This window comes from Bubalus bubalis, chromosome 1 (assembly GCF_019923935.1).
Source record: "Bubalus bubalis isolate 160015118507 breed Murrah chromosome 1, NDDB_SH_1, whole genome shotgun sequence".
In the NCBI taxonomy this organism is placed as follows: Eukaryota; Metazoa; Chordata; class Mammalia; order Artiodactyla; family Bovidae; genus Bubalus; species Bubalus bubalis.
The window spans coordinates 187526538-187597863 of record NC_059157.1 but is presented as its reverse complement, the minus strand read 5'-3'; the positions used below and the strand labels follow the sequence as shown (position 1 = coordinate 187597863).

The following is a 71326-nucleotide window of genomic DNA, read 5'->3' as shown; positions in this document are numbered from 1 at the left end:
GATCGAACGCAGGTCTCCCACATTGTAGGCAGATTCTTTACCATCTGAGATACTGAGCATTTATTCATGAGTTTATTGGATATTTACATATTGTTCTTTGTTAAATGTTTGTTCAATATTTTCCCAGTTTTTGAAATTGGCTTGTCTCATTTTTTTTTTATTTTTAAAAGTTCTTATCTCTTTGGATTTAACCCTCCATCAGACATGTTTTCTTTCAGTCTGTGGCTTCTTTGTTTTCCTGACCATCCTTGATGAGAAGAAGTTCAAAGTTCTGATGGATCTAATTTGGGCAGATGTATCCACAGAATTTGAGGCTCCTCCTTTCTGGCTTTTTCTGCTCCTGGAGTCTCTGCTCACCTTCCAGCAGTGTGGTGGCCCTGAATTTGGTCTTCTGGCTCTTCAGGTCAGAGGAGTGCTGTTTGGCATCCAGTCGCTCTGCGTGGCTACCACTGCCCTGGGCCAAAGTCATCATCTGCCACCAGAGATAGCATCCTATCCCACAGGGTAAGGACTCAGTCCCACAAGACTGCCCAGCCCTCCAGCAGATGCCGAAGGCCAGGAGTGGGTCCCCAGCTGACCCACAACTTCTGTCTGACATTGCTACAAATCAGAGGTGTCTATGACCCACCTCCCTTCTGGATGCAATAACTTTCAAGAACCGCTCACAGGACTCAGGGAAGCACATTTACCAATTTATTAAAGGATGAGATAAGAGAAGCAGATAAATACCCAGAGAAGTAGGTACAGAGGCTCCTGAGCACAGGAGCTTCTGAATCCATGGAATTGGGGTGTATCACACTCCAGAAGAACCAACTGGAAGAGCCTCAAACCTCATCCTGTTGGGATTTTTATGGAGGCTTCCTCACATAAGCACCATCAATCATTAACTCCATTTCCAGCCCCCATCCCATCTTTGAAGAACAGCGGGGAGCAGGGGCTGAAAACTCCAAGCTTCTCATCCTGGCTGGTCTTTCTGGTAAGATCAGCTCCCATTCAGGAGCCACCCAGAGTCATCTCATTGGAACAAAAGACCCTCTCATCACCCAGGAAATTCCAAGAGATTTAGGAGCTCTGTGTCAAGAACTGGGGTCAAGGAACAAACATTAGAACAGTGATGCTCCTAGTTGTTTTATCACCTAGAAAATGACTAGGGTTTCAGGAACCCTGTGCCTGGAACAGAGACCAATTTATGTATTTTCTACTATTTCTTCTTTACCTTCCACCTCTTCACAAAGGCCTCCTTTGACCTGCTTTCTTCTAGACCCCTCCTTAATGTCCTGTCTTTTAGCCCTCTTTTGTTTTTCTTTATGCCTTTCCCGTAATTTTCAATTCATTCATCCAGCAAGTATTTCCTGAAAGCCAGTTGCTTGCCAGGCAGTGTGCTGGAGGTGGGGCTTGGAGTGGGCGCTTGTTCCCAGGATCCCCTGTTACATAGTGAAGCAAGAGCAGTCTGGCTTCCTTGACCGTGTTAGCCAATGCACCGGCCACCGAGAGAAGGCTTCCTCACTCAACACCGAGCCCTGAGCAGTGCTGGCACCTTTCTGTCTTTGACCATCATGCCCACACTTCTGGCAGTCAGTTTTTCTGACTGTCAAATTTTCTGCAATACAATACTGCCAACAGATGCCAAAGTGAAAATTCCAGTCTTGCAAAAGACATAAGATTTCATGGAATTGATTAATGTCGGAGGAATGCTCAAATCACAAACAAAACTACTGGGAGAGGTGCTGGCAAAGTTAGACTGAATTACAATCGGGTATAAGACCGACTGGAAGAGGGCATGGCAACCCACTCCAGTATTCTTGCCTGGAGAAGTCCATGGACAGAGGAGCCTGGCAGACTACAGTCCATGGGGTTGCAAAGAGTCAGACATGACTGAAGTGACTTAGCATGCAAGGGAGACCATCAACAAAGGAGACATAACAAGGCCTTCAAAACACAGCAGCTTAATTCAAAGGAGAATGAAGAGCTCTTGGGAAAAATCACAGGCCAAATATTTCTGCTAAAAGGATCACGTTGGTGCACATACTCTGTTGGTCAGTCACAGGATCTATGATGATGTGATGCTCTCATAAAACTTTACCAGAACCATTATGAGTGCTCCACTGCCATCGCTCACTTTGGCTTATTCCTTATTCCAAGAATTTGAGCAGAAATGCAATTTTGCCTAATTTACCTTTAGGTAAAAACCAGATAAGACTAACCCATGTTCATAATTTTTAGTTTATCAAGCCAGAGTCTAAATCAATACCCATTTTTTTCACTCCTTACTTGAATTTTGGCTTCCGTTTCAGCTGGATTGTCTTTGTGGTCAGGAGAACTTCCTGATGAATTTTTAAGTAATTGCTTGTGGAATGACCATCAGCCCCACTGAGATGAAAGGCCATGAGCGCACAGCCCTCTGAGATCAGGCTCCCAGAAAGAAACAGATGGTTCTTTCAAAACAGGGTCATTGGAGGGCACACCCAACAAAGGACCATCCTGAGGGGTGCAGGGAACTGACTGAGGGCCAGGAACTGGGCTGCAGTCCTGGGATTTCCAAGCCTTCATCTGCTGAGCAGGACTTAGCAGGCAGGCATCTCTTTCCTGTCTAGGGACCCTGTGAGCAAGAAGCCAGCAACATAGTTGCCCTGCTGTCCCTGGGCCTCCTCCCTGGTGGTTGGGCACTGCCCTCTTCCTGGGGGCCCCATTATTCCCACCAAGATGGGGAATTCAGCCCCCAACTTCACTTCCAGCTTGGAGAGGACAGACCTCCAGAGCTCCTTAAGGATGCATTTTTTTTTTTTTTTTTTTTTTTTTTGCCATCTGGCCTCTGGGGAGAGGGCTGCAATTAGGGGCTGGCTGAGTCAGCTGCAGACAGCAGACCCATTTTCACAGTTCTATTTCCCTGAGCCTTTGGCCTCTGTTCTGCCCAGCAGGCCAGGGATTTCAAGGAGTTTTACCTCATTAATTCTAAACCACCCATGTTCAGGATTCAAAGAGTCAACCTGGTAGATTATTAAACACCTTCTCAGGGCTTGAGCCAAATGTAAACCTCAGATGAGAGAACCTGTGTCAAACATTCCAGCCAAATCTAGGTGTTTTTCCATCCATTGGGTCCGGTAGTCTGACTCCACGTCCACGTGGCCCCCGAGGCTCTGCTGGTGGCACCAGGTGGACCTGTAATCCTCTCCCTGGGGGTGCCATCTCCCGTCCCCGCTCCAGTGTGTATGTGGGGGTGTCCTGTGCTTCATCTCCTGGGCTCTGCTGGCCTCAGCTCTCTTCTAGGTCTGGGGGGCGTTAGAGGTGGTAGGTGGGTCCTGGGCAGAACAGGCATCAGATTGCAAAGGCACCTGCTCCCAGCAAGTGTTGAAAGGCTTTAATAACAGAGGTTGGCTTCCCTAAGGGAGGGACACAAAGGAGTGAAGGAGAAATGAGAGGAGGGGCGAGGCTGGCGGGGAGAAGCGGAGTGGACCTTCCAGAGGGGTCCACACAGGTCAGAAGACACCCAGCTCTGCACCTGCGAACCCAGCCCTCACCACAGACTCTGGCACCACGTGGACACGCAACAGTCAACCTTGAAGGTTTGGGCAAGAGTTGTTTTAGGAGCTCTACCGCGCAGGCGCCGCCCCACCCACCCAGGCCGGCCCGAAAGCGGCGTTGCACATGCGTTCTTCAGGCTCCTTGTTGCTGGTTGCGTTCCTTTTGGTCGTCTGTCCTTCTGTCTTCTTCCTCAGACATCTGGAGGAAGATAAGAAAATGAGCATTAGTTGAAATGTTGTCTATGTCTCTAGCTTCCCTAAATTCAGGGTCTTCTTTTTCTGAAACTTAAAGAAAAAATGGAATAAGTGGTTTGCTTACGACTCCACCCAAGCAGCCCCACTTTCCGTTGGGTCCCTGGGAGTCCCATCCGGGAGCAAAAATCTGTGCACCCTTCCCCTCCGCCTGGGGGCAGTCCCCAGGGGGCCTCTCGCCAAGACCAAGTGTTGATCCTGGTCCTGTGAAAACAAAGCTGGCCGCCTGCAGGCTCATCAAACACTGCTTTTACAATTCCAATATTGTAACTACCCGGATTACAATTATTGTAATCCGGGTAATTATGCAGTAATTTATTTTCCCACAACTGAAATTTGGCAGGAAGAACTTACTGGTCAGTTTTTACTGAGCTCTTGGGAGTATCCTCAAACACCCAGGAGCCCCCATGAAGGGTGGATGGGGTCCCAGGAGCTTCTCTGGGGAGAGGGTCATTGCAGTGCAGAGCCTCAGACTGCAAGGTGGTGTATGCATTTTTGAATTTCCGTGTAGTGAAGACCTTATTATTTCTTCATCAAAATTGTAAGAAGGAACAAATATGCACATATATAAATACATGATATACATGATGAATGCATATGTATATGTATGCATATATATGTCATGTCATGAGATCATTTTCTTGTCTTGCCTTTGAGCAAATCTGACCTGCTGGCCTCAGTTCTCTTCTAGGGCTGGGGGTGTGCGAGATGGTGGGTGGGTCCTGGGCAGAATGGGACATGAACACCTGATCACCAACCTCAAAGGGGCAGCCTTCCTAATGGACTTGCAGTGGGATTCTTTTACAAAGCTAAGTTGCCTCACTGCAGTGGTTCTCAAACTTAAGTGTGTACTGGAATCTCCTGGAGGGTTGTGAAAACAGATTACTCTTCTCCACCCCAGAGTTTCTGATTCACTGAGCCTGCGGTGGGCCCCAATGTGTTTGTCACAAGTTCTCAGGGGATGCAGGTGCTGTTGGTCCAGGTGTTGCAGGAAGGGGGACCCCTGCAGGGCCCGAAAGGGGGCTCTTGTCTAACATTCAGAAATCAATTGTCTGAAGAGACACATGTGCTGATGAAGCCAGAGGCTTTATTGGGAAGGGGCACCCAGGTGGAGAGCAGTAGGTTAAGGGAACCCAGGACTGCTCTGCCACGTGGCTCACAGTCTCTGTGTATTGCTGATCCTGTTCACAGTGCCGACTGTCTTGGGGTTCACACTGTTTGCTGAACCCAGGGTAGGCAAGGTGTGAGCTAAGAGGCTCCTGGAAGGAGACTCGAGGAGCCATAGGAATTGCAGACACATTTATTCTCTCCTGACTGACACAGCAGTCATAGCAGTAGACATGCTCTCTCCTCCGGTGGCTGACCCAACAGACACAGCTGTGACGCAGCAGCAATCACCCCTGCTTTCTAGGTAGAGCTCACACAGGCATACAGCACAAGGTGGCCTGTGACCAAGCGGGTACCTTGTGACACGCATTCCCAGTACTATAAGGGATCTCTGCTGTTACATAATCATTATTTACAAAACAGGGGCAAGAGCGAGAGGCCGTGGGACGAGAGAGCCTGACCATGCCATCTTGGCTCATTTGCTCTTTCCCTACGCTCGGGTTTTATGGTGATGGGATTAGTTTCCGGTTGTCTCTGGCCAATCACTCTGACCCAGGGTGCTTCCTGGTCGTGCATGCATTGCTCAGCCAAGACGGAGGCCAGCGAGGAGGATTCTGGGAGGTGGTGGGACATGAGGTGTCTCCTTTTGACCTTTCCCCAATGCTTCCGGTTGGTGGTGGCTTATTAATTCCACGTTCCTTACCAGTACTGCCTGTCATAAACTAACTCATGCAAATGGTTACTGTGATGCCTGGGCAGGGTGGGCAGCTTCTGTCAGTGTACTTCTACTAACACAGGGACCACACTTTGAGAACCACTGTCTTAGGGCACTTATGACATGGCTCAGAGTCACAGTGGTCAGGACAAAGGCAGATGCGTCCCAAGCACCAGAATTCAGACACCAGCCTTACAGCCAGCTGGCATCATGATCGCTGCATGTTACTTATTTTTTTTTTTCCACTGTATATCTCAAAGAGTTGCCTTGAGGATTGAATGAGAAAATGTAGGTAATATGGTTATGTACCATGATGAACAGTGATTACTGCAGCTGCGTGATTAAGTCCATTCGCATTCCTTTTATATACCAGCGATCCAGAATACAATAAATTTATTTGAAAACAATATTGTAGAATTTAGATTATTTAAAGTATGTGAAACAACTTACACTAAATGACTGGATTGTATTGCCTTTGGCAAGTTTAATATAAATATATTTTTCATAAGTGTCACAAAATTATGAAGTCACAAGCTATATTAAAATCATAAAATGCATTGTAAGTGGGCTATTTTAGGTTTATCACCACAATAAAATCAACTACTGAAATAAAATTATAAGCCATTTTACTCCAGGGATTCTTCTATTTGCTTTTTCCATGACCACAATTTGCAGAACAGGGACTGTGATCAAAATATTGCTTGGAGTGCGCACAGGATGGGTAGCTCGTGTCCCATCCATATCCCATCACAGCGAGGAGTACACGCGTCTGGATAACTCTAAAGTGCAGACTGTAGGGAGGTGTGTGCAAGTGGGGCTGGGGAGTAAGGGGTGGGTCGTGGCCAAGGGGTTGTTGCTCTTGTTATTTCATCACTAAGTTATATCCGACTCTTTGTGATCCCAGGGACTGTAGCCCGCCAGGCTCCTGTGTCCATGGGATTTCCCACCCAAGAATACAGGAGTGGGTTGCCATTTCCTTCTCCAGGGGATCTTCCCAATCCAGGGATTGAACCCTAGGGTTCTGCTAATAATTCCACTGTTCTGAAATGTTTAATATTAAAATAGTCATTCCAGCTTTATTCTGAATAGGGCAAGCATGGTATTTCTTTCTCTATTCTACTTGCTGCTGCTAAGTCGCCTTAGTCGTGTCCCACTCTGTGCGACCCCATAGACAGCAGCCCACGAGGCTCCCCCGTCCCTGGGATTCTCCAGGCAAGAACACTGGAGCGGGTTGCCATTTCCTTCTCCAATGCATGAAAGTGAAAAGTGAAAGTGAAAAGTGAAAGTGAAGATGCTCAGTCGTATCTGACTCTTTGCAACCCCATGGACTGCAGCCTACCAGGCTCCTCTGTCCATGGGATTTTCCAGGCAAGAGTACTGGAGTGGCTTGCCATTGCCTTCTACTTAGAATAAGTTAAAAAATACATACAAAAGATATTTCATATGTGTAGCATATAGTTCAGTTCAGTTCAGTTCAGTCACTCAGTCGTGTCCAACTCTTTGTGACCCCATGAATCGCAGCACGCCAGGCCTCCCTGCCCATCACCAACTCCTGGAGTTCACTCAGACTCACGTCCATCGAGTCTTTTCCAAGGAGTCAACTCTTCACATGAGGTGGCCAAAGTACTGGAGTTTCAGCTTTAGTATCATTCCTTCCAAAGAAATCCCAGGGCTGATCTAGGTCTTGATTATTTATCTTATTTGTTTATCTATGCTTTTTAATTGGCGTGTGCAAGCATGCTAAGTCATTTCAATCGTGTCCAACTCATTGCAATCCCATGGACTGTAGCCCTTGAGGCTCCTCTCTTCATGGAATTCTCCAGGCAAGAATACTGGAGAGGGTTGTCATGCCCTCCTCCAGGGGATCTTCCTGGATCCCAGGAGGACTGAACTCGGCTCTCCTGCATTGCAGCGAGATTCTTTACCATCTGAGCCACCAGGGAAGCCCCTTTAATTGGTATGTCTTTTTTTTTTTTGATAATTTTATTTATGACTGTTCTGGTCTTCACTGCTTGTGGGCCTTCTCTAGTTGCAGAGAATGGGGCCTACTCTTTAGTTGCAGCTCAAGGGCTTCTCACTGTGGTAGCTTCTCTTGTTGCAGAAATGGGCTCTAGGGCATGAGGGTTTCAGCAGTTGCAGTTCTCAAGCTCTAGAGCACCAAGTTGTGGTGAAAGGACTTAGTTGCTCTGCAGCCTGGGATCTTCCCAGACCAGGGATTGAACCTGTGTCTCCTGTATTGTCAGGCAGATTATTTACCACTGAGTCACTGAGGAAGCCCTGGTATGTTTATTTTTTATTTTATTTATTTCTTTTGACCATGACTTGGGACTCGGGGGACTCTTAGTTCCCCAACCAGAGAATGGACCCAGACAACTTCAGTGAAAGTGCCCAGTCCTAACCACTGGACCATCAGGGAACTACATTAATTGGTATGTTTAGACTACTGATATTTATTGGTATTATTTATTGATATTTATTGGTATTATTGATATGGTTAGGTTTAAAGCCAACTGTTATTGCCTTTTCCCTTCTTTTTTGTCTTCTTTTGGATTATTTTTATGGTTCCTTTATCACTTAGATATTAGATATGAATTTTTCTCTTGTTTTTTAGCAATTGTTTTAGGGTCTATAGTACACATATTTAAATACTAACAGTCTGCCTTCAAGTGATAGTATACTAGTTCCTATGTTGTATAAGAATCCTACAATATAATCTTTCTATTCGTGTTTCCAGTCTATTGTTGCCCTGTATTTTAATTCATCAGATATTACAAACCTTATCCTACATTGTTATTATTTTTGTCTCTCTATCCCATGGTCTCAAAAATAACAATAAGAATAAATGTTATGTACTTATCCATCCAATTACCATGGTAGATGTTCTTTATTTTTTGGGTATACCTTCAGATTTCCATCTGGCATCATTTCCTTCTGATAAAGAATTTTCTTTATATTTTTTATTATGTGGCTTTGCTGGTGATAAATTTCTTTAGCTTTTTATATTTGAAAAAGCTTTTATTTCACTTTTTTTTGATGCATGTTTTCACTTGGTATAGAACTTTATGTTGACAGGTTTTCCTTCAATACTTATAGATGCTTGTCCACATTCATCTTACTTGTATTATTTCAGACACAAAGTCTGCAGTCATTCTTAAATTTGTACCTCTGTATGTTTTGTATAATTTTACTCTTTCTGCTTTTAAGATTTCTATTTATTCCTGGTTCTGAACAATTTGATTATATTTTTTCTCATGTAATTTTCATTATATTTCTTGTGCTTGGAGTTTGTTGAAATTCTTGGCTGTGGGTTTGTACTTTTCATCAGACTTAGAAACGTTTCAGCCATGGCTTTTCAAAAATATTTTTTCCCTTTCAAGGACTCCAGTCCTTCATGCACTAGCCCGCTCAAGATTTTCTTACAATTCACCAATGTCCTATTTTGTTGTCAATCATTTTTCTCTGTTTTTATTTGGTTGGTTTTTATTGTTACGTGGTCATATTCACCAGTCTTTTCTTCTGCAATGTCCAATTGACCATAAATTCTATCCAGTGTGTTTTTAAGCCTCAGTTTTAAAATTGTAGTTTTCATCTCAAGAAACTTGATTTAAGTAAGTGTGCTGGGGACTTCCCTGGTAGTCCAGTGGTTAAGAATCCACCTTCTAGTGCAGTGGACATGGATTCCATCCTTGGTCAGAGTACTGGGATCCCACATGCCACAGAGGAACTAAGCCTGTGTGCCACAACTCCTGAGATCGTGTGCCACAATGAAGTTTGGAATACCAATGCAATAATGAGCCCATGTGCCGCAACTAAGACTTGAAACAGCCAAAGAAGTAAATAAGTGTGCCGCTGAACAATTGAAGTTTACCATCCACATATCCCTGGAGTTCTCTCTGTGCAGCTTTCTTGTCTGGTACTGGTGAATTCCTGCTGCTTTGTCACAACAAACTCTCACCCCATCTCATCTACTCAGGCAGCCTGCTGGGCCTACCTAGGCTCGCCCTCTCTGTACTGTTATCTGACCCTCTCTCCCCAGGCAGTAAAACAGGCAATTGTACAGCCTACCTTGTTTGTTTCTCTCTCCCAGAGTTCATTGTCCTCTGTTGCCTGGTGTAAAAGATCTCAGTAACCATTATGTTATATATATATATTTCCATTTCTAGCAGGAAAGAAAGCCAATCCCTCTAATTCCATCTTGACCAAAGGCTGAATTCCTATCTAGTAATTTTCAATTATATGTCTGACATTGTCAGTTTGATACTGAGCTCTGGGCTTTATTGTACTTCATTGAAGACTGTTGAAGCTTTTTTCTGTCTCACAGTTAAGATATTTGAAGACTGGCTTGATGCTTTTGTTTTATATTTGTTTGGAGCAGCTCTAAAGTATCCTTTTACTCTGCATTTGTCCCACTGCTAAGGTGTGCCTCATGCCATTTATCAGTTGTTTGCCTCTCAGCTCCTGCTCCACCCGTGGTTCTCCTGTGCTGCAGTAATGAAGCTTTAAGTCTGTCTCCTCTTCAGTGGGACTTCCCAGGTGACTCAGATGGTAAAGAATCCACCTGCAATGCAAGAGAGTTGAGTTTGATTGCTGCGTTGGCAAGATCCCCTGGAGAAGGGATTGGCTACCCATCCCAGTAGTCTTGCCTGGAAAACTACATGGACAGAGGAGCCTGGGAGTCTTCAGTTCATGGGGTTGGAAAGAGCAGGACATGACTGAGTGACTAACACTTTTCTTCCTCCTCTTCAAAAAGCACAATATTAAGTTTTGTCAGCAGAGGGTGCTGGAGGGAAATTTCAGGAGGAAAGAGCTTCTATTTCTGGTTCTGGCATGTTGTCTTATTTATATATATATTTTTTATGCTGAACACAGTCTGGTCACCACCTGGATATGGCCCTCCAGACATGGACACCAGGCTTCATGCCACTCTGTTGGCAAGTGGACTTCCAGTGTCCCATCCCTCTCTGCACACTGGCTCACCAGCTTTGGTCCATCTGCACCTGCAGGGTGTTTCCTGTTTCCATGGTTGCTGTGAACCAACTCTGGATTGCACAATCTAGCAAAGTTCTTTGCACCCATTGACTTGCAAATACTGTCTCCAATGAGGTCTGAACCCCAGCCACAGGGAGGAAGCCCTCCTCCCACAGTTGTCCGTTCTTGGATACTGTCCCTTAGCTTTAAGTTGTTTTTTAGTATTCTCTTTCAATTTTTATACTTACTCCCCTGTTACAGTTCATAATTCTTTACGTTAAATGTTCCTGTTCAAATTATTGGGTGGTATCCTGATTTGTTGTTGTTGTTGCTCATTTGGTAAGTTGTATCGGCTCTGTGCGACCCCATGGACCACAGCATACCAGGCTCCCCTGTCCTTCACTGTCTCCCAGAGTTGGCTCAAACTCATGTCCATTGAGTCAGTAATGCTATTCAACCATCTCATCCTCTGTCACCCTCTTCTTCTCTTGCCCTCAGTCTTTCCCAGCATCAGGGTCTTTTCCAATGTGTCAGCTGCTCACACCAGGTGGCCAAAGTATTGGAGCTTCAGCTTTAGCATCAGTCTTTCCGATAAATATTCAGGTTGATTTCCTTTAGGATTGATTGGTTTGGTTTCCCTGCAGTCCGAGGGACCCTCAAGAGTATTCTCCAGCACCACAATTCAAAAGCATCAATTCTTCAGCGTTCAGCCTTCTTTATGGTCCAACTGTCACATCCACATATGACGACTGGAAAAACCATAGCTTTGACTAAATGGACTTTGCTGGCAAAGTGATGTCTCTGCTTTTTAATACACGATCTAGGTTTGTCACTAACATGTAAGTTTTTTTGGCCCCTACTGAATGCCTTACATATTCAATGAGCAGCTCTGTATGCTGACGGGTGGAACTTAAGTGTTTCATACACATGTAAAGCTCTGAGAAGTCTTTTGCTTATGGTTCAGTGGTCATTCATTGCCTGACTTGGTGGAATTTCTCTCTCCTCTTGCTCAGATGGGAATTCAGCCAGAGACTCAAGGGAACCTCCTTGTAGATTCTAGACCTCTTTCTCTGTGTCTCCCTCCTTTTGTGTTCCTTGTCCTACCATTTCTATCTGCTTCATCCATCACTCAACTCTGGAAGATCTCTAGATTCTGTTTATATTTCCCTCCCTGAATTCTGGTTTAGAAATTACTTCTAGGTAGAAAGCTGAAATTATATTAGGGTTCATTTCATTTTTTTTGTTGTTTGTTTGTTTTCCTTTTCAGTCATCACAGTCTCACACTGCCTCTTGTCCAACATTTGAAAAAATTCTATTTCATGTATTTTTGAGACCAGATTTTGAGTTATTCATGGTGAGAAAGCAAGTCCCATAACAAGTTACCTTTAGGACTCACTCACTTTTGATGCAGACTCTGCATTTCCATCAAGCTCCCAGGTGACGTCCATCCTTATACAATTTTGAGAAGCAAGATGTTAGATGGCTTATTCAGAGTTTCTTGCTTTTCCTCAAAGACTGGTTGTGTTTCCCCAGATTATAAGCTCTGAGATCCCCGCTTTTTAATAATGATGATGTGAGCCAGGGTACAGTGTCTGCCCTTCTGTTAGCACCCAGACCAAGGAGAGCAAAATTTGTTCAAGGACCACTGAAGGCAGTAAAACATGTTTTCCAAAATCAGCTGCTAAAATAAGCTGGGTTCTCTTTCCAGGAAGTGTTCTAGGGGAGAGCTTACCTATGGCTCATTCAGAGCACCTCTCTTTGGGGTTTTTTCACTTTTGCGCTACAGTTTCTTTGGAAATTACAGTATTTGGCCTATTGCCAATAAGATCCTCATCTTATTGTGAATGGAACAGCATGAAAGATAATGAGTTATGAGTTGAAAGAGACATTTTTGGAGGGAGAAGGAGAAATCTGAAATTTCCAGATCTTTCATTTGGGGAATGACTTCTTCCAGGACATCTTTACTTCACTGAGAAGATTGTGTGTGTGAGTGTGTGTGTGTGTGTGTGTGTGTGTTTGGTTTCTAGCTTTTTGGGAGGCTGAAGTCTTAGAATAAAATGGTACCCAACAGCTGGAAATGGCATTTCCTTGGAACCAGACAGGAATGAGAAGCTAAGGATTCTGGGAATTTTCTGCAGACTCTTGCAAAGACCTTTAGACACAGCTGGCTTCTTATTACCCTTTGTGATGGGGCAGCCTTGTAAAACCTACAAACTCTCTAAATGTCAAATTCAGTTGGTAGTTTGCCGCCTCCACCTCCCAGCGTTCACTCGGCGTGTGGAGTATTTGGCTTTGTCTTGCCTCGGAGGAAGTGTGTCCGTTTCCTGTGTGGGGGAGGCAGCAAGTCAGGGCGGGTGGAAGCAGGCGGCATCCAGTTGAACGGGGTGGCTGGGTACCGGCAAGGAGAGCGGCTCCCTCCAGGCAGGGTGCAGGCGCCAGAGTCGCCAACTGGACTGGGAACCCAAAAGAGAGAACCCTGGAGAGATCTTAGGAGCCAAACGTCTGTCCGGAGGCTAGCATTTCACTCTGAACTCCGGCCCCAGCTCTTCTGAGTCTTTCCTCCCAGCCCAGGGCCACGGTCTCTTCTGATCTGGCCCCTTCCTCCTGCCCCTCTCCGCTTTGTGAAAGAGACTGGTTTTCCTCTGCAGGAAGTGGGCACCGGCCTGATGCACTTGCTGCGATAGTGCCCACAGGCCGGCCGAAGCCCCTCCCACTAAGCCAACGGAGCATTGGTGGGCTCAGCCGGTTCACACCAGATCAGGAGAGGGGGTTTTGAAATTCTCAGACAATTTGTAAATCAACTGTTACAACGCTGGTGGTGCCTCAGAATCCCCAAGGTGAGAGGAGTGTTTCCCCCGCGGAAATGAACGAACATCAGAGACACTCCAGATCAGTCCCCTCCCCCACCAGCCACCGGAAAGAGAATGAGGCTTCCTCCAGAACAGAGTGCGGGACGTTGCCCCGTGTCACAAAGGTGAGCCCAGGACACACGGAGATTGTGTCTTCAATCTCATGAGTAAAGACAGAATTGGAGCTCACACCTAGGTCCGTTGAACCCCATTCATTTCCCCTGCTGGAGGAAATGTTTATACACAAAGCTGGAGGTGATGTTTATACACGTTGAGTAATTAACGTCGCCATCATTATGGAACCTATTTCAAGCAATTCTGTTCATCTTTGTGCATCCGCACTCTTTGCTGGCCCTTGGGGCCTGGGGAGAGGGGAGTGTAGGGAGGGATTGAGGAGAAGATTACTCTGATTTAGGATCATACCCTGGTTCCAAGGACTCTACAGCCTTTGGGTGTTTGTGGCAGACTTTCATATGGTATTGCTTTTATGTGGAATCTAAAAATGCGAGCAAATGAACTTACTTACAAAACAGAAACAGACTCAGGAAACAAGCTTATGTTTATTAGAGGGGAAAGATGGTGGAGAGGGATAAATCATGAGGTTGGGATTAACATACACATACTACTATATTTAAGATAGGTAATCAACAAGGACACGTTGTATAGCACAGGGAACTCAATACTCTGGTAACCCATGTGGGAAAAGAATCTGAAAAAGAATGGAGATATATATAATTGAATCACATTGCTGTACACCTGCTGTACACCTGAGACTACCACAACATTGTAAATCAACCATACTCCAATACAAAGTTAAAAATTAAAAAACAAACAAACAGACTTTAAAGATCTAGAATTTGGTTGGAAGACTCAGTCAAACACACTAAAAGACTAGAAGCAAGGCTGGGCTGTCACCAGGACTGGCCACCAGGACAGAAAGCTCTGGCCGCTGGACAGAGCTTATCCATGCTGTTCTCGGGCCCCTGTCAGAGCAGCATATCCCTGCCACTCACACATCTGTTCATGGGCACCTCTAGGCCTCCTCTGTCCACTAATTCACAGAGCCTTGTGCTTCAGATCATAACAAGCTGCTCTGGTCAAGAAGGGTCCTATCATTCTGACATCTGTCTTCACAGTACCATGTGTACCCAGCAGGGGCTCTGCTGCCGTACCTGAGTGGGGCCTGGGGAGCCTGAGTGCCTTGATATGCCATCACCCAGGACCAGGGTATTTGGCATCTCTGCCAAAGGAATGCATCATTGGTTCTCAACCAGGGCTCTTTTGCTCCCAGGTACGTTTGGCAAGGTCCAGAAACATTTGGGGGGCTTCCCTGGTAGCTCAGATGGTAAAAAGAATCTGCTTGCAATGCAGGAGGCCTGGGTTCAGTCCCTGGGTCGGGAAGGTCCCCAGGAGAAGAGAATGGCCACCCACTCCAGTATTCTTGCCTGGAGAATCCCATGGACAGAGGAGCCTGGCGGGCTACAGTCCTTGAAGTTGCAAAAGAGTCAGACATGACTGAGCAACTAAGCACACACAGACACACACACACACACACACACATTTTTTGGTTATCGTGATAGGGAGGAGGGGTGCTTACTGGGTCTAGACCGTGGATGCTGTTGAATGTCCCTCAATGTGCAGGGCACCCCCCACAGCAAACCATGGACCCTCCCCAGTGTAAATAGAGCTGAGACTGGGAAACCCTGGACCATGTGAATGGAGCAGGTTGGCAGGTGCATCACTGTCTCAGAGGTGGCTGGGTCCGCTCTGTGCCCAGGTCCTTGGCTTACAATGAACTTGGCACCCAGTCACCACTGCACTCCCTGAAACAAGTGATGCCCACACAAACAAGTGGCAGCAAACAGCAGAGCAGGGCAGAACATGGCTCAGGGCATGGGGGTCCCTGGGGTACAGAAGGCAGAGGCTGGGAGGGTTGGACAGCAGGAGAGCTCCCGGGAGGAGGGGGCTGCAGGTAGGGAGGAGCGGTTGGCTTTTCCAGCTTGTACTTTTAAGCTTTGTTTAAGGTGCCTTTCAAAGCAGATTTGAAAAATGTTTTAGTTGAATTTATCTCTTTTTCCTTGTACAGTTCCAGATTTCTGTGTCATGGTTTTACAAAGGCTTTCCTCGTACTCTGAAATACTTAAAAAAAAAAAAAAATTCTCACATGGTGTCTTCTAGTACTTCTACAATTTCACTTTTTACATTTAAATCTTTGATTTTTTTTTTTTTTTTGCAATGAGTGAAAAAATTTCCTTTCCTTTCCCCAGATGGTGACCGCATTGTCTCAACATCGCTGACTTAACCATCCAATTACCCCCAGTCATCCCATCACCCAGTTTAACGAACATAAACCCCTGTGTTCTATTTATACCTCTGCTCTCTCTGCCTGAAATCCAGCGTGTCTACCACACTGTTCTAACTACAGTAGCTCTGTAGCGTGTTTACTGTCTCTTGGGGTTACTTCCCTTCCTTCCCCCATCGCTCTCTTTGGGATTTGTTCATTGTTCCTGGGATGTTTGTTTTTCCACATGAACTTTCAAATCCACTTATCTCCCTCAAAAGTCATTTTCACAATTTTCATTTGACTGTGATCCCTCTGTGGGTTCATTTAGGAGACAGCTTCTTTGTGGATGTTGAATCTTCCTTTCTGTGTGGGAACCGTCCCAGCCTTCGCTGCGTCCCTCGGGTAAGCTGTGTTCGCCAGTCCTGTGAGTGTATTCCTAAGGTGTTTATGTTGTGCTGTCATGGTCGTGCAAATAGGACATTTCCTGCATTATAGTGCCTAAGGATGTGGCCATAAAGAAAAGCTATTGCCATCTGAATTTACCCCCTTGAACTCAGCCACATTGCTGAATTCTCTTCTTGGGGTATGAGGATTTCAGTCTATTTCATGGGGTTCCAGGCTTGTGGTCCAGGAGTCTGCAAATACTGACAATTGGCTTTCCATGTGACAGTTGTCTGGAAGGAGCAGGGGCTCTGCACGTGCATGGGTGGGAAGGATGGTTCTGTTCCCACTTCATCTTCCATGGCTCCTTGCACTGGTATGGATGGAGTGGGAGGAGCAGTTAGAGCTGTTTGTAGACCTTTGTGAGCCCCTGAGACCAAGCAGTAAAGGGCCTGGGAGAAGGTGAGAACCCCAACTTGTCTCTGTGCAAAGAGGTTCTGGGAGCCCTGGCTGTGACCTAGGTGGGTGCCTGGCCCTCCTCCAGGTGGCAGGTTGGCAAAGACACCAGAGGCTCATGAACTTGGGGGCTGAGAATGGCAGTGTCCCACAGACCCCTCCTCAAGCACCCGTGCTCCCTTGGGGACTCTGGGAAATACATCAGGGTGTCGGCACAGTGTCCCCAGACCTCATTCTTCCCCAGGGCCAGGGCAGGAGGACCTTTGTGTGGCCTGGGTTCTTGCCTTTATTCTTTGCAAGAGCTGCCCACAGGGAGTCAGATCTTTGTGTTTCCTATTTGAAAATAGGTACAGAAAGAGTCAGGAGAGGTCATGCATGAATCTGGATGCATTAAGTGGGTTCGGTTGGTGTGACATGTATTATCTTCCTTGTGCAGAGCTGCACGCCTCTGGCTGGTCCAGCCCTTCACAAACAACTGTTTTTGGCATTTGTATCAGTGTTTTTCACGCTCTGTATTAGTGTCCTGGGGCTGCCTTGACAAAGTGCCATAGGCTGGGCAGCTCAAAAAATAGTTGCTAATTATAGTTTTACGCTCTGGAGGCTGGGCATCCAAGGCTGAGGTGTGGGCGGGGCTGGTTCTCCTGAGGCCTTTCTCTGGGCATATGGATGGCCGTCTGCTCCGTGTCCTCACGTGGTCATCCTGTGTGTGTCAGGGTCCTCATCTCCTCTTCTTATAAGGACACTGGTCATCTTGGGTTAGGGCCACCCCAGTGAGTGCCTTTCACTTTTATTACCTCTTTAAAGGCCTGTCCAAAAAAAAAAAAAAAAAGTCCCATTCTGAAGTGCTGGGGTTAGGACTTCATCTGAACGAATTTTGGGAAGGGAAGACAGGATTCAGCAACACGACTCGTAGCTGAAGCATCTCAAATTTGGCTCTAAAATAAGACCGGGTTCAGTGGAACGTGACGGGTCTTCCTTCTCAGAGAAACTCAGCAGAGTGTTTGCAGGGACTGGTGGCCCCAGAACCTGCGGCTCAGTGCTTCTCCATCACAGTTGCAAGTTCAGGATCCCCGGCTCCTCGGCAACCCAGCCCTAGGCCAGCTCCTCCTCCGGTTTCAGCCTCCTCCCTTCTTCTGAGAAAGCTCTGCTGGGAAGAATCCCAGTCATTGTGCCCCCAGGTTCATAGACAGCGTTTGCTGGGTCGGGGATGCAAGTAAACCACGCTGGGGGTTTCCTTTCCAGTTTTGTTCCTGTCCATAGGTAAGGACATCAAAGAGATGATGTGGGGCCGGGGTTGGAGGTGGGAGCTTGTGGGAACAGGATGTCTGTTTCCAGATGATATCAGCAGGGGGTCAGATGAGGCTTGTGAACCCCGAGGACCAGCAGGGCCAAAGAAAAGAAGAAAGTGCTCAGAAATTTTTTCTTTTTTTTTGGTTTCTTATTAGTTCACCAAAAACTTATGCCAAATAATGAAACACTTCCAAAGGCACCTCGCTGTGCGCCCCTCCCCAGCATAGTTCTGTGCTCCAGCCGCCTCCCACCCACTCCCCCCACCTCCCACTTGAGGGTCATTCTAGAAGTCAAGAATGACAGAAGAGGGCTTTTCTACCTTTGTTGCAGAAGGAGGTCTTGTCAACCAGCATTACAGGATGTAAAGAGAACTGTGTTCCTTGCATACTTGACCTCAAGCTCTGAGGTTCAGACCCATCTTGTTGTCTGGTGTAGACCCCCACAGGTAGTTCAGCGAGGAGGAGGTGGTGGTTTGCCTCCTTCATCACTCAGGCCATGAGACCCAGAAGCCTCACCCCACAGAGGGTGAACCCAGATGTCTTGGGGACCATCCCAAAGAAGTGGTGACTGTGTAAATCCCACAAGCTTGACTTGTGACGTTTATATTCACCATCATGATTAGGAATATCAGTGTGGCACTGGTGTATCCAGAAAAGAACAGAGGTGTTGGAGTCGGGCAGCATGTCTCAGCATGACTGCGCCCTCCCTCTGAGCACTCTGAGGGCTATTTCTTCTTCTTGGGCAAGGATGGGGTGAGAGGACGGAGCTGGGTGCTCCCTCCATTGACTGCCTGGACCAGCTTGTTCAAAGTCAGAGCACCCTTGGATGCACCATCCCTGGAGGCTTCACTGTGCCCACGTGGGGGTCCTCTCTGGTTTCTCTCTCCTGACAGGGTGGGCCCCCCCCCTCCATTTTTCAAAGCCCTCCTCCCAGCTCCACTGGATCAAAATGGAGAAAAAGAGAAACTGAGTAAGCCCTGCACCAAGGGGATGTCACAACCCTTCCACCCTGGCCTCTGTATAAATAGCCCAATGTGCTTGGGAGGACTGGGGGTGATGGACTGAAAGGTGGCCCCTGAGAGGACTGGGGGGTGATGGGCTGAAGGGTGGCCCCTGAGAGGTGCACGCCCTGATCCCTGGGCCTGTGACTGTGTCACACGGTATGGCGAAGGGGACTTCGCAGGTAGAATTAAGTTAAGGGTCTTGAGATGGGGAGATATTCCGGATTGTTGGGTGGGTTCAGTGTAATCTGAGGGAATTCACAAAAGGGAGATGGGAGAGTCAGCAGCAGAAGGCGATGTGACCGTGTAAGTAGAGGAGCAGGGGGATCTGAAGGGGCACCAGTGCTGCCTTTGAGGACAGAGGAAGGTGCCAGGGGCCAGGAGTGCGGGCACCTCTGAAAGCCAGAGAAACAGAATCAGACTCTCCCTGAGGGCTGTGGAAGAGGAGTACTCCTCTGGCCCATTTCAGAACTGCTGGCCTGCAGGGCTGCAACAGAGTAAACGCGCGTGTGTTTAAAACTTGTGTCTCTAACCACCAGCGTGGGCTTACTCGTTATAGCAGCAGCAGGTCACGATACCTGGTCTGTGGACACAAGCTCAGTTCCTGGTTTTTATCTGGTAGGTGGTTTCCTTGCACCATTTTATTCAATATTTTACCTCCTTCAGCCTGTGTGGAAACAGCCCAAGAGTGATTGAAACAGAAAAAGGAAAACTAGCTGGGAACTTGACAAAAACATATAAAGTGGAATTTTTCCTGGGGTAGGCTTGGGGTGGGTCTGGAACCAGAGTCACGGGTCCTCATCCCCCGCCAAGTGTCACGGCCAATGCACAGGGTACAAGATGGTGTCCCCACAGCCTAGCTCGCAGGGTGGCGGTTGGCAGATGACCAACACTCCGGTGTCTGAAAGTGCGTTTTGTGCTTCTGTGAATCACCTTGGGGAGACCAGCGTCCCTTCAAGATAGCAGTACCTCACGGCCTCTGCGGAGTCCCTTCTCTCCAATGTGAGTCATGCAAACAGAGGTGGCATCAGTTGCCCTGGATCCAGTTCCTCCAGTTAAATGCAGAGTTGGAGCCGTGAGTCAGCGTCTTCACGGGTGGGTTCACCAACTCCCATTTTCCTTCCTCTTTGTTTTCTTCGCAGAAGCACATACCCAGAGACGGGACCTGGAGCAGAGGTAAATCAGTTATTAAAATTCCATACCAGGTTGATCGATTTTAGACTTGTTCTCAAGCCAGCAGCCTTGAAGCCTGGCATGATACATCCATGCTGGCACTGTGACCTTGAACTTGGCACCAACATCCAACACAGTGGCCCCCATGGGGACTCCCCACCTCTCCCACAGCAGTGGAAAGTGTCTGCAGACCTCATTGTCTGTCACAACTGGGGGTGCCATGGCATCTCAGGGTGACGGAGGACTGTATTTTTTCCTGGCAGCACAGGGAGGGGCTCAGAGACCCAAGGGCTTTGCACAGCAAGGAGAGGCGCTGGCTGGGCCAGGCCGGGCCAGGGGTCGGCTCTTCTGCAGCCCCCAGGCCACTCTGGGGCTCAGAGACACCTTGCTGCTCACACCTGCAGCAAACAAGCTGTGGCCGGCAATGGTGCTGTGACCCGGTCAGAGACTATAGCTCGTCACAGGCGTTGTCTGCACTGCTTCACTCCCAGCCTCAAGGCCGGTCAATCAACTGAATAACTTGATGAAAAGGACAAGGGCAGAGGGCAAGTCTGTCCCTGAGTAGGTCTCTGGGGCAGGGAATGGGGAGGGCTGAGTCCTGAGTTTGCCCGCCTCCTTCATCTCGCCAATGGGAGGAAAGCCATCTCTGCTTTGCTGGGTGATGCTCTAGAGGTTGGTCCACCTGTTATTCTTCTCTACACATCCATCACCCACTTGATTTTTCAGTATGTGTTGAGGGCAGGAGGGGAAGGGGTTGACAGTGGATGAGATGGTTGGATGGCATCACCGACTCAATGGACAAGAATCTGAGCAAACTCCCATAGATAGTGAAGGGCAGGGAAGCCTGATGTGCTGCAGTCCATGGAGTCCAGAGAGTTCATGACTGAACAACAACAGATGACCCCGGCCCAGCACTGGGCACTCTGACAGCTTCAACAAGCTCCTATGTTCCATGGCTTGATGACTCCAAAGGCTAGAGGGAGGGGCTGCTTTCTGTCTGTCTGCAGTCTCCCCCCTCACCCACCCCCAACCCCAGAGCAAGCCAGCCCAATAACTGGTCTTTCTCTTCTTTCTTAATTTGCTCAACCCCTGCACCTACCCTTGCCAAATGGACCATGTGCTCGACTACTAGAGTGGTAAGGGCTTATCATATGACCTGATTATAAAAGTCCCCTGTCTTGTTTTTTATATTGACAGCAAATGGCCAAAGCTGCCATGATGATAAAGATGACAAACGTCCTCTGACAGACCCCTGCCTGAGGCCACCCTCTGCACAAGAGCCAGCGGACACCTTCTCAGGGGAGGAGGGGGTGTCCCTGCTGCCCTGGGTTGTTCAGGACATTTGTCTCTGTTCTGAGAAGGGGGTGTGGGGACCCACATCCTCAGGCTGCCTGCTTCCGTGGCCCCAAGAGAAAAGAGGGGGCGCGTACCTTTCTCACGAGCTGGGCGAAGTCCGCGCAGTCCCGGGGCAGCAGCCCGAGCAGTGGGCGAGTGCAGGTGTCCAGCGCCGAGCTGTGGCCCACAACCAGGATGACGCCTGCCATTGAAGGAAAGCACGAGTCGGGGCAGGCACAGAGGATGCCCCTTATCAGACGGGGGCCCCAAAGTGGTCAGGTGGAATAAACTTGTGGTGCCCCGAGGCCTTGTCAACCCCTCGTGGAGGCAGGCGTGGTTGGTAACAGGTTAATAACACTGGCAACTGGCCTCTGATTTGTGTGTAAGGTCTTCTGAGCCTGTCACATCCTCACACAGGGTCAGTGCAGACATACCCGCCCTCGAGCTTCAGGGATGGGACAGTGCCATGCTCTGAGCTGTGTCGACAAGGCCTGTGAACTTGAGCTTGATCAGCTGGTCATCACAATGGACCACAGAGGACTCTCACTTTATGGAAGGACCTTCAGAGTCCAGGGCAACATGGATGGGCAGCCAAGGCTGGGATGAAGCCAGGCTGGGGAGTTAGACCTGCTGCTGAGTCAGGGAGACCCTGGGGCTGTACCCACTGAACCACCTGAGGAGGAAACTGGAACCCAAGCTTCCTTGGAAAGTCCTGGGCCACAGAGTGATCCATTCGAGTTGCCCTAACGTGACTGTAAGGACTTCCCAGGTGGCATAGTGGTAAAGAACCCACCTGCAATGCAGGAGACGCTAGAGACGAAGGTTTAATCCCTGGGTCGGGAAGATCCCCTGGAGGAAGGCATGGTAGCCCACTCCAGTATTCTTGCCTGGAGAATCCCATGGACAGAGGAGCCTGGCAGGCTACAGTCCATGGGGTTGCAATGGCACCATTACTTTGGAGGCCACATTTCGTGCATCTCCTGCACTGCAGGCAGGCTCTTTACCACTGAGTCACAGGTGAAGCCCATAACATTCTTGCTATTCCAGACGTGTCCGCCCCTTTCCTCTAATAACATTCAAATCCCTTGAGGGTAGATTATGCATCTTCTTCACTGAGATTTTTCCCATGATGTTCTATTTGATGCCTGACATATGGCTGATGCTCACACTTGCTAACTTAAATCTTATAGAATTGGCTTTTCATGTTTCACCATGGACATTTTCATATATACCCCAAAGGCAGGTCTGATGAATCCCTGTGTCCTCATTAGGGAGTTCCAACATTTGTTGACATTCTGCCCATCTGATATCATCTGTCTGTTACCTGACATCCTTCCCCGTGAGGTTTTTTTATTTTTACTGAAGTATAGTTGATGTACAATATTATATAAGGCATACAATATAGTGATTTGCAATGTTAACAGTTATACTCCATTCATAGTTACTGTAAAATATTGGCTATTTTCCCCGTGTTGCACAATAGATCCTTGCAGCTTATTTTTATCTCCTGCTCCCCTCTTCCATCTTGCCCCTCCCTACTTCCCTCTCCCCACTGGTCCATTCTCCCACCACTCATTCATTCTCTATATCTGTGCGTCTGCTTCTTTTTGTGTTATATTCACTAGTTTGTTGTATTTTTAGATTCCACATACAAGTGCCATGTTTGTCTTTCTCTGTCTGACTTATTTCACTTAGCATAATGCCCTCAAAAGTCCATGCATGTTGTTACAAATGTCAAAATTTCATACTTTTTATGGCCGAGTGGAATTCCACTGTACATATGTACCACATCTTAATTTCTTGGTTGGATGATGGACACTTAATGCAGTTTTTTAGAGCATAGCCCAAACATCACACTACTTCTCAGGATGTACCACGGTTTGCATCTCCAAATGAGGACTTCTCATTTTTACACAACTGCCATACCATTACCCCACTAACAAAATTAAGTGTTTTGTGTTTTTTAAATATTTCCATATTCACCTTCCATATTTAAATTTCTCTAGTGGTCTGAGCCATCAACTTAAACAGATGTTTTGTTTGAATTGTCATTTAGACATGACCCAACATTTGGTAGTTTGGTCCTTAGCTTCTACTTTTGTTTCCTGGGAAGTGGGCACCGGTGGTCTGTGTTGACCCTGTGATCCTGGGTCCCATCGGTTCTGGAATTGGGGGTCCCAGGGTTTTGGGGGCATGTGTCTCTACAGAGGCAGTGTGCAGCACTCTGGAGGTGGGGAAACTGGATGGGGAGGTCAGGGCATTCCTAGGTTCAAAATCAGCCATTTCCAACTCAGAGGTAGGGGACCCCGGCCCCTGGGGCTGCTGGCACCAAGGTCGCTGGGGCACTTACCATCCTGTGGGCAGGTGCTGACGATCTGCTCCATGCTCACTGCACACCTGTGCACATAATCATCATAGCTCTCGGCTGGCAGGAGAGAGGCGAGGGGGAAGGCGGGCCTAGAGGAGGAGAGGGGAGCTGCCATTCTGGCCCATGCTTCAATAGAAGGAGCGAGATGGCTCTGCCTCTAGCTAGGGCTCACGGTCAGCAGTGAGCCTCCAGTTTTGTGCCCCAAACCAGCAAAGGGCTGGTGTTGGGGGCTGCAGCCTGCATTGTCACTGAGCAGCAGGCACACAGGCTTGTGATGGCAGAGCCAGCTACGGGCAGTTCTCTGGCTGACACATGCTAGCCGGGCTCCCTGACCCTCTTCTCAGTGGGCTGGACCTATAGGCTTCACGTCCAACCTTGTGGACTGAGTTCAGTCAGAACCCCTCACCCCCTGTATCTGACCACCCTGGATACCTGAGCAAACTCGGCTCCCCCTCCACCTCCAGATGTGACTGTCCCCCTACCTGTCTGCAGTAAGGATTGTTTAAGGTCTGCAAGAATTGCCCTATTCTTATATGAACTTCCCACCCCACCCCTCTCCTGGTTGAAAAATCCCCACTGGGCCTTGTATTTGGAGAGGAGTCCCATCTCTCTTCTTCTGCCACGCCCCACTGCAGTGGTCCCTCATGAATAACACCTTCATCATCATCTTTAAACAAGAAGCAGGAAGCCTAGTTGTAGACATCATGAGGCGGCTCACCTGTAATCCAGGCTGACGTTGAAATCCGCCTCCTTCATCTCTTCCAGGGTCATGAGGGTGGGGGTTGTTTTGCCGGCCTCCCATTTGGTCCATTCGAAGATGCCAGGTTCCACTCTTATCTTAACTTTTTTCTCCAGTTTGAACTCTGAATTCAACAGAACACAAGTGTTTATCATCTTTAGGGTTTATTTTGGCTTTCTGTAAATAAGTCTCTTCCTAGGTCTAAATCAACCCTTTGGGGGGAAAAAACATGATTTTATTTCACGCACAGTCATGCTAGTTCTCAGACAAGAGCCACTGGGCAGTTGGAGGCTATCAGGATGACCCTCTGTCCATCAGGAAGGACCGGAGTCTCCTGGGATCTGGGAGACACCTGAAGCCCCCTGGTGCTCACCCTATCCTTGCATGGGTCCCACTGCACACGGCACTTGGGCTCATCCTCAGGTTAAGAAGGAGCGTACCCATGAGGACTTGGCCAGTCCACTGATCCTCGGAAAAGACGAACAATCGTGGAGACTGTTAGTCACACAGAAGCGCCATCCTGGTAAACACTTAGCCCAGACCGAGCCAAAGCAGAGGGTAGATGGGAGTCATCTTCTAGAACATTCTAACTCTCCCAACTCACCCTACCCTAGGATTTTTTTTTTTAATAAGAAAAAAAAAGCTCCACTTTCTATTGTAAATTAGAAAACTGGAAATGGAAGTCATGATCTGTTTTGCCAAAAATAGCACATATTTTTGCTATAGAAAAACACATTCCATAACTGATTTTTTTTTTTCTCACACCTTCGGTAACTCCTCCTCCAATGACATCCTTTCCACTGCTCTTCTAAGCTCAGCACCAACCTCTCTTAAAAAACCCATGCATAAGCTGGTCCAAGGCAAATTAAAATCTTGACCTTCCAGAAATGCTCACAGGCTCAGTGCCTCCTCACAGTTCTCAGGGGCTGGTTCGCAACTGTCTTGTAGATTTAGACTGTCATTCACAGCCATCCACTCTCTTTGCACCTCTGCTCACTGCCCTCTCCCCCCAGAGAAGAACCATGAGGTCACGGCCATGCGAGAAGGTCGCTGCAGTTCTCACTGACCTCTCAGTATATGTTTGGCCGTCTGCAAACAGCGGAGGGCGGGGGAGCTGAAGACTGAGGCGATCCTGATGCCGCTGTCTAGCAGAGCTTCCCCTGGAAAACAGCAGTGGGAGATGTGCCCTCTTCATCAGTGTAGCCGCCCAAGGGGGCAACTTCGGAGGGCAGCTTACTACCTGTGGCAGGAAAGCTTTTATGTAGCTCCATGATTCCCACCCCCAGTGTATGCACCTCCTACGATTGTGCCTGACGTGTGGATGGAAACTGTGATTAAGATCAGCTGGCATGGCCCCCAGGGAGAAGCTGGTTTTAGTATGTTCCTCCAGCTAACCACTGTGTGACTTGGGAAGCCCATGAAGCCTCCTGATTCTAGATTTGAGTTTCTTAATTCATAGAATGCAGACCAGATGAGCTCAATGGCCTCTTCTCTTCCACAAGGTCAATCATGTGGAACCAGAACCTCAGACAAAACAAACAAAGGGACAGATTTTGAAATAAAATCAAAGACAGGATGTATCTTTCAATTTTTAAAATGACATCCTTAGTGTACACAGTGATCACTGATTTTTTTTTTTTTTTCCTTTTCTCTCTTGTTCTTTTCATCCCTTTCATTCCTCCTGACTTCCCCACCAACCCATTCCTGGGTCAAGTCTCTGAACTTCCTACTTGCTGTGTGATCTTGGGTTACTGTGTGATCTTGGGCGACATACTTAACCTCTCTGGGCCTCAGTTTCTTCATCAGCAGAGTGAGGATAATGCTACTACTGCCTTCAAAGCGTGTGGCAAGGGCTCAGTACAAGTGAGTGATCATCACTGCTGCAATCAATGTTACTATTCTCTTGGTTGTTGCTGTTTAATCGCTAAGTTGCGTCTGACTCTTGCAACCCCATGGACTGTTACCGGCCAGGTTCCTCTGTCCATGGGATTCTCCCGGCAACAATGCTGGAGTGGGTTACCATTTCCTTTTCTAAGGCATCTTCCCAATCCAGGGGTTGAACCCTTCATTTCCTGCCTTGGCAGGTAGATTCTTTACCACCCAGCCACCTGGGAAGCCCCATTCCTCCTAGGTTGAGCCTCAAACATACCTGCCATCCTGGACTGGAAAATTCCACAAGACGATAATGGTGGATCGTTTTCAAAGTCTTTGATGCCGCGGCTCCGTTTGGGCAGGCTGCGAGGGAAGTTCAGGTCTGGCCGGTAATATCTTCCTACAGCATAAATAAGCACCAGTTGTTCAATTCCATCAAGTTAGGTCATACCTGTCCCACTCAATGCTTAAGATCAAGACCCACATTGGAAGCACAGTAATTAAACTGTTGTCAATGGTGTTTTTTTCTTGAATGCACCCTGAAATGTAGATTAAATTTCAGGAGGAAATTCTACTCTACTCAGCGCACATTTCCTCAAACTCAGAAAACCTGTGTTTCATCTGCAGGCACCACCAGACCTTCTTCATTCTCTCAAAACCCCTCCCAAAGATACACTCGTGCAACTGCCCTGATTAAGAACAAGCATCTCCATGACTGACTTAGCTTAACTCAATACGAATCTCAAATTGGCATTAATTAATTAGATGCAATTCAACCCATCTCCATGGCTTTAAGGTGTCACATTGCCTGTGGGCCGGAATACAGATGGCAGGAGTGGGTCCTGCATTGAGTGGTGTTAGTCAATTGCTTCAGGCTGGAGAATTCCATGGACAGAGGAGCCTGGTGGGCCACAGTCCACGGGGTCGCAAAGAGTCCGACATGATTGAGCGACTTCATGTTCACTTTCACTTTTCACGGGGGAGTGGACGTCAGGGGGATTCACTGGGACTGCCCTGCCCCCACCCCAATCCATTCAGAGGCTCAGAGCACTTTGGTTCGCCTTGAGTTTGACCTTGAACTCTGCTTGGATGGTCTGGTGCACATCCTGGCACCACCAGTGACTAGTTGTGTATTAGAGGCAGCTGACTCACTCCCCTTATCTGTAAAACGTGGGTGATGATATGGTTGTTTGAATGAGTCAGTAAGGAGATGCCTGGAGCCCACAGCCTGGCTCAGAGTAAACAGTCAGTAGGGTTAGGTCTGATCTCATCCTCAGATTATCTGTGATCCCCACAGAGGACTCCGTAACACACCAAGCCCTCACATGCTCTCACATGTCTCCCAGACGTCCTGGCCACAACAGATTCTAGCAGCCAAATTCCTCTCCCGAGGCTGCTCTGTGTATGTCATGTGGCCGGTCAACACTTGTGCCTGAACACACCAGCCCAGCCTTCCAACAGTTCACCAATCAGAGAGAGGTAGCGGCTGTTTTCCATGTCTTGTCTTTTTAGGTTCCATGCAAGATTTTTCTAGAAGCCACCTCCCCAGAATTTCCATTGACAGAGACTTTGCTGGAACTGGAAGCTTTAAAGGCTTTTATTAAATGCCAAAGTGTTAACTGCATCTGCATGGAAGGTGGTATTTGTTTTCCATTCAAAGAGAAGGTCCATCACTTTTATCATATTCTCAAGAGCATCTATGACTCCCCACATGTGAACCTACTCTATTGAGGTCTTCTGCCCTCAGTGATGCTTCATCTGTGGTCACTTTGTGAAGCAGAGGGCAGAGCTCCAAAGAAGCCGAGAATCTGGGAGGAGGTTAGGTTCTGATGGGAGTTCAGTCTGAGTAAAGAATGGTGCCCCAGGGCTCTGACTAAGCATATTGAGACGTGATCTGTGTTAGCTCTAATTCCTCTGTTTGGATCCTGCCAGGACTGTACTTACCATCGGGTGTTGTACATTGCTGCAGCCAGGACTTCCCGAAGATCTGGTCCACCCTCTCCCCATGGCGTACCACCAGGACGCTTCTCCTCACTATCGTGGCCTGGGATGGGGGGAGGAGAGGCGCCTGAGGTTTAACACTGCGTTCTGAGACTTGTCCCCGGCCCCCACTCCAAGGCATCCTTCCCATCCTTGTTCAATAACTATGTTGTGCTGTACTCAGTCACTTCAGTCGTGTCTGACTCTTTGCAACCCTGTGGACTGCAGCCTGCCAGGCTCCTCTGTCCATGGGATTCTCCAGGCAAGAATGCTGGAGTCGATTGCCATGCCCTCCTCCAGGGGATCTTCCCCACCCAGGGATTGAACCCACGTCTCTTATATCTCCTGCATCGACAGGTGGGTTCTTGATCACTAGTGCCACCTGGGAAGCCTGTTGAGCAGCTGCAGCCTGTCTTACCGGGGCCTTTACAATGAGATGGGAGTAGAATCATCTGTTATTTCTTGCAGCCTTTACTGTTCTAGGCACTAGAGTGCACACAGGAAATAGAGAGAAAGTGGAATGAATGGTCCACCCCTCAGCACATCAGTTTTCCACCTTCCCTCTTCTTCCAAGTGCCTACCCTGGTCTTGTCCCTTCAGGCTGCTGGAATGAAACACTTTCTGACCCAGGGATTGAACTTGGGTCTCCCACGTTGCAGGCAGATTCTTTACCTTCTGAGCCACCAGGGAAATCCATAATCTATAGTATTAACATAATAGTATAAAATATATATTACATGGTATAATAGATGTATATATATGATACGTAGATAAGTACAGATCTTTTCTTAACTTGTGATGGGTTACATTTCAATAAAACCATCATAAGTTGAAAATGTCTTAAGTCAGAAATGCATTTAATGCATCGAAACTACTGACCATCTAGCTCAGCCCAGTCTGCCTTAACCATGTTCAGACACCTACATTAGCTGACTGAGGGGCAAACTCATCTATCACAAAGCGTATTTTATAATTGTGTTGAACATCTCCTGTGACTTGCTGGATACGGTACTGAAAGTGAAAAGCGGAACGGCTGTCTAGGTGCAGCATGGTTATCAGTGTATCAGTATTTCACCCTCGTGATCAAGGGCTAATGGGGCTGTGCTGCAACTGCCAAGCATCAGAGAGAGGACTGGACTGCACATCACTAGTCTTGGAAAAGAGCAGAATTCAAGTATTTAAAATTCTACTGAACGATTTGCTTTTACATCATCGTAAAGTCAAAAGATTGTAAGTTGAACCTTATAAGTTGGGGACCATCTGTATCTAATGTATCTATCTATGTATCTTCTATGTATCTATTATCTGTCTATCTGTCTGTCTATCATTTATCCATCCATCCATCCTAGTCTCCTCTGTTGCTGGCACTTGTCCTCTTCTGAGGGGCCCTCCAGGACCACCCACGTGTTGGCATGTTAAAGATGGTTCTCTGCTTGGTGTCAGGGTATATGTTTAGCTCTGAGTAACCAGGGAAGAGGGGCTTCCCAGGTGGCACTAGTGGTAAAGAACCCACTTGCCAATGCAAGAGATATAGAGAGACACAAGTTTGATCCCTGGGTTGGGAGGATCCCCTGGAGGAGGGCATGGCAACCCACTTGGAGAATCCCAAGGACAGAGGAAGCTGGTGGGCTACAGTCCATGGGGTCGCAAAGAGTCGAACATGACTGAGCTACTGAATAGCAGTTCTGGAGCAGAATGGGAAATTCCACATCAGCACAGGCCCGTGGTCTCCTGTGACTTGTGCCGTCAGCATCTGGAGCACCTGTGCCTGATTCTGGGACACAAGGTGTCGTCCACAGGTGCCCCACTTAGGGGGTCTCACTGGGGCTGAGGACAAGCGTGGAAAGATGAGTCACAGATGGTAGAGGATGGAGGGGGAGCAGAGCTGATGGTGCTGCCACAGGAGGTGGGCTGGGGGGACTCCACGGAGGACGCAGGACTTGGTCATGCCTGGGGTCAAGGTCACCAGGGATGTTTGGGCTGAGATCACCAGGAATGTTATAGCACCCACTTCAGGGGCTGAAAACAAAAGTAGCTTGTTCCCTTCTGGTTCTGAAGGCTATCACAGGGCCAGTTCCCCTCAGAAGCTCTAGGAGAGGGTCCTTCCTGCCTCTTTGAGCTCCCGGCAGCCCCAGCATCCTTGGCATGTGGCTGCCTTGGTGTGTGGCTCCAGGTTCTGCCTCCTGGGCACATGGCTTCTCCCTGAGTGCTGTGTCTCTTCTACGCGCATCACACCCCTGCTTTCGGTGATTCGGTTTAGAATTACGGGATAATCCAGAACAACCTCTCCACTGAGATCCTCATCTCAGTCCCACAGGCAGACACACGTTTCCTTGTAACTTTCACAGGCGGCAGGAATTGAGACCTCACTTCTTTGGGGCCATTATTCAGTCCACTACATGATTGTTTTGGCACACCTGTAGCCAGTTTCCCTTTCTCACAACGTGGATGAAGTGGTCTCAGACCAGAGGAGGGTTCCATTCACAAGGACTGGTGTCAGGGTCTCACCACTAAACACCAGCATGTTCACACAGAGGCTGAGCCTGAGGCTGAGCTTTTCCACCTAATTCCTCTCCTTGTTCAATCTGAAAAGAGGGGGCTCAGTCTCAGGGGGCCCCCAGCCCTACTCTAGGCCAGTTCTCCCCCCTCCCCAGTAAGACTGAGGCAGGCAGCGGGTGGTGCCCATCTGTGTCTGCCTGGGGCCGGCAGGCCTCTGGCCCCCAGTCAGTGGCTCCTCTTCCCGGGCCGTTGTCCCCCTGAGGACCCAGCTAGAGGTCACCGTGATGCCCTCACGCTGTTCTGGTTCCCACGCCCTGTGTGCAGCTCTTGTCTGACCTAGAGGCAGCCTCTGGGGTCTGATGGGTTCTTGGGGCAGAAGTCAGCTGGCTGATGGCAGAGTTAGGGAGAGAGCATGGCAAATTTGGAGGGCTGGGTCTCTACCCCTTCCCAAGCATGTGTCCTGGCCCCGTGAGTGACTGACCTTTGGTCACGAGTACTGAGTTTTGGACAAGAGCTGTATGTGGACACTGTGGACACTGTCCTGCGGACACTGGACAGGTTCACAGCCGTGTGTGTGTGTGTGTATGTGTATGTGTAGTATGTGTGTATGTGTATATATGAGTGTGTGTATGTGTATATGTGAGTGTGGATATGTGTGTGTATGTGTATATGTGTGTATGTTATATTTGTGTAGTGTGTGTGTATGTGTGTATATGTGTGTGTATATATATGTGTGCATGTGTATATGTGAATGTGTATATGTGTGTGTATGTGTATATGTGTATGTATAGTGTGTGTATGTGTGTATATGTGAGTGTGTGTATGTGTATATGTGTATGTGTAGTGTGTGTATGTGTGTGTATGTGTATATGTGAGTGTGTGTATGTGTATATGTGTGTAGTGTGTGTGTATGTGTATATGTGTATATGTGTGTGGTATGTGTATGTGTGTGTATATGTACATGTAGTGTGTGTGTATGTATGTGTGTGTGTAGTGTGTGTGTATGTGTAGTGTGTGGTGTGTGTGTATGTGTAGTGTGTGTGTATGTGAGTGTGTGTGTGTATGTGATGTGTATGTAAGTATGTGTATGTGTATATGTGTGTGTAGTATGTGTGTATGTGTATATGTGTGTGTATGAGTGTATGTATGTGTATATGTGTGTGTGTATGTGTGTAGTGTGTGAGTTTGTGTATGTGTATATGTGTGTATGTGTATATGTGAGTGTGTGTATGTGTATATGTGTGTATGTATGTGTGTGTATGTATATGGAGTGTGTGTAGTACGTGTGTATGCGTATATGTGTATGAGTGTATGTATGTGTATATGTGTGTGTGTAGTGTGTGAGTGTATGTGTGTGTGTGTAGCGTGTGAGTGTATGTGTGTATGTGTATATGAGTGTATAGTGTAATGTATGTGTATATGTGAGTGTGTGTATATGTGTGTGTGTAGTGTGTATATATATGTATATGTGAGTGTGTGTATGTGTATATGTGTGTATGTATGTGTGTGTATGTGTATATGTGAGTGTGTGTATGTGTATATGTATATGTGTGCGTGGGTCACCCTCTTCCCCGGATGGACGGAGCAGAGGGATGTGGTAGCAGAAGGATGGGCCCTTTGCTGGCCCACCCAGGCCTGAGCTCCAGGAAGCAGTGTCTGAATGAAAGCTGCTCCTGGGGGGCCGAGTCTCCCCGGAGCTGACCCAGGGCACGGTTGCATGGTTTGTTTGGTATCAAGGGCCCCGTCACCTGTAGGGACTGCAGGCTGCTGAGGCTCCTGGACGAGGATGGTGGGTTGGGCTCCCCGTTCCGTCTGCTGCTGGCCTCGCCGTCCTTTCTGGAGCTCAGGTCAGGGGCTACACTGAAGGTGTATGTCCTGTGGGAGAGGAGAGGGATGTCATGTCATGTGGACACTGGGAGGCACTCAGTCATCACGTGATTGAGAACACAGGAGACCAGATGGGTGGGTGGGGTCATTTTGAGGGTGAAACAAAACAATGGTTCAAAACAGCTCTGTGCCCAAAAGCATGGCATCTCCAGAGGAATGGTGGTGGTTTGTCTTCTCCATCACCACCTGTTATGGACTGAACTGTGTGTCCCCAGATGTCTAGTCGTGAGGCTCAGGACCTCCAAATGGGACTCTATGTGGAGGTAGGGCCTTTAAAGAGCAGATGAAGTTAACATGAGGTCACCAGGGTGGGTGTTCATTCAACCTGCCCAGGTCCTCCTGAGAAGAGATCAGGACTAGAGGGAGGACCCTGTGGGGACACAGAGAGGAGACGACCATCTATACACCCAGGAGAGAGGCCTCGGGAGCTTGAGCTTGGCCTTACAGCCTCCAGGACTGTGAGAGAAGGGACACCTGTTTAAGCTGCCCCATCTGTGCTGCCTTGTCACTGGGCAGCCAGGGCATCATCCTCTTAGATTCACCTTCCAAAGGCATGAAGATGCTTGTGGTGGGGATGCAGGGCTAAGGGAGCAGAACAGACACATCAGTGCCATAGAAACACACAGAAAAGGCACCCATGCACGAGTGGGCAGGTGGGCAAACTCAGTACCCAAGCAGTTGTAGACAGAGTGGAGGCTGCTGCTGGTCCAGGGGATCAAGAAAGCTGCCCTAGGTGGGCAGTTGCTTGGAAGCTCTGAGGACCACCAAGCGCACACAAGAGCTGTGAGAACCCCAGAAGGCCAGCGGGTGGTGATGCCGAGGTAGAGGACAGGGTAGGGGCCAGAGGAGGAGCATGAAAGAGGAACTAAGAGCCAATGGTCATGGAAATCCTCCAACAAGAAATTGCCAGGTTCCCCCAGGGGAAACTCAGTTTACAAAGGGAAAGGTCATCTTTTTAAACTGTATGTAAGAATCATCTGGGCTTGCCAGGTGGCGCTAGTGGTAAAGAACCTGCCTGCTAAAGTAGAAGATGCAAGAGACATGGGTTTGGTCCCTGGGTCAGGAAGATCCCCTGGAGGAGGGCAGGGCAATCCACTCCAGTATTCTTGCCTTGGAAATCCCATGGACAGAGGAGCCTGGTGGGATACAGCCCATGGGGTCACACAGAGTTGGATAAGACTGAAGCGACTTAGCGTGCACACACACAAAAATGATCCACAGTCATCTCTTGGTTCCCTTTCTTACTGGACCTGAACCTGGGTCCTGGTGATTTTGAGGGGAGGACTAGTTATACTGGAGTATAACTATATAACTAGTTATACTAGCTACACTCATGGGGCCTGTAGACTGCTTTATAGCACGTGGGCAAGTTTCAAACAGGGTCAAGCAAAAGACATAGCCATTCAGAGCAAAGACATGAACCGTAGCTGGACAGGGAAACAGGATAAAGAGAACTTGTGCTTGATTTTGTTTTTAAGATGACAGCATCTTTGTCTGCTGAGGGGAGCCATTGGGGAGGGTCTCATGGGGACAAGTGATGCTGGTACAATGCCCTTGGAGGATGCAGGATGCCCAGGAGGTGTGGAATAAAACACACTACGAACAGGCACCCTCAGCTAGGGGTTGGGACCAAGCACCACAGTGTGACGAGGGGAGAAGGGTAAGTGGCCCAGAGGCTGCAGGTGACTGGAGTGGGGGATATTCTCCCAACATTCACCTCTCATAGCAGATAGGAGTGAAGAATGCAGTAGGTGGCCTTTTTCATCTTTTCCACTAGATGAAAAAGTCAGACGCCAAGCAGCTGGTGAGCAGAGTGTCTGGGATTTATGGTGGGCGAGAAGGAGGCAGACAGTCCTCTCACGTGAGTGACTGGTAAGGGAGCATCGTCTTTATTACTATTTACTTTCTGAAAAGCATTATCACCTTGCTCTTTAACTTGTAGTTTTGTCTGTGATTTTAACATAGAGAAGGCTTACAATTTAAGCATTTAATAATCATTATTAAAGATGATCTGATTAAAGATGAAGTCTGAAGCCCAGGAGACAGCACCTCAGATAGCTCTGAAAAAGCAAGAGAGTTCCAAAAAAACATCTATTTCTGCTTTATTGACTATACCAAAGCCTTTGACTGTGTGGATCACAATAAACTGTGGAAAATTCTGAAAAAGATGGGAATACCAGACCACTTGACCTGCCTCTTGAGAAACCTATATGCAGGTCAGGAAGCAACAGTTAGAACTGGACATGGAACAACAGACTGGTTCCAAATAGGAAAAGGAGTACGTCAAGGTTGTATATTGTCACCCTGTTTATTTAACTTCTATGCAGAGTACATCATGAGAAATGCTGGACTGGAAGAAGCACAAGCTGAAATCAAGATTGCTGGGAGAAATATCAATAACCTCAAATATGCAGATGACACCACCCTTATGGCAGAAAGTGAAGAGGAACTAAAAAGCCTCTTGATGAAAGTGAAAGTGGAGAGTGAAAAAGTTGCCTTAAAGCTCAACATTCAGAAAACGAAGGTCATGGCATCCGGTCCCACCACTTCATGGGAAATAGATGGGGAAACAGTGGAAACAGTGTTAGACTTTATTTTTCTGGGCTCCAAAATCACTGCAGATGGTGACTGCAGCCATGAAATTAAAAGACCCTTACTCCTTGGAAGGAAAGTTATGACCAACCTAGATCGCATATTGAAAAGGAGAGACATTACTTTGCCAACAAAGGTCCATCTAGTCAAGGCTATGATTTTTCCTGTGGTCATGTATGGATGTGAGAGTTGGACTGTGAAGAAGGCTGAGCGCCGGAGAATTGATGCTTTTGAACTGTGATGTTGGAGAAGACTCTTGAGAGTCCCTTGGACTGCAAGGAGATGCAACCAGTCCATTCTGAAGGAGATCAGCCCTGGGATTTCTTTGGAAGGACTGATGCTAAAGCTGAAACTCCAGTACTTTGGCCACCTCATGCGAAGAGTTGACTCATTGGAAAAGACTCTGATGCTGGGAGGGATTGGGGGCAGGAGGAGAAGGGGACGACAGGATGAGATGGCTGGATGGCATCACTGACTCGATGGACGTGAGTCTGAGTGAACTCCGGGAGTTGGTGATGGGCAGGGAGACCTGGCGTGCTGCAATTCATGGGGTCGCAAAGAGTTGGACTCGACTGAGCGACTGATCTGATCTGATCTGATTAAAGATGAAGTCTGCAGCCCAGGAGACAGCACCTCAGGTAGCTCTGAGAGACTGCCCCAAAGAGGCCGTGCTGTACCTAGTCATTCAGTGGTGCTGACTCTTAGTGACCCCATGGACTGCAGCACGCCAGGCTCCTCTGTCCATGGGATTCTTCAGGGAAGAATACTGGAGTGGGTTGCCATTTCCTCCTCCAGGGAATCTTACTGACTCAGAGATCGAACTTTTGCATCACAGGTCACTTCTTCACCATCTGAGCCACCAGGGGAGCCCAAAAGATGGCTCTGTTACATCTCACTTAAGATATGTTCCATTGTTTCTCTGTTTTCAAACTCTACCCAGTCCAGAAATCAGAAGTACCGTCATTTAAACGTCCTTCTATTTAAAAATAATTTTCATTTTCTGTTTAACTCGACTCAGTGTGTGCTATAGGATCATACAGAATACCACCTGTTTTATACCCATGTATTCTCCTATTTCTGATGCACCCATCAGATAGGAGCCCCTAATATACCAGGTCTCCTGCTCTGCCGTCTATTCTCTTTCCCTCATCAGTACCATATCATAGCTCTATAACATGCTTTTAATATCTGGTAAGGTAGATGTCTCTTCCCATCATTTTTGTTTCCCAAAGTGTTCTCAGCTCTTCTCTCCTGTTTTTTCTCCCAGATAAAGTTTTCAAACATTCAGTGAAGTTCCAACAAATGACCCCATTGGGATTGCCCTAGAAGGTACTTCACTAAGCCTGGAAATGACTCTGACAGGATTCGTCCTGCTCCATTGTGAACCTGGTGTGTTCCTACTTATTCAGCCCCTTGGTAAATGTTTTCTTTTCTCTCTCAGAGAGGCCCCAAGTCCTCCAGTGCTTGTAAGGCTGATGGCTCCCAGGCCTGCATCCCGAGACCCTCACCGGGTCCTGAGCTGGGAGTGGAGCCATTTCTTCTGCATCTCAGGGGCCCACGGGCTCGGTCACCTGCCTTTCTTCCTCACCACCATACACTCAGTGCCCACGTGGGGTTTCAGTGTAGTGAAAGCATTTCTGAAATCGTCTGCGAGTTGTACCTTCTCTTTCCATGTTCTCTCCTGTCTCAAGTGGTAAATCCTACCAGAGGGGTTTAGGTTAAACAGATTTACTTGGCTCATATTCTTACAGCATTTAGGGCTTTAGCTGGTGGTAAGCAGATGAGAACACGATCCCTGTACTCAGACCATTGACGTTTCCCCCTTCAAGCGAACACGCTCTCAGTATTTGAAGAGCCTCACACTGATACAGGAAACGCTGATTGGTTTCCCCTTCCTGAGGGCGAGGTGGGGCCCCCCACACACACCCTGCTTGTGGCCCACAGGGCAGGTAGTGAAGCCATGTTATCTATAAATAACATCTGTGAAGTTTACAGAGAGAAAAACTGAATTTTTTTTGCTAGTCTATCAAATGAAATACAGCCTAGATTATGATGGGGATGTTGGCAATGAGAGGAAAAAGGAAAGAAGGTAGCATTTCGATATTTCTGTTTTTCTCTTAAACCTCAGAAAACTACTTAATGCTTAACTTACACCATAGAGATAGATGCGTTTAAATTCCCCCTGACTTTTACCAGGGGCACAGCTGCCATTTGCGGGTTGTGTGGACTGTGTCCCAGCGTGTCTTCCAGAAATGCCAGAGTGAGGAACCACAGACGAGGTGGCTTACGGGACAGATACTTATTCTCACACAGTCCGGAGTTTGAGAGCCCAAGGCCGAGGTGTGGTCAAGGCTGGTTCCCCCCGAGGCCTGTCTCCTGGGCGTGTGGATGGCCATCTCCTCCCTGTGAACAAGTGTGATCATCCTTCTCTGTGCGTGTTTGTGTCCTCATCTCTTACTCTTCATATGAGGACACCAGTAGCTGGATCAGGGCTCATCCTTGAGATCTCCTTTTACCTCAATCACCTCTTTAAAGAATTTCCCTGGTGGCCCAGACGGAAAAGCATCTGCCTACAATGTGGGAGACCCAGGTTCAATTTCTGGGTCGGGAAGATCCCCTGGAGAAGGCAATGGCAACCCATTCCAGTAGTCTTGCCTGGAAAATCCCATGGACGGAGGAGCTTGGTAGCCTACAGTCCACGGGGTCACAAAGAGTTGGACACGACTGAGCGACTTCACTTTTTCACCACTTTAAAGACTCATCTCCAAATATAGTCACATTGTGAGGTGCTGGGATTAGGCTGTCAACATATGAATTTTGGGGACCCAGTGCAGCCCATGACATCACCTTTATAACTTCTGAGCTACTTGCCACCAACTTGCTCTGTGGTTTTGGAAACTCATGGGCGTGTATTGCTTCCAGGTTGGGACTCTTATCCTGGCTCAGAGAGGATGTGTTCTCTGAGCTCTAATATTCCCAGTTCCTTGTTGGACAGTTATACTACATCCTTCTTCTCCGTGGAGGGTTGAAAACTGCTGTGATTAATGTATGAACTCCATCGTCATCACGCTGGTGGCCTCTGATCTTTTTCTTCAAAATAATGGGTGAAGTAATGGTCATTTTGTTGCCAAGTGAATCTTGGGTCTCTGGAGTGAATCGGGGTCTCTGGAGACCCCGAACTGTTGGCACAAAGACTGAATTGTCATATTGGAGATGGGTCACTGGTGCAGGAAAACTTTTCCTGCTTGGATTGCATGTGCCAAGTGTGAATTCTGAACTGACACTTTCCAAGATATTTATCCACTATCTGAATAATAGTATGTCTGCCCATAGCCAAGGTAGCCGTGGGACAATGTCACTGAACTGCAATTTCTTAATTTCTGCTTAAGCAGTTAGCGATGTGTCCTGACATTCTGGGGCCGGTTTCTGATTAAAAAGCTCTGAATGGTTAATAAAGTACACTTGTGGCCGTTTTAAAAGACACAGCCAGGACAGCCGAGTCTGACAGCAGAGCTGGGTCTCTGCCTTTCTGAGTCATAATCACAGGCCACTGTTTGCCATGCGTCTTCCCCAGCATGAATGCGGCGCTTCCAAAACACGGTCATCAGACACCCACGGCCCAGCTCAACACTCAGTTTTCTCTTCTTTTGCTGTGATTCTTGTTAATACTTATTCATTTCTGCAGGAAACTTGCTTCTAGAAGGAATAGTCCCAGAAATGTCCAGCCTAAAACCTGGAATGGTTATTTTGGTGGCAGGTTACTGACAGATAAACTGTAAGATGAAAAATGTAACAAACATAAACTCATTTTCTAGAGAGTCTTTGCAGCATAGTTGTACCAACATCCAGCTTGCCAGTTGCCTGGTGCCCGTGAAGCTCTTTTGTCCTGAGCAAGGACTGGAGGACTCACTAAAGGACATGAGCCAGACGGAAGCCCATGCCTCCTGGACCTCAGATGGTCAGTTAGGGTGGAAGCAGCATCTTCCGCCTGTTACTCCTTAAATGGACTGACTGAACTGGTTCTACAAGGAACCAAGTGCTTCTTTAATTGCATGATGAATTGGCCCCTCCAGTTCCCTGGGCCCAAGTATTCTCAAGTCTCAGAGAGGATGATGTAGCCAATTATCTCTGCAGTACCACGTGGTACCAACGTGCTGTGATTTTGTCCTGGCTACTGGACCCATGGCCATAGCCACATCCAAAAAACTGTGCTTCTCTGGAATGACTGGTGTCCTTGCCCCCGGGATGACTGTGATGGTTTTGTGGAAATTGTGTCCCGTTCCACGTTGGGTGTGGGAGGGCTTGGAGCCTGAGTCCCACAGCTTGCACGGTGGGTACAAAGCTTGGCCCCAGGCTTGTCTGACTTCTCTCCCTTTGACCCAATTTCCTTATATTTTTTTCTTTAAAGTTAAAATTGATTATCTTACATTTTGAAGAAGCAATGCATTTCTAAGTTTCAAAAATTTTAAAAATTATGCAGTTGTAGAGACCTAAAAGACCATTCTCCCAACTCCACCTTCAACCCTGAAGTGTAGCTCTGTTGGAAGTTTCTAGAGGTTTTTCCCTTCCAGGGAACTTTTAGGCATCAGTTCACTTCAGTTCAGTTCAGCTGCATATTGAGTGCAGCACTTTCACAGCATCATCTTTCAGGATTTGAAATAGCTCAACTGGAATTCCATCACCTCCACTAGCTTTGTTCGTAGTGATGCTTTCTAAGGCCCACTTGACTTCACATTCCAGGATGTCTGGCTCTAGGTGAGTGAACACACCATCATGATTATCTTGGTTGTGAAGCTCTTTTTTGTACAGTTCTTCTGGGTATTCTTGCCACCTCTTCTTAATATCTTCTGCTTCTGTTAGGTCCATACCATTTCTGTCCTTTATTGAGCCCATCTTTGCATGAAATGTTCCCTTGGTATCTCTAATTGTCTCAAAGAGATCTCTAGTCTTTCCCATTCTGTTGTTTGCCTCTATTTTTTTGCATTGATCGCTGAGGAAGGCTTTCTTATCTCTCCTTGCTATTCTTTGGAACTCTGCATTCAGATGCTTATATCTTTCCTTTTCTCCTTTGCTCTTTGCTTCTCTTCTTTTCACAGCTATTTGTAAGGCCTCCCCAGACAGCCATTTTGCTTTTTTGCATTTCTTTTCCATGGGGATGGTCTTGATCCCTGTCTCCTGTACAATGTCATGAACCTCTGCCCATAGTTCATCAGGCACTCTATTTATCAGATCTAGTCCCTTAAATCTATTTCTCACTTCCACTGTATACTCATAAGGGATTTGATTTAGGTCATACCTGAATGGTCTAGTGGTTTTCCCTACTTTCTTCAATTTAAGTCTGAATTTGGCAATAAGGAGTTCATGGTCTGAGCCACAGTCAGCCCCTGGTCTTGTTTCTGCTGACTATATAGAGCTTCTCCATTTTTGGCTGCAAAGAATAATCTGATTTTGGTGTTGACCATCTGGTAATGTCCATGTGTAGAGTCTTCTCTTGTGTTGTTGGAAGAGGGTGTTTGCTATGACCTGTGCATTCTCTTGGCAAAACTCTATTAGTCTTTGCCCTGCTTCATTCCGTATTCCAAGGCCAAATTTGCCTGTTACCCCAGGTGTTTCTGGACTTCCTATTTTTGCATTCCAGTCCCCTATAATGAAAAGGGCATCTTTTTTTGGGTGTTAGTTCTAAAAGGTCTTGTAGGTCTTCATAGAACCATTCAACTTCAGCTTCTTCAGCATTACTGGTGAGGCATAGACTTGGATTACTGTGATATTAAATGGTTTGCCTTGGAAACGAACAGAGATCATTCTGTCGTTTTTGAGATTGCATCCAAGTATTGCATTCTGGACTGTTTTGTTGACCATGATGGCTACTCCATTTCTTCTAAGGGATTCCTGCCCACAGTAGTAGAGATAATGGTCATCTGAGTTAAATTCACCCATTCTAGTCCATTCTAGTTCACTGATTCCTAGAATGTCAACATTCACTCTTGCCATCTCTTGTTTGACCACTTCCAATTTGCCTTGATTCATGGACCTGACATTCCAGGTTCCTATGCAATATTGCTCTTTACAGCATCAGACTTAGCTTCTATCACCAGTCACGTTCACAACCGGGTATTGTTTTTGCTTTGGCTCCATCCCTTCATTCTTTCTGGAGTTATTCTCCACTGATCTCTAGTAGCATATTGGGCACCTACTGACCTGGGGGGTTCCTCTTTCAGTATCCTATCATTTTGCCTTTGCATAAAGATGCATATAAATATATGTGAGTACAGATGATCATGTTTTAATTCATCTGTTCCCCACAGTTAGTACTATCCTGTACACATTGTTCTGCAATTTACCTTGTATTTTTTTATATCAGTGGATAAATACCTCCTCGTGATCATTTTTAAAAACTTCAAGTATTCTATTGTATGGGTGTATCGTAATTGATTTCAGGTGCTTATTTTCAATTTAATTATCTCTTCCTTTCAGGTTCAGAATAAGGACGTGTATTTTGTAGTCCTTTGGGGATTATGGTCTCAGAAAAGTTTTATAGAGTAATTGATGTCTTCTGAATGTTTTCAGTGGAAAGCCATGAATCAGTCAAGACATTTACCAGATACCTACAGGGATAATGCTGCCAGCACGGAGCAGGCCATTTTCACCAATGGTAGGAATGATCTAGAAGCATACAAGTACTGTGAACACTCTTTCCAGAAGACACTCTCTGTGACTCCAGGAGAGATGTGTGGGCTGCAGGGCGGGGGTGGCACTCACCTGTGTCTCACCCAGGTGTCACACTCGCTGGCTCGCTCTGTGTAGTTCTCTGGCAGGAAGCCCCGGCAGCCCGTCCGCTGCGAGATCCCAATCACCCAGCCCTCGCTGGCTTCCTCCTGCTGTGTGGGGTCCACAAAGATGTAGTCCCCAGGGCTGAGCGTCAATTCATCCACATTCTGGGGTTTGTACTGGAACAGGACCCGCAGGGTCTGGAAAGGAGGCGGGAGTCTTCAGGTCTCAAGTAAGGGCGGGTTCTGTGTCTCCAGGACACACCCAAGCCTTTGGCTGATGACAGTGGAATGTGACCAAAGGATGCACAGACTTCTTTGGAGAGATTTAGAAATGGGTATTGGTAACTACCTGTCATGTCTCTGTCTCTCTCATCTATCTACCAAAGTATCTGTATTTGTGCTCACTCAGTCATGTCCCACTCTCTGTGACCTTATGGATGGTAGCTTGCCAGGCTCCTCTTTTCATGGGATTCTCCAGGCAAGAATACTAAAGTGGGTAGCCATTTCCTTCTCCGGGGGAATCTTCCTGACCCAGGGAGCAAACCTGAATCTCCTGTATTGGCAGGCAATTCTTTACCATTAGTGCCACCCATCTATCATCTATTTAATATCTATCAATCATCCATCATCTATATTTCTGTATCTCTTATCTATCTATCCATCATCTACTAAACATCTACTTACCTGTCTATCCTCTATCAATTATCAATCTATACCTATCTATTTATCTGTCTACCTACTTACCTATCTATCTCTGTTTACTTATTTCTTATATGAAAAATCTCAAAGCATAACCAGAGGTCACATCCGCCCCCATTGGAGTGAGGTTATTTACAGCTTCTCCCATGTGAAGGAACACAGTGGATTCATACTTGTTCCATGGGTCTGAAAAGGAGTATAACAAAACCTTCTAAACCAATCAATCCCACAGGGAGGAAGTCCTGGACTGAAGTGTCACTAAATCACTATTTAAACAAATTAATAAGCAACATAATGCATTCATAAATCTTTGCAACAGTCCATTTTTAATACCACTCCCGCAGGGAGGGAGTCCTGGACTGAGGCTTCACTCAAGTCACTATTTAAGCAAATTAATAGCCAACATAATGTATTCATAAATCTTTGCAATAGTCCATTTTTAATACCACTCCCGCAGGGAGGGAGTCCTGGACTGAGGCTTCACTCAAGTCACTATTTAAGCAAATTAATAGCCAACATACTGTATTCATAAATCTTTGCAACAGTCCACTTTTAATACCAGAAATGTTCCTTTTTTCCCCTCCAAATTTCTGGATGTCTGCAACTTATAAATAAAAGAATGTTAATTCCAAAATGCAGGCAACAAAATGATTTTCAAGAAGGGATTCAAATTCTTCCCTCTACTGAGATAGGTCCAGCCAAGGGCTCTTGGGGTCAGGGCTGTGTCAGGCAGGCAGCAGCTCACCAGATCCCAGGGTGGGGGGCCCAGTCCAGCCACCCACCTGGGCTTACCCACCTGGGCTTACCCACCTGGTAGTGTACGAAGCGCATGTCCCGGGAGTAGAGCGCGGCTGTCCACTGGCAGCTGTGGCTGGGGTTGATGGCTCTGGCCAGCTGCTCCAGCGTCCTCTGGTGGTGAGGGTAGAACTTGTGGGCCAGGGTGAGATGCAGCTGCTTGGTGCAAGGCTTCACCGTGCAGTCTGTGAAAGGAGGCACACGGGCACCTTGACCCAGATGGCTGTACTGCACGCCCAGGGCTCCCCGTCCAGAGCGGTTACGCGACCAGGGTGGCGATGCAAATGCCTTTACACAGGGTCCTATCTCTGCCCATTCCCACCCCCGCCCCCTGCACCAGCGCTTTCCCGACGAGGCGAGGACTTGGCCCAGATGGGCTGCTGCATGGAGGTCAGTTTGTGACGGAGACGGCTGGGAGTGTGCACATCTGACCAGGAAGCAGGTGAGCAGAGAGAGTAGAGATACAGGTTTAGGGGTACATGCTTGGAGGGGGGGGGGGTCTGTCAATTTGCAAGCTAGTTGCTCCAACAATTGATTCAAATCTCCCTCGTCCCCTGGGATGCACATGTTTCTTGGTGGCCTGGATGGGTGGGATCCCAGCCAGGTCATGGTTTTTTGTTCAGTTGCCAAGACTCTGGAAGAAAACACCCCAGCAGCTCTAATATCCGGCTGTCTTTGTGAAGCAGGAAGACTTTGGAGTGGCCAGGCCCTGGCCTTTTTGAGTGACCTCTGTCCCCTGGGCCCCAGTTCTCCTGGTCCTCATTCCAGGGCCCTCAGGTCAGTGGGCGGTGGTGTCCCCGAAGCAGCCAGGATCTGATTTCAGCCAGGCCACAAAGCGGCTCTGTTCTGGGGAGGCAGTGATCAGTGGAACCGCACAGACTCGGGAAGCAGATAGACCTGACTTTAGACCCACCTGCCCGTTTGGCAGGTGACCTTGGGGAGCGTCTTGGTCTGACTCAGCTTCAGTTTCAACAGCAACAACCTGAGGGTGAGGATTGCTGGGGTGGCCTGGGAAACCAGCCTCTTAACTGTAAGGTCCCCCAGAGACTTCCAGTAGATAATAGTTGCTTGCATGTTCAGTTGCTTCAGTCGTGTCTGACTGTGTGCGACCCTATGGACTGTAGCCCGCGAGGCTCCTCTGTCCATGGGATTCTCCAGGCAAGAATACTGGAGTGGGTTGCCATGCCCTCCTCCAGGGGATCTTCTCAACCCAGAGATAGAACCTGCGTCTCTTATGACTCCTGCATTGGCAGGCGGGTTCTTAACCACTAGTGCCACCTGGGAAGCCCAGATATTAGTTACCCACGGGCAACACTGAGAGGCACACAAGGACGTGTCCTCAACCGAGCAATGTCAGTGACGCACTTCCTGGAGCCCAGATTTGGCGGCCCCACCAACGTCTTTATCCTCTGTCTGAGCCTTTGGTAGTAAAAGAGAAACCGCTGAGGTCTCCATGCCCCAAGTTGCGGGGATTGAGGTGCCTAAATAAGAGAGTGTGTGGGCGGCAGGGAAATTCCTTTTCTCAGATGTTCCAGCTGTGGCGGGGAGGGCTGTCTTGCCGGGGGTGAGTCAGCACGGCCTGGGAAGGGCCCGCCATGGTAGTCATCCGAGAGATCACTGAGTCACTGGCCTTCTGAATGGGCACTTGTGTATCTTCTCTCCATGGCCCATGCCCCTGAGGACTGTGCCCTGGGCAGGGACACACATGCCAGCAAGGCCCCCTGGAGCTGTGACTGACCCCTCCCGACCCAACAGGGTCAGGCCCGGGGCAGCAGCCATGGAGGGCAGGGCAGAACCAGCTCAGGGTTGGGTGATGGACAGGGGGTCAAAACCAGCTCTCGCAGGACAGGGGCCGGTCAGCAGGAGACCCAGGTGGAGCAGGAGAGGGCTGGACTCCAGGGCCAGCTTTAACACTCACTGGCTCGGGGACTTTGTCAGTTTCCTGCGCTGATGTCACAAATGACCACACACTGGGTGGCTTAAAACAGTGGAGATTTGTTCTCATGGTTCTGGAGCTGGAAATCCAAAACCAAGGTGTCGAGGGCCACCCCCTCTGAAGGCTCTCGGGAGGGTCCCTCCTTGTTTCCTCCAGCTCCTTGGCTCGTTGCTGTGTCACTTCAATGCCTGGCCTCTCCTCTGTGTCCCTGTGTTTTCTCGTCTCACAAGGACACTGGTCACTGGACTTAGGGCCTGTCCTACACTAGTGTGACCTCAACTACTTACATCTACAAAGACCTTATTTCCAAAGAAAGTCCTTTTCAGAGGTTTTGGGAAATGTGAATTCTAGGGGACACTTTTCAACTCACGATAGTGACCTCAGGCGGGTCACAGCCCTTCACGGCCCTTGGTCACTCCACTTTTAAAATGAGTGGCCAATGAGAGTCCCTTTTGGTCGGGAGCAGAGGGTTATGAAAGTAAGTGAGGCACTGGTTCTGTGTGAAGGGTAGCAGCTGACACATTGCATCCTGACAAGAGCCACGTCATCCTTTTAGAGACAAGGGGACTCCAGAGTCATCATCTGAACTCAGGTTTACATAAAGGAGATCATTCCTCACAAATGACAACTCGCTCCAGTATTCTTGTCTAGAAAATCCCATGGACAGCGAAGCTGGGAGGGCTACAGTCCATGGGGTTGCAAAGAGTCAGACATGACTGAGCAACTGAGCACTCCTCAAAGACACGGCTAAGTTTATAGCTATCTAGAACATATGACCCCGGACTCGTCAAGCCAGCTTCCAGGTGGAAATCTGGGATTGATGAAACTAGTCATGTGGCCAGGATCGAAGTTCATACCCGTCTTGGGGGCAGAGGGGGGTCCTCCCGTCAGGGCGCCATGGTCTCTCTGAGTCTCAGACACAGAAAACATAGCAGTGCTGAGCACCTCTGTGTCCTAGGACCACTAGGATGTTCCCAGGAAGGTTGCACTGTTTGAAGGGTGGGCCCAGTCATTCGAAAAGAAAGATGACTCAAGGGTCAGAAGACACGATTCAGGGTCACATCACCAACCAGGAATGAGGGAAAATTCACACCTGAGGTCAAGTCCAGAACGCTTTCCACTAAACCCCAGCTGGAGCCCCAGTCCCCAGACCAGGGCTGATGGTTGAGAAAAGGGAATTTGGCTGATTCTCAAAGTGAGTCTAGGTAATGCACCTCCCCCTCCATCTCCCTACCAAGAGGCCAAGGAGACTAGACTATGCTCATACCTAAAAAATTTAAAGAAATCAACTAGGACTTGTGTTTTACACACAGCACTGGCCCCTTGAGGACAGGTGTCCCAGGTGGGATGTGGGGCTGGGGGAGGCACCCCAGCCTACAATCCTCATCGTCATGTGGCCGCACAATGACCCCCCTGGGGCCGTTTCCCAGCAGCTGAGTGTTTTGAAAAACCACATCAATGCAACAAGGCTATTCTCACTTAGAGAAGAGCCCTCTGCTTGCTCGGAGTCTATTTGCTCACTTTTCTTAAAAATTAAATAGTTTTGGCATATCAGTTCAGTTCAGTCGCTCCATCGTGTCTGACTCTTTGCGACTCCAAGGACTGCAGCATGCCAGGCTTCCCTGTCTTTCACCATCTCCCGAAGTTTGCTCAAACGCATGTCCATTGAGTCGGTGATGCCATCCAACCATCTCATCCTCTGTCATCCCCTTCTCCTCCTGCCTTCAATCTTTCCCAGCATCAGGGTCTTTTCCAACGAGTCAGTTCTTCATATCAGGTGGCCAAAGTTATTGGAGTTTCAGCATCAGTCCTTCCAATGAATACTCAGGACTGATTTCCTTCAGGATGGACTGGTTGGAAAGTCCAAAGTCAGTCAGTTATGCATATACATGTATCCATTCTTTTCAGATCCTTTTCCCATATAGGTCACTACAGAGTAGTGAGTAGAGTTCCCTGTGCTACACTTGTTTAGCCGCTCAGTCACGTGCAATTCTTATAGTGACTCCATGGACTTGAGCACACCAGGCCCATGGGATTTCCTGGGCAAGAATACTGGAGTGGGCTGCCATTTCTACTTCCAGGGAATCTTCCCAACCTTGGGATTGAGCCTGCATCTCTTGCACTGGCAGATGGATTCTTAACCACTGAGTCACAAGGGAAGTCCCATACTATACAGCAGGTTCCTACTAGTTATCTATTTTATATGGAGTAGTGTATATATGTCAATCCCCATTACCCAGTTCATCCCTTCCCCCTTCTTGGTAACCATAAGTTTGTTTTCTACATCTGTGACTCTATTTCTGCTTTGTAAATATGGTCATTTGTGCCTTTTTTTTTTTTTTTTTTAGATTCCACAGATCAGCGATATCAAATGGTGTTTGTCTCTGTCTAACTTACTTTACTCAGGTTTCTGAAGGACATTCTGGCATTTTAGGGAGATTCTAGGTAATTGTTAAGCCACAGGCTAAGGCTAAGTCATAGCTGTTGGCCGTAAAGGGCCAGGTGAGGGCTGAAGTGGCCTGGTGATGGTGCAGGCACCCCCGTGTCCCGCCACCAGACTAGCCCGCAGGCTGACCATCACTGCACTGGAGAACAGCCTCACTCCTGCTGCCCTGGGCTCCACTCCTAGCATCCGAGTGTGGTGAACCCAGCCCCAGGCACAAAGGGACTCCCTTCTGTAAACTGGGGCTCTGTGTGCACCACTGCCCAGGGCTACCTACCTGCCAAGACGGAGGCTTCTGTGGCGAACATCACAGCAAATTCCCGGATGATGTCTGCGGGGCTGTCGTCCACAAAGAAGCCCAGGTAGCTAATGGAAGAATGGAGAACCAGAGGCACAGCCGAGGGAAATGCGCACAGGGTCCTGTCCCCAGCTCTCTTCAGTGCCTCGTATAGATACTCCACCTTCTGGTCCTCGCACTGAGGGACAGAGACAGGTCGGTCACCTGTTACCTTAACTGATGAGAACCAGGCAGCCATGGGAGCCTCCTTTTTGCTCCCGACACTGTAACATAATTTACCTGGTCCCGGTGTTTGGGATGATGGGTCTGTTCTATAGCTGGTCCCCAGTTCCTTAGGCAATTCAGGTCAAGCTCTTATTGGAATAGAATAGCCTCTAAGTGCCCAGGCAGGAAACCCCGGGTCCCTTGAACTTCGTCCTTCACTCCATCTTGAGTTGACCCAATCCTCCCATATTGCATCCTGAGCCCCTCTCCCACTTCTATGGAGCACAGCTATGCTCAGAACTGCATTATTGGCTTCTGGGGGTTCCTGTAGGCTCCACTGAGGCAGTCCTGGGGTGCGCTGCTCAGAACGTAACCTACTGAGGAGGATTGTAGCCTAGTCCTTGGCTGCTGGTCTTCAGACTGGGCAGCAGGCCTCACACTTGGCCAGTGATCAAACCATCCTTGTCTACAAGGGTCTCCTCTGATGTGGTCTTGGCTTATAAGCTCCCTGTCAATCCCCACTGTCACCCACACACCCACTCTCTGGCCACACAGCTCCTGGCTCAGTGAGGAAGACTCCATGAGGCCATGGGGGACCCCAGTGAACCCCAACACAGTGACCCCCATGGGGAGCTGGCTGATCCCTCCTCTCCCCAGCAGCAGGCTCCCCCTGGGTTTCCCATAGCCCCCTTTGCTCTCTGAGCTGTGAACCTTATCATTGTTGTTAACACACACCCACAGCTCCCCACTCACCAGGAGCTCACTAAATTCACCCCTGCCATATCTTTGCAGCCCTCACAGGCCTGGAAGGCATGGGATATACCCACAGGGCACTCAACTCATAACTGCCATGTAGATGAACATCTCTGCACACGTATTTCTTGGCCTCAGGCATGTAACCTTGGAGCATGGAGCCACGTTATACATAGAGCTGTAGTTGACGCCACCATTTGGTGGCTGTATGTTCTTAGAATCAGACAAAGAGTGAATTCCTGTTACACTCTTCTGCCGGAAAAAGACCCTCAGCCTCTAGGGCAGGGTGAGGGAAAGCGGGGCAGCTCCCTTGGGAGAAGGGAACTGTGTGTGTGATGTGTGTGTGTGATGTGTGTGTGTGTACACTTGCGCCCATGCCTCAGTGAGCTGTGAGGAAGAGCTGGAGCCCCAGGTCAGCTTCCCGGTGGTCATGACCAGGCACATCCATTTCTAAGATCATGTTCAGAGCTGGCTTGGCTGCCACTCCTTTCCCTGATGAGCTCCCAGGACAAGCCATAAAGGAACCCAGTCGCTGGCCAAGCAGGGTGACCAACTCACCCAGCTTACCTGGACTCTTCTGGATTCAACACCTGGGAATCCCTCCCCACCTCATGGCAAATGAGGGTGTTTATCAGGGGCTCTGGGAGGCACTGCTTCTCCTGGGCATCTTCTGGAAACCATCCTGCACAGGTTTGCAGCCCCCTTTCTGTGCAATGCAGAGGAGCCTGGAACAAAGGATTCCTTGGGCCCCATTGGGATGCTGAGAGTTTGCTGACAGCAGAGCCAGGATGGTGCGGTGTGTGCCCTCTCTACATTTTTCTGGTCAGGAGCCCCAGTGTTGTCTTTCCCTCCTCTCATTCTCATGCCTCTCTCTTGTCTTTGAGCAGTCCAGGTCCTTTCCAGGACGCCTGCAGAACTGCCTCCTGACCTCTTCTGGGTCAGAGAGCTGGTCCCCAAGGCAGGAAGAAATCCTGCATCTGCGGCTGGCCAATCTGTTCATTAATTGATCCATCACAGGTTTGTGAAGCTCCCACTCAGGCTGAGGCACTTGCTAGTGTCTGCAGGTACAATAGTGAGCGAAGCCTCCTCCCTGCCTTGAGGGTTTCAGTCCAGTGAGGGATGCCAAGTTGCATCAGACACACTGCCGTGCAACAGGGAAAGAGCCACTAGATAGAGAACAAAGGGATGGTGGGAGCACAGAGCACACAATGCCTCTAGCTGGGGAGATGTTGCTGTTTAGTCATTGACTCTTTTACAGCCCCATGGACAGTAGCCCATCAGGCTCCTCTTTCCATGGGATTTTCTAGGCAAGAATACTGGAATGGGTTTCTATTTCCTTCTTCAGGGGATCTTCCGGACCCAAGGATCAAACCTGCATCTCCTACATTGCAGGTGGATTCTTTACCACTGAACCATCAGGGAAGCCTGCCTGGGGAGGGGGTGTAAGACTCAAAAAGGGAGAGGATAAATGATTTGGGTTCTGAAGGATGAATAGGAGTTGAACAGATGAAGACGAGGAAGAAAGTAAAGGCTATCTCATGCAAACATCACTGTTGTGGACCACTCTATGAAAATAAACCCCTTAGTTTTGCCCCTTCACCACCAAGTTATTGCAGGAAATGACTCAGCTGCTATGTTAATGAGAATTAAATGTGCCTTGGGCCAACTCACCGTGAAGAAGTCACAGAGCGTTATATGAGGGAAGACCTCGTGGGCTCTGTTCTTGGCACACTGCCGCCTGCTTTCTCTCCAGAAGTCTTGAAGCTTGTCCAGCAGGGGACCGGTGGGGCAGAGGAACAGGGCGTACTCCTGGGGGATGGGGTCGTCCAGAGAAGGGTCATTGCAATGGCAGTGTAGCCTGCAAGAGAGGAAGGGACACTCATCTGGCCCTGTGGCCAAACGAGTCTTTCCCCAGGAAGGCAGAGGGCAGTGCTGATGGGGACTCAGAACAGCCGGCCATGTGTGGAGCACCAGGGTGCCTGCACCCAGGCAGAACTTACCGAGGACAGGGCTGAGTGTGATCGCAGAGGAGCTGGGCATCCACCCAGGTCCCTGTGCTGTGCTAAGTCACTTCAGTCGTGTCTGACTTTGCAACCTCAAGGACTGTAGCCCGCCAAGTTCCTCTGTCCATGGGATTCTCCAGGCAAGAGTACTGGAGTGGGTTGCCCTTTCCTTCTCCAGTGGGTCCTCCCAACCCAGGGATAGAACCTGTGTCTCTTATGTCTCCTGCGTTGGCAGGCAGTTTCTTTACCACTAGCGCCACCTGGGAAACCAGGTTTCAGACCCTGGCTAGTCTGAGTCCCAGGCTAACAACCAAGACAAGGTGAGAAGGTGACCAACATACTCAAAACCTGGTTTTCTAATGGTCCTTCCGGGTCAGGTATCTCCTTAGGGTTGAAGTTTTCTGGGAAAAACCTGCATTTTAATTTTATCTCAATCTTCAAATTAAGGATAAACATCAAAGCCCCAAAGACCTAGACAGAACTTAGGCAGCTACTCTATTTTTTTTCAGTTCAGAAAGTTATCTATGTTGACTTGGCTGCCGCAAGCTTTGGTTACGGCACGTGGGGTCTTTCGATCCGGCGTGTAGGCGTCAGTATTTGTGGCGTGTGGGCTTTGTTCCTTCTAGGCATGTGTGATCTTAGTGCATCCACGCCGTTGCAAGGTGGGTTCTTAACCACTGGACCACCAGGGAAGTCCCAGAAAATTATTTAAAATACTATGAAAGATGACATACAGCCCCCGAGTCAGGTTCCTTCTCACCAATAATAAAAAATTAATAAAATTGAGGCAACCATGAGATACCACTTTTCCCACTTGTAAAATTACCAGAATGCCTTCAGAGGATAAAAGCTAAGCTTCATTTTGTCAAAGGTGCCCAGAGACTGAAGGATGAATTTTTACAACCTTTACATAAAGCAATTTGTCAAGATGTATCAAAAGCGTTAAAATACCCCTTCCATTTGAACTAATAAATCCTTTCCAGAAATTTATTCAAGGCAAAAAGTGTAGATAACACTGCATGTATAAAATGTTTATTATACCATTATTTATAACACAAAAGAAGGAAAAAACTAGAAAAGTGATAATAACTTTATCATGTAGTCACTGGAAATTACAGATTCAAATAATTTTTGATGGCTCAGAGAAGTGTTTGTGATATAAAATTAAATTTAGAAATCAGGGTACAACCACTGGAGAAGACATGAGATACACACAAATACCTTCTTCTTAACAATAAAAAAACACCAAGGAGGAGGCTTTGCTCCCTTTATCACAGCTCACTTACCAGCTCTAGGAGAGGAAATCTCAACTCTTAATCTGCTTTGTCTTCTCATAGACATTTAGGTAACAGGTGCATAGATAGCATTTGTGTGTATTATTTAAATCAAAAGCTATTGTTAAAATTATACTACAACTCGCATTTTTTACTCAGCAATATGTTTTTGTAATCTCTCCCTGTTGATACACATACATCTGGTTAAGTGTGTCAGAGCGAACCTTCTAAGGGCTATAAAACAGTCCATACTTCATCCATCCATGCCACTGATGGACATTTAAATTGTTTTCTTCTTTTAAAACTTCATAGCACTGTGATTAAGATCTTTTCACATTCTTTATTTTATTTTATTTTAGTTTTGGCTGCTCTCCGGGGCATGTGGGATCCTAGTTCCCTGACTAGGGATGGAACATGCAGCCACTGCATTGGAAGCAGAATCTTAACCACTGGACCAGCCACCAGGGAAGTCCCCTGCACACTCTTTTTAGGCTCTTTGTGTTTCTCCAAGGAATGTACTAAGACATGAACTGCCAGGCAGCATCTACTAACATTTTCAGTGTTGATATTTACCCCAAGTTGCAACCAGGAAAGTGAGAGAGAGACCACCTTCCCCTCATCCTCACCACCGCTTGAAGCTGCCTTTTGTTCTTAACGGCATCCTAATTTGCAACTCCCTGATTGCCAGTGAGGTTGGGCCACTCTCGCAGAGTCCAGGGACCCACGGTCTCCCTGATCCTTGGCAGGTCTGCTGATGTGTCTGGCTGAGTCACCATCAGCAGGGACCAACCACGACTCTCACAGCAGTACGTTTATTTTTTACTTCCAATTTGGCCACTGACTTTAAAATAAATTCAAAATGGATTAAAGATCTAAATGTAAGACCAGAAACTATAAAACTCCTAGAGGAAAACATAGGTAAAACACTCTCGGACATAAATCATAACAGGATCTTCTATGACCCACCTCCCAGAGTAATGGAAGTAAAAGCAAAAATAAACAAATGGGACCTAATTAAACTTAAAAGCTTTTGTACAATGAAGGAAACTATAAGCAAGGTGAAAAGAAAGCCTTCAGAATGGGAGAAAATAATAGCAAATGAAGCAACTGACAAAGAATTAATCTCAAAAATATACAAGCAACTCCTGCAGCTCAATTCCAGAAAAATAAATGACCCAGTCAAAAAATGAGCCAAAGAACTAAACAGACAGTTCTCCAAAGAAGGCATACAGATGGCTAACAAACACATGAAAAGATGCTCAACATCACTCATTATCAGAGAAATGCAAATCAAAACCACAATGAGGTACCATCTCACGCTGGTCAGAATGGCTGCTATCCAAAAGTCTACAAACAATAAATGCTGGAGAGGGTGCAAAGAAAAAGGAACCCTCTTACACCGTTGGTGGGAATGCAAACTCGTACAGCCACTATGGAGAACAGTGTGGAGATTCCTTAAAAAACTGGAAATAGAACTGCCATAAAACCCAGCAATCCCACTGCTGGGCATACACACTGAGGAAACCAGAGTTGAAAGAGACATGTGTACCCCAGTGCTCATCACAGCACTGTTTATAATAGCCAGGACATGGAAGCAAACTAGATGTCCATCAGCAGATGAGTGGATAAGAAAGCTGTGGTACATATACCCAATGGAATATTACTCAGCTATTAAAAAGAATGCATTTGAATCAGTTCTAATGAGGTGGATGAAACTGGAGCCTATTATACAGATTGAAGTTAGTCAGAGAGAAAAACACCAATATGGTATATTAACACACATAAGGGATTTAGAAAGATGGTAACAATGACCCTATATGTGAGACAGCAAAAGAGACACAGATGTAAAGAACAGACTTTTGGACTCTGCGGGAGAAGGCAAGGGTGGGATGATCTGAGAGAATAGCACTGAAACACGTATATTATCATATGTGAAACAGATCGCCAGTCCAGGTTCAATGTATGAGACAGGGTGCTCAGGGCTGGTGCACCGGGATGACCCAGAGGGATGGGATGGGGAGGGAGGTGGGAGGAAGGGTCAGGATGGGAAACACATGTACACCCATGGCTGATTCATATCAATGTATGGCAAAAACCACTACAATATTGTAAAGTAATTAGCCTCCAATTAAAATAAATTTAAAAAAAAGAAAAGAAATAGGCAATTCAAATAAAATAAAATAAAGTCAACCTAGTCCAGAGGGTCCTGGGTGTTTCCTTTTTTCCTCTACATGGGTTGCATTTTTACCCTTGAGTTTTGGAGGCCTATAGTTTTTGGAGGAGGAGGGGTTTCCCGCTGAGGACACGCTGAGCCCCCAGTGCTCGCCATCCTGCTCTGGGAATGGCCCCCCAGCCAGTGGGACCTGGGGTTTCTGTTTGATTTTCTGCAGCTATTCCAGGGTGGAGCACAAGGGGACTTCCCACCGTGGGACAGAATGATGGCATCACGGCACATGCGGGCGGGCCTGAGTTTTAGAGAACAGGGCATCCTCTTTGATTCCTGGGGCAGGACAGCAAGGCTCATAGCAGTGGGCGGCTGGCAAAGCCATAGAGCTGGAGGCTGGCAGGGCCGCCTGGAACCCAGAGCTCCCCTGCACCCAGCACCCTTAAGGTGCAACGTGCCATGGCCTGGGGGCTCTCACCACCACCTGCCAGTTCTCACTCCATCAGAAGTGGAGAGAGTGGCGACCTCGATTTCACATCAGCAAAAATGTCTCTTTCTTGTTTATTCAACAACAAACCACATGAATGTTTCTGTTCATTGATAGTCACATTGGGATCATATCAGAATTTTAAGAAATCTTAAGAAAGCATTGTTCAGAGTTTTCTCTCTTTTGTTTTCCGTTTTAGCTGGGGGCTTTTTACTGCTTTCCCTGGGCACCGTGGGCTGCGTGGAGGTGCCCGCCCACCCAGGGGATCCTGGGGACCTCCCAGCTCCCCTGCAGAGACCCTACAACCTGCAGGCCCCCCACTCACCAGTTTGACGCCTCCTCTGCCGTCTTCCTTCCAGTGGCTGCCAATGCCTTGAGCCTGTGGGAGGCAGAGTGTAAGGAGCTCTCAGAATGCTAACTTTCATTCTTTGGAAAAGGTTGGGGTTGGGGGGTGTCTCCACAATACACCGGACCTTCAGGAGGGACCCCAGAGGGCTAGATGGTGAGACCTCAGAGCGTGATGCAGTGCCCAGACCTCCACCCTCTGCACAGCATCACTGTGGTTTGGGAAACAGACTGCTTGCATCTCTCCACTCCCACCCATGATTTCCCTTCCCTGACCCCACCCCCAGTCCCTGGCATGGAGACCAAGGGTTCATGTCCTGAGGGTCACCCATGCCTGAATCCCACCTCCCTGACCCTCCCCCATGCACTCTCAGATCTTCAAGGCAGCCGTGCAGGGCCACGTTCCTGGCTTGTACCTGTGCCTCCCTGACCACATGCCCTAGGGGAAACGGCACAGGGTCTTCCAGGCTTGGCTCAGGTGTTCTTCCTCCAGGAAGCCCTCCCTAAAGTGCTCAAGGAGGGTGCACGTGCAGCTCTCCTGTGCTTCCCCACCACACACATGGTCACCTTGCCCCTCATCTCAATGGACTAATGTTCGCCTGCCCGTCCAACCATCTGTGAGCTCCCTGGGCTTAACTGTGTCTTACTCATTCTTGATGTATGTACAGTGAATCGAATTCAACCGAAGGCCCCAAACTAGACAGAATGGAGTTTGATGAAGGCAATTCATCCTCAAATTTAGCCTAGATATCGCCAGGAACCCGAGATGGCCATTGCCCAGTAGGGCTATTTCAGAGGATGCTGATGGGGCTGAGGCCACCTGGACAGGTTAGCAGGAGACTTACCGGGGTGCTCCCACCCCAGGGAGACACTTAAAACATGTTTAAACTGGAAGGAATTGGGTTTATTTTGGTCACGCCTTGTGGCATATGAGATCTTAGCTCCCCAACCAGGAATTGAACCCACATCCCTTGCATTGAAAGTATGGCGCTTTAACCACTGGACCATCAGGAAAGTCCTTAAATTGGAAGGAATTTTAAGTATGTGTCTAACGGCAACTTCAGTCACATAATAAAGAGTGAATTTTACAGGCACCAGGACTGGGGTTCCAGCCCTGCCCCTCCACTACCATCCCTTTCTTGCCTCTATGTCCTCGTCTGCACCCGATGGATGGTGTCCAGCCTACGGCAGGCACCCGCGCATGCCTGATCCTGTTCCTGTCGCACAGACTCCCGGTTTACTACGAACTCGACGTGACAACAAAGTCCTGATTTGGTTTGGGGAGAAAAGAGGTCTAGCCTCAGTCATTCCATCCAGTTGGGCAGGGGTTTGTTATCTGTTTAAAGCGAGACCGCCCCCTCCCACATCCACAGTCACCTAAGGGGACTTCTGATGTGTTTCCCATGTGAATACGGGCACGAAAAGGACCAGATCTAAGAACAACGTGGAAGCTGCCACCGCTGTCAGGCTCAAAGCTCATCATTCTGGGAGGATCCTTCCCTGGAGGAGGGCATGGCAACCCACTCCAGTATTCTTACCTGGAGAATTCCATGGACAGAGGAGCCTGGCAGGCTATAGTCCATGGTGTTGCAAAAGAGTTCACATGACTCACACCTTCACCTTCCTTCTCTGGTGGGGATACTCAGGGTGGAGTCATCTCTGTGTGGCCCTTCTCCTAAGATCACATCCTCCCTGCTTGGGGGCTTCCTTAACCATTTCAGTTCATTATCACACAGTCAAGAACCCTTACCCACAAGGGGTTTCTCTGCGCATTTAGAAGTAACATTCCTGTGTATTTCAACAGGTCCCAGCAACAGAGACCACCCCTGACTGACTTAGGGGCTTTCACAACGAGTCTCAAAAGCCATCTGTGATTATCCAAACTGCTCACAGAGAGGGTACAGCCAGGCGTCTCCAAACCCTGGTTCCAATTTCACAAACCTCAGGATCCCACCATCACCAGACAGCAAAGTTTGTCTTTAAAAGGCAAAGCGCGTGTCGTTTATAAAAGCAGAAAAGGCCTCATTTTGAGATGAATCCCGGGCCCACAGGGTGCACCCCTTGACAGGAAGTCAGGGTTCTGAGCCGCCCACAGTTCTGTGGCCACAGGAGGGTCAGCTCAGGGTCCGGGGAGCCGGGCCAGGCCGGGCGGTACTCACGCGGTGTGCGCTGGGAAGCCCATGCTCAGGAGGGGGTCCAGGAGGGAAGGGGTGCTGCGGCCCTTGAGTTTATTGAAGACTTTGGCATAGAGCTGGGTCTCGCCTGCTGCCATCGCTTCCTGCTGCAGACTGAGGCGAGCAGATAAAGCTGAGAGGCTGAGGCTGAGAAGAAAACCTCAAGCCCTTTCTGATCTTTCTGACAAAGCTAATATCCTGTTTGCATGAGATACTGCTTTTCAGAGTTCTCTTTGCAGAGTGTGGGTGCAGGGTCCACCAAGCCTCTTCCACAGTGGGGTTTGGGGTCAGGAGGTCATGGGATCGGCCTTGGTTCTGACTTGGGCTGCACTTGGGAGGAGTCTGCCTGGCATGGGTGGGAAGGGAGGCTGGGGGAGGGGAATCCGGGGTGGGGTTCTTTACTGGGTCCCACTGGCGGCAGAACCCTGAACCACCTGGATCTTAGTTTCCCTATCTGTAGAAGACATTAAACTACATTGTATCTGCTGTCCCTCATAGTTTTAAAATTTTGGCTGTTTTAGTTGTTCATTGATTTCTTTTCTTTAAAAACGTTATAAAGTTTAACACGCATGCAGAAAAGCTGATGAATCCTACGTGTAGAGCTTCTTACGTTTTCATAGTGAACTGACACCCCCTAATCCTCCAGGACCAGCAGTAAAACAGAGGTCCTCGACCTGGGAATTTTGGCCCCCATTCCCAGGGACCACTGGCATTGATGGAAGACATTCTGATTGTCACAACGAGAGGAGGGGGTGTATGCTAACTGTGCCTAGTCTGGGGAGGCCAGGAAAGCTGCAGCACACACGACAGCAAAGAAGGGGCCAGCTCAAGACGATAACAGTGCCAGAGTTGAGAGCCTCTGTTCTAAACATCATCAGAACCTTGGAAGCCCCCGGGCCCCAATGCCCCACCTCCAGCCTCCTAGTTTTCTCTTCCCTTTCCCGTAGCTGTTGCTTTCACTTGTATATTAATTTTGCTCATCTTTGAACCTGACATAAACAGAACCGTATAGTATGTTCTCTTCCGTGTCTGTTCCTTTTGCCCAAAATCACGAGCATGAAATTTATCCTTGTTGAGAGTCACCATTTTTCACTATACTCCTGTATAGTGTTCCATCAGATAAATGCACCATGCTTTATTTCTCTAGTTGTCAGTTGATGTACATTTGGGTGCCTTTCAGACATTCTTGGTATATTTCTTTGAGTACCCGACGCATACATTTCTGTTAGGCACCTGTCTCAGGGTGGGATTGCGCGATCACAGAACGTGTTCGTCCTTCATCAGACACCGCCAAGCAATTTCACTCAGCAGTCATACCAGCTCGCCCCCTCAGCAGCAGAGGATTGAAGTTCCTGCCCACACTTGATGTTATCATTCTTGCAGCCAATCTGGGGGTGTGTCGTGGTATCTCACTGTGGTTCTAAATTTGCATTTCCCCAAAGGGCGATGACATTGAGCACCTTGAGATGGGTTATTGGGCATTTGGATTTCCTCTTAGGTGAAGGGCCTCTTCTAGCGGTCCGCCATTTTTAAACTGGGTTGTTTGGGCTTTCTTATCCATTTGTGGAAACTCTGGAGACGAATCTTTTGTTGGATGACTTTATTTATTATTTTATTTTTAATTAATTAATTTTTAGTGTTTTATCATTTTCAAAAGATTTTTTATTGGAGTATAATTGTTTATAATGCTGTGTTTCTGTGGTACAGAAAAGTGAATCATCTATACGTATACATATATCCCCTCTTTTTTGGATTTCCTTCCCATTTAGGTCAACACAGAGCACTGAGTAGAGTTCCCTGTGCTCTACAATAGTTTCTCATTAGTTATCTATTTTATACATAGCAGTGTATATATGTATAAAGCATCTACTTCTGCTTCATTGACTATGCTAAAGTCTTTGACTCTGTGGATCACAGCAAACTGTGGAAAACTCTTAGAGAGATGGCAATACCAGACCACCTTACCTGCCTTCCAAGAAACCTGTATGCAAGTCAAGAAGCAACAGTTAGAACTGGACACGGAACAACAGACTGGCTCCAAATTGGGAAAGGAGTACATCAAGGCTGTATATTATCACCCTGCTTATTTAACTTGTATGCAGAGTACATCATGTGAAATGCTGGGCTGGATGAAGCACAAACTGGAATCAAGATTGCCGGGAGAAATATCAATAACCTCAGATACGCAGATGACACCACCCTTATGGCAGAAAGTGAAAAGGAACTAAAAAGCCTCTTGATGAAGGCAAAAGAGGAGAGTGAAAACGCTGGCTTAAAACTCAACATTCAAAAACGAAGATCATGATGTCTGGTCCCATCACTTCATGGCAAATAGATGGGGAAACAGTGGAAGGTGACAGACTTTATTTTCTTGGGCTCCAAATTCACTGCAGATGGTGACTGCAGCCAAGAAATTAAAAGATGCTTGCTCCTTGGAAGAAAAGCTATGACCAACCTAGACAGCATATTAAAAAGCAGAAATATTACTTTGCCGACAAAGGGGTGTCTAGTCAAAGCTATGGTTTTTCCAGTAGTCATGTTTGGATGTGAGAGTTGGACCATAAAGAAGGCTGAGTGCTAAAGAATTGATGCTTTTCAACTGTGGTTTTACAGAAGTCTCTTAGGAGTCCCTTGGACTACAAGGAGATCAAACCAGTCAATCCTAAAGGAAATCAGTCCTAAATATTCATTGGAAGGACTGATGCTGAAGCTGAAGCTCCAATACTTTGGCCACCTGATGTGAAGAACCAACTCATTAGAAAAGACCCTGATGCTGGGAAAGATTGAAGGCAGGAGGAGAAGGGGATGACAGAGGATGAGATGGTTGGATGGTATCACTGACTCAGTGGACATGAGTTTGAGCAAACTTCAGGAGATGGTGAAGGACAGGGAAGCCTGCCATGCTGCAGTCCATGGGGTCACAAAGAGTCAGACACGACTGAGCAACTGAACTGAACTGAATAAATTTTTCTGGGCTTCCAGCTCAGTGGGTAAAGACTCCTCCTGCAATGAGGGAGATGCAGAAGACTTATGTTCGGTCTCTGGGTCAGTAAGATCCCTTGGTTGAGGGCATGGCAACTCACTCTAGTATTCTTGCCTGGAGAATCCCCATGGACAGAGATGTCTCAAAGAGTTGGACACGACTGAAGCAACTGAGCACATGCAATAACTTCTTCCAAGCTGTGGTCTGCTTTTAAAAAATCTCTTAGTAATGTCTTTGGGTGGAACAACATGTAATTAATTTAGCAATCTTTTCTCTGATTGTTAGGATTTTCTATATCCTGTTGAAGAAATCACTGTTAATACAATATGGATGTAAGTAGATTCATGGGGTCGCAAAAAGTCGGACATGACTGAGCAACTGATCTGATCTGATCTGATGTTTTCTTCTTGGCACTTCACCAAGTTTACAATTCATATTAAGCTCTACTAGCCATTTGAATTAATTTTATATATGGTGGGAGGTAGAGGTGAAAGTTCATTTATTCCCCACATTTTTATTCATTGAAAGGACTATCCTTTGCCCAGTGAATTGAATGTTTACTATAAGTCAGTTGATTGAATATGTATCAGCCTGTTTCTGACTCTATTATGCTTTATTATTTGATTGTTCAATTTTGTGTCCACATTACACTATTTTAATTACTGTGGTACTGAGCCCTCTGATTTTGTCTCCTCCTTCAAGGTTGTCTTGCTCCTCTACACCCTTTGACCTTTTCATATAAATTTAAAAGTCAAGTTGCTGTAGTGGGCCATTGGAAGGTGCAGAAAGACTCTCATATGTTGCCAAACCGGTTCTCAACAAAGGGGCCAATGTAATTTATAAAGTGTTAGTCACTGAGTCATGTCCAATGCTTTGTGACCCCATGGACTATAGCCTGCCAGGCTCCTCTGTCCATGGGAGTCTCCAGGCAAGAATACTGGAGTGGGTTGCCATTCGCTTCTCCAGGGGATCATCCTGACCCAAAGATCGAACCTGGATCTCTCCCATTGGCAGGCCAATTTTTTACAGTCTAAGCCTCCAGGGAAGTCAATGTAATTCACAGAGGAAAGGATAATGCTTTCAACAAATAGTGCTGCTAACTGCGTATCAGTATGGAGAAAGTATGAATCTCAACACTTTCTTCACATCGTGTCCCCAAATTAACTCAAAATGTATGATGGACCTAAATGTAAAAGCTAAAACTGTGGAACTTCTAAAAGAAAAAAGAAATCTTTCCTATGTTGGAGATTGCCAAGTTTTCTTAGTACATAAAAAGCATGAATCATACAAGCAGAAAATTGATAAATTTGGCTTCAAAATGGAAAACATTTACTCTTTAAAAGACATCATAAGGAAAATAAAAAGGCCATGCACAGACAGGAATAGGATATCATCATATACACACCTGACAAAGGACTTAGATCCAGAATATAATATAATATAATTGCATATGTATCCACTGTGGGTATAGTAGTGTTAGTCATTCAGTCGTGTCCCACTCTTTGTATATATATATAAGTTTCTTAATAATAAGAAAACAAACAATCCAGCTTAAAAATAGGCAAAAGATCTAAATGAACACTTAACAAAAGAAGATACAGAAATGGCTATTGAGGACGTGAAAGCTATTCAATATCATTAGTCATCAGGGAAATGTAAATTAAACCACAACGTGATGCCGAATACACTTACTGTGTTGTGCTTAGTCGCTCAGTCGTGTCTGACTCTTTGCATCCCTATAGACTGTAGTCTGCCAGGCTCCTCTGTCCATGGTGATTTTCCAGGCAAGAATACTGGAGTGGGTTGCCACACCCTCCTCCAACGGATCTTCCCAACACAGGGACTGAACCCAGGTCTCCCACATTGCAGGCAGATTCTTTACAGTCTGAGCCACCAGGGAAGCCCAAATACACCTACTAGAAGAGCTAAATTTGAAAAGACAGACAGTACCAAGTATTGGCAAGGCTGTGGAATAATTGGAACTCTCGGAAGGCTGTGGAATAATTGGAACTCTCGTATGGTGTTGGTAGGAATGCAAAATTGTCCAACATTTTGACATTTGAGTTTCTTATAGTTAAACATACATTTGCTATATGACCAAGTCATTCCTAGCAATCTTCCAGGGAGAAATAAAAATGTATGTCCATACTAAAACTTTACATGAACCTCCCTGATGGCTTTATTCACAGGAGACCCAAACTGGAAAAAATTCAAATGTCCACTAGCTGGTGAATGGATACACAAATTATGGTATATTCAATCAATGGGATAATATTTATCTATAATAAGGAACACACTGTAGATTCATACAGTATCATAGGTGAATTTAAAAGAACGTTATATTGGCTAAAAAAAGCCAGAGACAAAATCATGCTATACGATTTTATTTAAATGAAATTCTAAAAATGATAAAACTCATCTATAGAAACAGAAAGCAGATTAAGTGGTTGACCAAAACTAGTGTATCCAGTGTTCTTGCCTGGAGAATCCCAGGGACGGGGGAACCTGGGGGGCTGCCGTCTGTGGGGTCGCACAGAGTCGGACACGACTGAAGCGGCTTAGCAGCAGCAGCAGCAACAGTGTATCCAGGGGCTTTGCGGGTAATGGAAATGTTCTAGTCCCTGATTTGGTGGTAAGTATATAGGCACATAGATCTGAACTAAGCATGTAGAATGACCGAACTAACACTTAGGATGAATGCATTTTATAGTGTGTAAACTAAACTTCAATAAAATTGATTTTAAAAAAGGAAAGAAAAGGAATCCAAAGGACAATAAAAAGCAGTATGCCAATTTCCACCAAAAAAACAAAAAACAGATCCTGCTGGGATTTTGATTGAGATTTTCCTGACTCTGTAGATCACTTTCAACAATACTGAGCCTTTCATTCCATAAATATGGTGTGTCTCTCTATTTAATTTCTCTTAATAAGGCTTTGTCATTTTCTGGGCTTTGTACTTCTGTCGTTAAGTTTATTCCTCCATGTTGTTTGTTTTTGGTACTATTGTTTAAAAATAATTTCTACTTACATTTGTTTGTTGCCTGTGTATAAAAACACGATTGATTTTTATGTACTGACATCACATCCAGTAATCTGACAGAGGTCACTTATTAATTCTAACATTTTGTAGATTCTCTTGAATTTTCCATGTACACTATTATGTAATCCTCAAATAAGGACAGTTTCCCCCTCACTTTTTAATATTTATAAACTTCATTTATTTAATATTTATGAACTTTATTTCCTCTTCTTGTCATATTGTCGAGCAAAGACCTCCATAAAAGTGGCTTTTTGGTAGGCAATCATTATCAAATAAAAGAAATTCCTTTTCACTCCTGGTTTACTGAAGTGTGTTAAAATGTCATTAATAGATATTAAATTTTATCTTATGTTTTTTCTGCATCTATTGAGGTGATCATATTGTTTTCCTTCTTTATTCGATAATTATACCAATTGACTTTTTAAAAAACTGACAAATTAAAATAATTTTATTAATCCACTTTAAAATAGCAATAATAAGCCGTTATATATTAATGTAAATATCATATTTTGGTAACAGTAAACTATATTTTACAAAACAAAAAAAATTACTGATAAGATTGGCATTTTTTATATTTTTGCAAATCTCTTTAATACCCAACTTAACATTAGAAGACACCTGAATTCTCACTTCTACATTCAAATCAGCATCAATATTTGTTGTTTTGGTTGAAGTATATGAAGAAAATCTGGCCTCAGAGAGTTTGATACCAATGGACTCTTGAATGTTAAATTGATCTTATTTTAAAAAATAAAATAAAAAAAGATAAAACCTCCTTAGCCATGGTATGTTACCCTTTGTGTATATTGGTGTGTGCACGCTCAGTTGTGTCCGACTCTTTGCGGTTCCATGGACTAGCCCACCAGGCTCCTCTTTCCATGAGATTCTTCCAGCAAGAATCCTGGAGTGGCTTGCCATTTCCTCCTCCAGGGAATCTTCCTGACCCAGGGATCAAACCTGTTTCTCTTATGTCTCCTATATCGCACGCGGGTTCTCTAACACTAGCACCACCTGGATTGCTAGAATCAATTTGTTAATGCTTTGCTTAAAATTTTTGCATCAGTAATTATAAATTAGCTTGGCCAGTTGTTTTCTTGTAATTTTCTTGTCAGGTTTTGTCAGTAGAGTGATCAACTCATTCTGCTTGACCTGTGAATTTCTTGGTCTTAGCATGGAAAATTCCCATCCTTGGAAACCCCCTTGGTCCCGGGAAGATGAGGACTCAGTTGGTCAGCCTAAGTGTCAGCGTTATTCTGCTCTCATAAATGAGCTGGTAGGTGCTATCTCTTTCCAAGTTCTTGAGTTTTTGTAAGGTTGATATAGTTTCTTTCTTAAATTGAAAAAATTTATCAGCGAAATCATCAGAGCCTAGAATTTTTTTTGGGTGAAGTGGCTCAAATGGTAAAGTATCTGCCTGCAATGCAGGAGACCTGAGTTTGATCCCTGGGTGGGGAAGATCCCCTGGAGAGGGGCATGGTAACCTACTCCAGTATTCTTGCCTGGAGAATCCCCATGGACAGAGGAGCTTGGCGGGCTGCAGTCCATGGGGTTGCAAAGAGTCGAACACGACTGAGTGACTAACGCTTTCTCTTTAAACTGTAGATTTAATTTAATTTATTTAAGTGGTATAGGACTAGTCTTCTTCTGTTTTCTCATATTGTTTTTCAAGGAATTTGACCATCTTATGTGAGCTGCCCAAGTTCCAGGCACTTCCAATTGTTACATAATTTCCGTGTCCGGATTGTTGATCTTAAAAAAATACAAGTCAGTTATTTTACCAGCAAAAATGGGTTCATTTGAGAATAACAAAGAATTGCAATTTGGGACAAGCAAATCAAAGTAAAAATCATGGACGAGTCTTGTAAATAAAGGAGAGGAACATTACTTCATAGCTAAAAAAGAGGAAGTTGGGAGGGCTTATTTTGAACTAAGTCCATTGGAGAAAAGAGAGCGTGCACGGTGATGATGGTTTCTCATTGGCTGAGTTACCGAGTTGGTCAATTCCTTGAAGAAGATGCACTGTGCCTCTTTTCTCAGTAATGGGCCTCATTACTGGTAATTCCTTCCTCTTGATGATTCTTCAGTTGGGGTCTGTTATTGACAATTTGTCCTGTAACTGGCATTTCTAATTGTATGTCTGCGAGAGCGCCCCCTTCTGGCCTCCCAATTCTATTTTAGTGGGGTTTCCCTCTTATTAATTTTCACATTTTGCAATATTGATTCTACTATTCTTAGATATTTGATTATTATTGATGCACTGTAAATTATATCTTTTTGAAATTTCACGTTCTGATTCTGTTGCTCAGAGATCAAAATACTACTGGTTTCACATTATTTTATATTTAAATTATATTCACCAGTCTTGCTTGACTAACTTGTTAATTCTAATAGTTTATCTTCAGAATTTTAAAGATATTCTATGTGCAAAATAATTTTTCTATCAATCAATAATAGCTTTATTTCTTTTTATTAACCAGTACATATTTTCTTTTAAAAATTCTCCATCCCCCGCTTACTTCTTTCCTTCCCTCTTTCCTTCCTTCCATTGTTCCTTTCTTTTTTCTTCTCTTCTTTCATCTTTTTTCTTTTTTCCTTATTCTGTATTCCTCCCCTTTCCCTCTCCCTCCTCCTCCTCCTTCTGGTTTTATTGCCCTGGCTCGGATATCAAATATTGAATACATATGATATATATCTATGTAGTGAATTTCCTTATATTGTTCTCCACCTCAGGGGAAAAGGCTTTTCATATTTCACCTTTAAGTGTGAAATGTAAGAATTATATTTTAAAGTATTATCTTCTTCCCTTGAGGACATCAAAAGATGAAATCATTTCAAAATCAAATGAATTGCAAATCTTATATTTGAACATCTGAAAAGAGACAAAGCTTGCTACCCAAAGGGAAAAAGGCAGCTTTGGACTCTGAAATACAGCTTCTACTCAAACATATTTTTCTCTTCTAAGGGTGAACCACTTTTAGAGCAATGATGATTATAACACTAAAATATATATTTATCTTTTTTATTTTTTTAAAAAACTTACTTCCGTATACCAGGAAATGCCTTATCGAGGTTAACTCACTTTTCTTAGAATGAAAAGCTATCTTCAAAGGCCAAAAGTGAGAAGACTGACGCTTCCTGCCAGACGGTCTCTACTGTGACTGACCCCTCCCTTCGCTCACCAAAGTAATCAAGGTGAAAACAGGCCACACCTGTAACTCCAGCTGTCTGCAGGTGGTCCCCACAGCTTCACAGAGCCTAGGGGGTGCCCTCAGGGGAGGATGGCCCTTCTCACGCCTCCAAACCAAGACCTCTGAAGATAGCGGCTTGGGGAATACCAGATGCCAGCCCTAGGCATGCTGATTTCTATTTTCTTAACATTTATCTTGAGCTTGATGGAATTGAATTGTAAGTTACGTTTCTGAAACGCTACTTCGTGGTGGTAGAAGTTCAGCTACCTCCATGGGCTCTTTTCCTAATACTCCCTTGGTGAATTGTCTCAATCTTTGACCTCATCTGACACACGTGCCAACATGTGAACACATGTTACTATGACCTTGTGATTGCTTTTGCTTCCTGCATGTCTATTCAGTATTGTTCATCCATCTTAGTTTATAATCAGCTCGTATACATGGAGACCCATCATACACTCATCATTGTGCTAAACACCCAAAAGTACATTCTGGACTCTGTCCTCCAAGGATTGAACTGCACTTGGGAGCAGTGCCCATGACATCTGGGTAAAAGCAAAGAAAGGATTAAGTTCTAAATTTCCTGTCATTGTCTTTAGGAGCAAATATTCCTTCAAGGAGGCTTCCCTGGTGGCTCAGATGGTGAAGAATCTGCCTGCAATTCAGGAGACCCGGGTTTGGTCCCAGGGTTGGGAAGATCCCCTGGTGAAGGGAATGCAACCCACTCCAGTATTCTTGCCTGGAGAATCCCATGGACAGAGGAGCCTGGTGGGCTACAGCCCATGGGGTTGCACAGAGTCTGACACGACTGACTAACACTTTCACTTTTCATTTCATTCCTTCAGGGACTGGAGACGATAGTTAAGAAAGAATGAAAGTGAGCCACATCTATGAGCCTGTGCTTTAAAGCCTGAGAACGGCAACTTTTGAGCCCACGTGCCACAACTACTGAAGCCCAAGCCACCGCAACAAGAACCCCACACACCGCAATGAAGAATAACCTCCGCTCGCCACAGACCTGCGCGCAACGAAGACCCAGTACAGCCACAAATAAATGCATAAATAAAAATGATATTAAAAAGATCACCCCCAAATCCAGCCCTGGTCTCCACCTGCACCACCAGCGCCTGGTCATGGCTGCAGGGCCCAGGTTTTCAGTGGCCTCCTCCTGCCTCTCCACACCCACCCCTGACCCTACACACATGGGTAGATCCCCACCTGACCCTGCTCAGCTCCTCCAGCCTGTCCCTCACACAGATGCCAGACCAGAGTCCTTCCAGGGGCCCAGGCCCTTACCTGCCTATTCCCCTTTCCAGGCACAGAGGCTTCCCTGAGCTTCTCCGGCACCACTAGCTCACTCCCTCCACTGGGCCTTTGGCATTGATGTTCCTGTGCTTGGAGCCACCTCCCCTCTTTGCTGGGATCTGAGACCGTTATTGCAGTGCTTGCTCCTGGACAAACATCTCCTCAAGCAACAAAATACAAAGAAAGTATAAGGGACTAAAAACAACTGCAGGCATGCAGAAAGGTGACAAATTCTGGACAAGATACAAAAAATACAAGACCTAAACAAAACCACCCAACTGCCACTTCTGAAGAGCTGGGGGCAAAAGCAGTGTACTGCCCGTGCCCCCTGCCTTCAACATGACCCAAGGGGTGGGCAAACCACCTAAGCCACCCCTCTGGCCCGACCACTGGACCCACTCCCACCTTCAACCTGTATAAGGAACCAGGTCAAGCCTCCTCGAGGAGCAATCAAGGGAAACTCGTGTTTTTGCTCCTTCCTGGGGCCGCAGGAGCCCCGATAAAGCCTTGCCTGAATTTCTCATCTGGCCTCTTATCTGTTTCTGTTTATTAAGGAGGTCAAGAATCCTGCTCGGTATCAAGCTCCTAAGACCCACTTCATCACGTCATCAAGGGCTCTGCTAAGACGTCACTTCTTCCTGGAGGCCTTCCTCCACCACCCTGTCCCACGATTCTCTAAGCCTCTCCCAGCCTCATCTCTTCCCAGTATTTTCTTCACCTGAAACCACAGGTGAGTCCTTTGACCCCTTCGCCATCTGCTCTGCATCTAGATGGCTGGCCCATGGCAGATGGCCTGTGAATGTCTGCTAAATCAATGAATGCCTGATTTCCATCTAGCTCACATTCTCCCCAGCCTTCCAAAGGGGCTCCTAGTCCCCGGCCCACAGCAGCAGGGCTCTGTGGTTACACAGAGTTGAGCTGTATTGTGTGCGGGAGCCTCTTGGGAGGCAGAGGCCCCTGCAGAACGGAGCCAGAAAGTGTCTGCACTGTGCTGACCACGGGTCCCTTGTTTTTTGTCTGCAGAGCGGCTGCAAGTCTAAACCTAGGCTCAGGCATGCAGGGGGCTAGAAGCACCCACCAAAGCGTCTCCCTGCCCCCTGGGTGAGCTTGCTCAGCATCGGGCAGGACCTCTCAGTTCTTTTAAATAAAAGGGGTGCCTATGACCCAAAGCCTCTCGGATGAAAAGCGTCTGAAAAGGTTGCTCGCTTACTAATTAAAGGCGAGCCACACTTTCCCCTCCTGGTCTCTGCAGTCAACCCCCAGTGGCTACCTGATAGTCACCGCCAGGTAGGGTTACACAGAGGCCCGCGATCTTGCCATTTGCTGCGATGATTGAGTCGACAAGGCTGAGTGACTCCGTGGAAATATTTCCCGGTTGGACTAAGCTGTTGGCGGCCTGCTTACCATCACGCTTGCATTTATAATGAAAAAGGAATCTATTTCTGCTTTGAAGGATGGCGGCTCCAGAAATGGTGAGTGAAGTGGGTGGGTGGAGAGAAGATGATTCTAAAAGTTGACTTCTCAACATTTCTCAGTGGAAACCTCCCAACCATGGCCCTTTGGGAAGGGACTCCCTTACCTAGGTTCCCGGTTTCAGAAAGCATTTTGCTGTTGATTCTTATGCTTGTTCTAAAGTTGGGCTGTGGAATTTGCCATAAGCTGATGGCAAGCAGCATGTTTCAGCAAGCATCAAAGTAAAAAATGTTGAGTGTGAATTGATTAGTTTCCTAAGATACAGTTTGAAGCTACTCTTGCAATGGAAATGAAATAAACGTTTTTAACGTGTAACTCTTGCTTATATTTCCTCATAACTTCGAGAAATGCCATGAAGACAGTTTAAGTGGCTTGATAGTTCCCTTTTGAATTTCAAATGTTACAAGTAAACAGAAAGTAACAATGGGTGATCTACATATTTATGTTTATATGACTGTTGGAATGGTCTAGGTTTTAGCTCTTTGCAGAAGCAGCTTCCTGGGGAACTCCTGCCTGAGTCCTGGGAGGGTAAGCTGGAATTTCGTTGGGAACATTAGGCCCCTTCCTTGCCCCCTCCATCCTTCTTTGAGTTACTGGAAATGACTTCCAAAGGTTTCTCACCTGTCCAGCATCATGACAAGTGGAATTCTTTTGGTGGGAACAGAGCCCCAGTGTAGCTTTGGTGCAAGCCCATGGTCAGTGCCCAGCCTCTCCTCCCTTTGCGAGGGAAGGGGGGGCCTGAGCACCCAGAGGCCAAGGATACTCCCATCCTTAATTAGGTCAAGCCTGTGCGAGCCAGGAAAGGGTTGTGTTTATGGGAAGCTCCAAATACTGGGGATGACCGTCCCTTCCCTGGTGCTGTCTGCATTTTAGGGACACGAACATAACGTAAGTATCAAAACTTAGGATTACGGTATGTGTTATCACCTGTGCAGGCAAAAGGTCAAGTTTATGGGGGATGAAAGACAGGAGGAAAGTGTTTGAAAGTAATTTATTTTCTGAAAAATAATGGCACGCTGACTTCTAAATGATAAACTGGCATATCTCTAACGACGTGCTATTCAATTGAGCTGAAAATTGGTTGAGCAAACTGGGAAAATCATCTTTGGAAGTATTACGTTCATAGTTTTTCATTCTCTCTCGAGATTTCTCTGTTATCTGCTGGGGCTCAGGAAAAAAAAAAAAAAGATGCATTCTCCCCGGACAAATAGTTTTGATTTATCAGGACCAAGTGCGTTTTATGTGGATTGTCAGATTTCAAAGATTTCTCTCAACAAAGATTCTTTTGATGCGAATACTCTAAATAGAGAAGCAAACACTCTCTGCTCTTTCCTGAGAAGGAGGTGGAGGTGGAGGTGGAGCCCGGCCTCCGAGGTCCTGAAATAGTTACGATGGGGGAGAACGACCCGCCTGCTGCTGAAGCCCCCTTCTCCTTCAGATCACTTTTCGGCCTTGACGATTTGAAAATAAGTCCTGCTGTACCAGGTAAGCGGGACCAGGTGTGATGTCTGCCCCCACCTCACCCCCCAGATATAGATGATCCATGTGTATCTCCCCAGGAGTCCTCACATCCACAGTCCACTTCCTCAGGTTTGCAGAATCCCAGAGGGAAGGGGCATTAAAAAGGCCATCACTTTGTTCAGGCCTCTTTGAACAACTCCCTGGAGACAATTGGTTTTTTTCTGGATGGAAGTTTTCAGAAATTGAGGCTCCAGTTTCTCCTG

At 46.9% G+C, this 71326-nt stretch overlaps 2 protein-coding genes across 5 annotated transcripts in view; one reads left to right on the top strand and one right to left on the bottom strand.

The window, feature by feature from the left end:
• Positions 1-19446: 19446 nt before the first annotated feature.
• UBASH3A (ubiquitin associated and SH3 domain containing A) lies at positions 19447-57736 on the bottom strand. Its single transcript, XM_025292227.3, has 14 exons — positions 57599-57736; positions 55420-55473; positions 50838-51024; positions 48189-48387; positions 43548-43717; positions 42028-42236; positions 32538-32664; positions 28255-28354; positions 26588-26710; positions 25506-25598; positions 24418-24562; positions 23682-23788; positions 21427-21533; positions 19447-19988 (listed from the first exon to the last, which is right to left on the bottom strand). The coding sequence occupies exons 1-14, from the start codon at positions 57709-57711 to the stop codon at positions 19851-19853; spliced, it is 1872 nt and encodes a 623-aa protein (XP_025148012.3). The 5' UTR covers positions 57712-57736; the 3' UTR covers positions 19447-19850.
• A 9105-nt stretch (positions 57737-66841) lies between these two features.
• The window catches only part of TMPRSS3 (transmembrane serine protease 3), a 26387-nt gene continuing 21902 nt past the window's right edge, over positions 66842-71326 (top strand). Inside the window, exons 1-5 of one of the 4 annotated variants that reach the window (XM_044947387.2) lie at positions 66842-67041; positions 67670-67862; positions 68141-68859; positions 69153-69601; positions 70940-71087. In XM_044947387.2, the coding sequence (XP_044803322.2) occupies positions 69584-69601; positions 70940-71087 (166 nt within the window). In that variant the 5' untranslated portion in view covers positions 66842-67041; positions 67670-67862; positions 68141-68859; positions 69153-69583. Of the gene's footprint in view, positions 67042-67669; positions 68860-68943; positions 69602-70939; positions 71088-71326 lie in introns of those variants that run through there. The other 3 variants (XM_006071540.4, XM_044947381.2, XM_045166534.1) reach the window with 3 other exon arrangements.

Coding starts and splice junctions, on each gene's coding strand:
- UBASH3A (XM_025292227.3), bottom strand. CDS start 57,711: ATGGCAGCAGGCGAGACCCAGCTCTATGCCAAAGTCTTCAATAAACTC. Junction 23,789..24,417: donor AACGTCAGCCTGGATTACAG/GTGAGCCGCCTC, acceptor CTCCTCCTCTAG/GCCCGCCTTCCCCCTCGCCT. Junction 19,989..21,426: donor TCGCCCAGCTCGTGAGAAAG/GTACGCGCCCCC, acceptor CCTCTGCTCCAG/GTCCCGTCTCTGGGTATGTG.